At 36.9% G+C, this 72,089-nt stretch overlaps 3 protein-coding genes and 1 non-coding gene across 7 annotated transcripts in view; 3 read left to right on the forward strand and 1 right to left on the reverse strand.

Moving 5' to 3' along the window:
• Positions 1-6,188: 6,188 nt before the first annotated feature.
• LOC121257976 (putative clathrin assembly protein At2g01600) lies at positions 6,189-20,436 on the forward strand. 2 transcript variants are annotated; one of them, XM_041159284.1, is made up of 15 exons: positions 6,189-6,441; positions 6,648-6,717; positions 6,845-6,942; positions 15,397-15,535; positions 15,670-15,797; positions 16,727-16,822; positions 16,955-17,005; positions 17,625-17,690; positions 17,819-17,884; positions 18,026-18,106; positions 18,209-18,289; positions 18,521-18,679; positions 18,793-18,874; positions 18,973-19,094; positions 19,846-20,436. In XM_041159284.1, the coding sequence occupies exons 1-15, from the start codon at positions 6,352-6,354 to the stop codon at positions 20,194-20,196; spliced, it is 1,680 nt and encodes a 559-aa protein (XP_041015218.1). In that variant the 5' UTR covers positions 6,189-6,351; the 3' UTR covers positions 20,197-20,436. The 2 variants fall into 2 exon arrangements, with proteins under 2 accessions (XP_041015218.1, XP_041015219.1); XM_041159285.1 differs by having other exon boundaries at positions 16,730-16,822.
• A 19,308-nt stretch (positions 20,437-39,744) lies between these two features.
• On the forward strand, positions 39,745-43,990 carry LOC121258276 (myosin-binding protein 3-like). 3 transcript variants are annotated; one of them, XR_005939376.1, is made up of 4 exons: positions 39,745-41,353; positions 41,449-41,721; positions 41,805-43,213; positions 43,303-43,990. XR_005939376.1 is itself a non-coding variant. In XM_041159742.1 (4 exons), the coding sequence occupies exons 1-3, from the start codon at positions 39,964-39,966 to the stop codon at positions 43,151-43,153; spliced, it is 2,967 nt and encodes a 988-aa protein (XP_041015676.1). In that variant the 5' UTR covers positions 39,745-39,963; the 3' UTR covers positions 43,154-43,188; positions 43,303-43,990. The 3 variants fall into 3 exon arrangements, 2 of the variants coding, with proteins under 2 accessions (XP_041015676.1, XP_041015675.1); XM_041159742.1 differs by having other exon boundaries at positions 41,494-41,721; positions 41,805-43,188; XM_041159741.1 differs by having other exon boundaries at positions 39,748-41,353; positions 41,805-43,188.
• A 7,743-nt stretch (positions 43,991-51,733) lies between these two features.
• LOC121258934 lies at positions 51,734-51,873 on the reverse strand. Its single transcript, XR_005939485.1, has one exon. It is a non-coding gene; the product is annotated as a small nucleolar RNA Z247 (small nucleolar RNA).
• Positions 51,874-70,589: 18,716 nt separating this feature from the next.
• Positions 70,590-72,089, forward strand: part of LOC121258424 (cysteine-rich receptor-like protein kinase 10) — a 4,764-nt gene continuing 3,264 nt past the window's right edge. The window contains exons 1-3 of the mRNA XM_041159933.1: positions 70,590-70,912; positions 71,017-71,156; positions 71,989-72,089. The exon at positions 71,989-72,089 is cut by the window's right edge and continues 110 nt beyond it. Coding sequence (XP_041015867.1) covers positions 70,849-70,912; positions 71,017-71,156; positions 71,989-72,089 — 305 coding nt within the window. The 5' untranslated portion in view covers positions 70,590-70,848. The remainder of the gene's footprint in view (positions 70,913-71,016; positions 71,157-71,988) is intronic.

The raw sequence follows: 72,089 nt of genomic DNA on the forward strand, positions 1-72,089 counted from the left end.
TGTTCTTAAACATCTTGTTTACTAACCTTCGATAAGTTGCCCCAGCATTCTTCAAGCCAAGGGGTATCACCTTATAACAATACAATCCTCAGTCTGTTATGAAAGCGGTCTTCTCTTGGTTAGTTTTATTCATTCTGATTTGGTTGTATCCAAAATAGGCATCCATAAAACTTAACATTTTATACCCTACTATTGTGTCTACTATCAGATCTATTCGCGGGAGTGGAAAACTGTCTTTTGGGCAAGCCTTGTTGAGAATTGTGAAATCCATGCACATTCGCCATTTTTCATTGGACTTCTTCACCAATACCACTTTTGACAATCATTCTGGATATTGTGCTTCTCTGATGAACCCAGCTACCAATAACCTATCCACCTCTTCCGTAATTGCTTCGTACTTCTCAGTGCTAAAGTTTCTCTTCTTTTGTTTTACTAGGCGCACCTTTAGGTTTATGCTCAATTTGTGTTTGATGATTTACTCGCCTATCCCGAGCTTATCCTTATGAATATATGCGAACACGTCTTTATGGTTTAGGAGGAAGTCGATCAATTGTTGCCTTTCCTTTCTTGTTAGCTTGGTTCTTATCTTCACATGACTCTCCGGGTGACCTTGCTAAAGAGTGACCAACTCCAGTGCTTCATCTGCTTCCCCTTGCTTCAAAGCGTCTTCATCTCTAGTCTCTAGTTCAGTTATCAATACTTGGGGATGTGGTGGAAAGATCACACCCGTCCTTCCTTAGCTTCTACAATAGTCACCTCTCCTTGTCCTTGCCTGAGTTCCTGCACATAACAGTCTCTGGCTAGGACCTGTTCGCTGCGTACTTCACCTACCCCATCCCTCGTTGGAAATTTCATTTTTAGATAATATGTCGAGGTGGTTGCCTTTAATGCATTCAATGTAGGTCGCCCAATAATTGTATTATACGCTGACCGGGTTTTTACTACAAAGAACTTAGTCATAGTAGTGGTGACATGGGAGTCTGTGCCTACAAATTTTGGCAATGTTGGATCTCATAGGTTGTATCGCGTCTCCAGTGAACCCTTTTAACATAGTTGGTGCCGGTCGCAACTGATCTGCACCAATCACCATTTTTTCTGAAGGCATCCCAGAATAGGATATTTGCTAAACTTCCATTATCAATCAGTATTCTCCTCGTGGTAAAATTTGCCACCAGCATCGTTACCACCAATGCATCGTCTTGTGGATATACAACCCTCGGCAGTCCTCGTCGCCAAAAAATATTGTGGGAGATAACTGTACTTGAGGTTGCTTGACAGGTCTTTCTACGTTATAGACTTCTTCATATCTCGCCCACCTTGGGTATGCTTTTCTTCCTAAGGAGGTTAGGCAACATCCAACATATCCACCGCCGATTGTATGTATCTCGCTTAAAAGTGGGTTTCTTCAATTTGCGTTTGCTCTCGGTCTACTGTCACGAGCCTTCTTTCTCTTCTTGGTGATTCTCGTCCCCTAGGACTCTCACTCCTCCATTTTCTGTGCTCGGGCTTTTGATCGCTTACATGTCGTTGGGGGGGGGGGTAGCGTTCTGGGCGATCAGGCGGTCCAACTCGCCACTGTCTCTCATATCTTCTATTTTTCGCTTCAAGTTGTGGCAATCCTTGGTTCTATGCCCCCTTGTTTTATGATACGTGCAATACTTCTCAGTTTATTGCTTGTTGTTGTCGTCTTGTACTTCCTCTTTTGCTTTGTCCCGATTGGGCGCATTGGAGTAGTGTACATAACTGTTATTATGTCTTCTTAAATTATTATCGCGCCTTAGGTCCTATTGGTATCTCCTTGCCTTTTGACTCCCATCTCGGTCTTTCTTCTGACCTTTTCTTAGTTCTCGTTCGCTCCTTCTTTTAGATCGGACAGTTAGGGCGATAAGTGTGTCTTTAGCATTAACAAAGTCGTCTGCCCTGTTTATGAAGTCTCGCAACGTGGAAGGGGTTTTCCTGGCTAATTTGGCCATGAAAGGGCTCTTCGGCCAAATACCTCTGAGCAATGCTGCCAGCATAATCTTCTAGTCTTGATCATCGGTTGTCATCTTCTCTTTATTGAAGTTTGTCAAATATGCTTTCAAACTTTCATCATCTCTCTGTTTGAGGGGTAACAAATACGCAGCTGGCCTTTTGTGCCTTCTACTCGCCATGAACTGGGAAAAGAATTGCCAGCCCAGTTTGTTGAAATTGTCTATAGAACCCAGTTGTAGTGCTCTAAACCAACCTCTCACCGATTTCTTTAAAGTCAAAGGGAAAACCCTACACGCAATTTTTCTTGAAAATTCGTGAAACTTCATATGGGTTTTAAAAGTTTGAAGATGCTCCACAGGATCTTTGGAGCCGTTATATAGATCTACTGAAGGAACCTTGAACTTTGGAGGTAAAGATATTGCCATGATTTCTGCAGAGAATGACAGATTTGTGCTGGACAGCAGCTGATCGACTAAAGAGGACTTTCCTATCTTCTTGGCCATCTCCTCGTATTATCCATCAAGTTGCGTAGGTCGTGGTGCAGCTTCTTCGTTTCCTCATCCTTTTGGTGGCCTTTACCAACGCCTGCACTATTTGCCTCTATCTCCACCCTGTCAACCTGACTAGGTGTCGCATCCTCTCACGATGGTCCGTTTTGATCCTTGAGAACCTCATTCTCCTTCCTCAACAAGTCCACCTCCGTTGTAAGTTTCTTTTTTATCTCTTCTATTCCTACAAGTCTTCCTTCCATGTTTTGCGAAGTTTCTCCCTAATCTCTAATTGCCTGAGACCGAGTGGTGGTGGGCATGTGAAAAACACGCTGATTGTGAGACGTTTAGATCTCACAGACGATACTAACTGTTATGGACGTGTTTTACCGCCACCACCTCACGTTTACCTGCAACCAAAGAGTAAGATAGCTTAGGGGTTCGAGGGAACGCCTCCGATGCCTAAGTCAGTGACTGATGATATTTCAATAATACCAATTAGTACAATCCCCTTTATGTACCTGGGTTCTCCTCTTATATAAAGGTTTTGAATCGTTCTGTTGTTAAATGATAATGGACATATCTGTTATTCAAATTCAAATCTGGAGATGAGGACTCATCTCTTAGTGTTTGCGAATGATAAGCGTTTTTATCTTTTGCTCCTGTTGGATAGTTATCTAATCAGTATTGGCTGTGGGCTGAATCCTCTTGACATCGAGTTGGGTCTTAGGTGGTGAGATAGGTTTCGGGCTTAAGCAAGGGCCCAGGCCCAAGCCCATTTGGGGCTTAACCGGTTGGAATGTCCTCTCCAAACCTCGTTAGAGCAATAATTTGCATCCAAATGTAGTGGAGTAATCATACTTGATGCCAACCCCAGCTAACAGTTGGACGGGGTTAATCTTATTATTCGCTTTAAAAAAAAAAAAATGAAAAAAGAGGATTCTATTTTATTTATAGGCTTTCCAGATAGTGTTAATATCCCTCGGCCCATCTTTTGCCAATTGGTGGTGAAACAGAAATCATTTCCTTGCATCGTTTTGGGTATACATTTAGGAGATACTTTTCTTTTTCTTTAGACTTTTGAATTGCTTTCTATCTACCGATGATTTTTGGGACAGTGTCAGAGTCTCTTTTTCTTTTTTAATTCTCCCTCTTTTAACTTTTAGGTTTAATTAGAATTTTCAGCAAATTAATACCCAATTAAACAATTATTTTTGAGTTTTCTATACAGTCATTTTTATGTATTTATTATATATTTTACTAATATAATTAGCCGAAACAATTATTTTATATTAGAAAGAAGTAACGCAACCAATCACATTAATTAAATGCATAATAAACATGCTAAAGTGACTGTATATAAAATTTTAAGAAAATATATTTACAACTATGAATTGTACAATTACTGCGTAATCGTTTTGAAAAAAATAAATAAAACATGAAATATATATAAAAAAATTAATTTTTTTAATAATAGACCCTACTCATTTTCAAAGCGATTACACGGCATTTACGTATTTCACAGTTATATATAAAATTACTCTAAAATTTTTTATTATTTTTAGAGTTTATTATGATTTCAGTGTACGGACACGCATGCTTTAGATATCATAATAATTAAATTAGTTAATTTTAATTACATGGCATATAGTGATAAGATGAAAGAATCAATTATCAACATGCAGTAATATCTAATAATTTTCCTTATCTCGGGATTGCGAACACGAGAATTTAGACCATAATCTTTGAAAATTATAGATTAAAACGCAATATTAGAAAAAGATTGATTTATTTACTGCAATTTTAGAAAGGTTCCAAATCACTGTTAGGCTGTTATGGCAGGTCCAGATCATAACCGATCTAATAAATAAATTATTATTATTATTATTATTATTATTATTATTTTATTCCTCACCAAAAACGTGACATGTAGCGGCCTCCTATAATAGAATGTTTTATATTATTAGAGTTCTATTACATATAGTAATTTTTACATAATTTTTACGCACTCTACTAATATAATTAATCAAATGAGTTATTTTATATTTAAAAAAAATGATATAATTAATTATATTAGTAGAGTGAGTAAGGAGTAAATAAAAATAACTGCATATAAAATTTTTGATATTTATTATTTTTTAAATAAAACATATTACTCTTAATTTAATTATGCATCAAATTATGGAGGTTTTGGCAGATGATTTATAAATTTTACAAGTCTCGTCTCTTTTGTTGGGTATGAAATTGGCAGGGTCTTGGCATTGATTTAACCTATTTATTAATTAAGGAGTGATGATTTTTTTATTTTATTTTACTTTATCCTTTTATCTTTTGTTATTCCATTCGCAAACAACAATCAGAATCTAAGTTCCAGAAATATAAATTTATTAAAATTTTTGGCATCTCCATTTCTTTTAAAAAGTATTTACAATTATTATATAGACCAAAATCAAGTATTTTTTATTAATTAGCCATTGCGACGGGAAGATAGTGAAACAAGTTTTTAATTTCTCTTTTAAAAAATATGATCACAATTGAAATGTTAAAAAAATAAAATATAACTCTAAATATAACCATAATCAAATACTAGATAAAAGTCTAATTTATTAAAAGTCAAACTCATAACAACAATTATCTCAGCCATAGAAAGTCCTAATTATCTCATATAGAAATGATTCCGAGTATTTCTTTCGATATTAAGTAATTATTTTTTAATAATATTGTGAATTTTTTTAAAATATAAAAAATATATGAAAAGAAAGACAAAAAAAAAAAGAAGAAGAGGCATTTAGCCTTTTCGGTGGGCATTGTCGGAAGCCATTATTTAAGGGCAATGTTACTAAGGTCCGTATTTATTAAAATATGGAATTAATAAATAAGATTTAATAAATTTTGCTCAACTAAGGGTTTTGCAAGCTTGTCCATAGCAATTACTTATTAAATTCTTCTACTCAGTATCGTTACACCATACACATGTTGATGTTGATATTTCTTTTTCAATTTTTTATTTTTTTTCCGGTGTATGGTGTAAGATTGCTTAATAGAATTTTTCTTACTTATTTCCTCTTTTTAATTGACTGAATATCCATTGAACATTCATCTCACTCAACTAAGCATTAGGCGAGATTGAGATTGAGCCAAAGTTGGTATTATAAGAGTTTTCTATTTCTAATCCATTGTTATTCTCTAAACTCTTGGATGCTTTTGATAGCTATGCATGTGCATCAGTGGCTATCCAATTTTTTAATTTCTAAAAATTTTATGTGTAGTTATTTTTGTGTATTTTTTTACGCATTTTATTAATATGATTGACTGAATCATTTTTTGTAATATAAAATAATTATTTTGACCAATTACATTAGTGTAGTACGTAAAAAATACGTAAAAATGATTATATATAATTAATTTTTTTTAATAATTTTTAAGTAGGGTATGTTCATTTAACTGTTTAATAAGATGCGGATGGAGGGTTCAATCCTGATTGAAATTAGATTGTAATTAGATTATTTCTTTCTATATTCAAGACTTTAACTAACTTTAAAAAGTGTAATGTCATAGAGAAGTTTTTATAATAGTATATATTTTGTACTCACTACAGAATTATTTTTAATTTTTAATTTTTTTATTTTAATTTTAAGAGATATACGATTTAAATAATGTCGCATTATACGTATAAAATGATTATTCTTAATAATAACTTTTATCTTTATTTATTCTTTTAGAAAGGAAGGAGAAGAGAATAAAAAGAAGAATCAAAGAGTCCTAATTTGCAGGCTGTCCCTGTGATCAATTCTTCTCTCTCTCAGGAGGTAGAGAGAGAGAGAATCGAGGAGTGGAAACCACGTATTCCAATTCCTGCTAGACAGACACAGATTTCTCAGCGCTAAAAATGGGGACGCTACAGACTTGGAGAAAAGCCTATGGCGCCTTCAAAGACACCACCACAGTCGGCCTCGCCCATGTCAACAGCGATTACGCGGTTTTTTTTTTCCCTCTCTCTCTCTCTCTCTCTGTTTCTTTTCCTTCTTCTTATTTTTGATTTTTTTTCTTTTGGTTTATAATTCAATCCATGCTCTTCGGAGTTTCTACCACAATTCTTCACGATTCGATTCGTTCTTTTTGAAATTTTGAGAAATAACCAAAAAAAAAAAAAAAAAAAAAAAATTGTCTTCCCCTAAAATTTAGGACTTGGATGTGGCCATAGTCAAAGCTACGAACCACGTGGAGTGCCCACCCAAAGAGAGACACCTCAGGAGTGAGTACAAATCCATTCCCAATTTATGTTTCTCTTTTTTCATGTGTTTTTTGGTGGAGGAGGCGGGGAGGATGAGCTTTTCAAGTTTGGGGATTATATGCGATTGTTATTTTCACTTCTATTGCAGAGATTTTGGTTGCCACGTCCGCGATTCGACCCCGTGCCGACGTTGCTTACTGCATTCGTGCACTTTCCCGTCGATTGGCAAAGACGCGTAACTGGACGGTATACTTCTGTGTATGGCTTTTTTTTTTTTTTAAAGTTTCATTCTATATGTGTTGCTGGTTAATGTTTTCTGAGTTTTGCGGTATGGGTTGCTTTCTGGTTAAGTTGCTATCCGGTGATTTATGGGTTTTTTTAATTGATATATTTGTTATTGTTTGTATGTCTATTGCTTTACATTGCCTTCTTTAAATTGCTTAAGAAACTATGCGATTTAATCTCTCATCTAGCTATATTGTCGGAAATTTGCATGGCACATGATAAATGTTCGGAAATGAAGGCTTGCATTTTCTATCTGATGAGTTGTCTTGATCTAAATAGGATCCTACAAACTTCCACTCGCATATTAAGTAAAATCTGCGGAGTCTTCCCCAAGACCATCAGGACCTAAGAAGTTATACGATTGTTTCCCTATGTTTTTTCCCATGAAGCTATGTTGGACCTTTTTAACTGGATTTATATGATGCTTGCCGAACCTTTGCACTTGTTAACCATTTGATGAATTCATTAATTAGGTGGATGCTATAGTTAGGGCCAGTCTCAAGATTAGCATCACAATGATTATAAAAGGGACAATGCTAGAGCTCCCGCTGGGGGCTCCTGCTGGGAGCTCCTGCTGGAGCTCTAACATGTGTTTTCATGTGTTTTTTTTAAAGTTATTTTTATATAGATTTTTTTAGTACTTTTAAATATTTTTAAAAAATAAAATAAATTTAGAACATCATTAAAAACACTTCCTTAATTAGGAAGTAAAAAAAAAAATCGTTAAAAAATACTTCCTTAATCATGAAGTAAAATAAAAAATCATAAAAAAATATTTTTTATTTTACTTCGTGATTAAGAAAGTATTTTTAATAATATTATGATTTTTTTTTTCAAAATATTTAAAATTGTTAAAAAATCTATATAAAAAAAGAACTAAAAAAAAATACATAATAAAACACATGTTAGAGCCCAGCAGGAGCTCTAGCACTATTCTTATAAAAGACGTGACCATTTGTTTGCTGTGTCAGCCTTATTGGGTTTTGAGCTTCAATAACTAGCCCTTTTTATTTTAATGAAGTTTACTGTACATTTTGTGATATTTCGTTTGTTTTTTTTGTTTTTTTTTTTTTCATTCATCATGTTGATTGGATAGTAGAGGATCAAATGACTTTTATGAATTACACATTTCATGCTATTCAACCTCATTTACAGAGTTTTGTTTTAAAATTCCATTGCTACTCTTTGAACAATTTTGGGCTTGGAAAAGTTGAGAACTTTTGTAAGCTTGTTCTATAAATGAGAAACGAATTACCCATGGGAAATTTGTCTAGGACTTCCAAAATTTTGCTCTTCAATTTTCTTAAAATGTTGTCTTAGAGTAGTTTTAAGGAAATAAAGGCATAATGGGTGTTGTTAATGGTTTGGGTTCAGTTATTATGTTGAAACCAAAGTATCATGCCAAGATTTATAGTTCAGTTGTGGAGCTTAAGTTTTGAAAAGTTCTGATGTACTTTCCATTTTACAAACTTAGGATGAAGGTTGGCTTCAAGTTTTTTTCGACTTAAAACGTCCATTGATTTTAAATAAATTAACAAGCAAATAGATGTAGTTTTGTCATTCATTGTGCAAATTCTCTTAAATGAGGCTTCTCCTAGAAAGGTTTTTGCTGCTCTAGAGTTTGCTTGCTCCATGCTCTATGCACCCCAACCATGGGAAATTGCAACTCCAAGGAGTGGTGTGGTGGTATTGGGGTGAATTGTATGAACCAAACGACCTGGGTTTGAAACTCCGCATGCACTTTTGGGGGCATTGGACTGGAGGAATTTTTCCTTGAATTACCCAAAGTGCATTTGTGAGAAATTCCATGCTAAGGGCCTATGCATTCCTGGGATTAGATAGGACTTTGTCCTAGACACCTGGTGCCAATAGAAAAATATGAGAAATTGCTGGTGGCATGGGAGGTTGGCCTATTGCCAATGGTGCGTAAATTGTGTTTTCACCTTGTAACTCATTTTTGAGTTTTGATTTTAGTTATGCTATAAAGAGGACCGACTTGTGCTATTGTATAACTTTTCCAATTTTTATCTTGGTAATTGCTTAATCATGTGGATCTAGGAGCTCATTTGGGAGTGGCTTTAGTAATTTTTGAACCATTGGTGTAATGCCCCGGCCTCTTGTGGGTCGGAGAATTACTTCTTTTACTTCGTGTCACTTAAAATCATATTTCAACCATACAGTCATAGACGCCAAATTTTCAATGACTCATAGGACTCTGTTTCAAATCAACTACTCCATTATAATTATTCTAATTACCACAAAATCTCAAAATAAATATCAACTTTCTAAACTACCAACTCGACAGGGCAAAACAAAACTACTGAATAAAATTCTCTAATAACTAAAGTACCCTCTTTGTACTTAATCCACTATGCTCACGTAGCCTTATAAATACTTTCAATTCTTGATCCTCACCTAAAACATTCAAAACATCTGAAAATATTGTGGAGATAAGGGGTGAGTTATCAACAACTCCATAAGCATAGAACATACACTAATATGTAAATATGAGTCTTTTCAAAGAGTTCAGAATGCAGTAACAAATCATTTCAGTTTCAATATGCAGATCTCAAAATGTGTGGTCAAAATATCAGAGCAACATTTCAAACTGTTCATATTTAAAAACCCTTTGGCATAACATGGCTGAACATCATCATCTTATCATATTATTTCATATCATGTCGTATCGTATCATATCATATTACCATATCATCTCATATACCATGTTTAACCCTCGTGGTAGGGTTGTGCTATCCTCGGTGACCAAACCAGGCAGTATCAGAATGTGAAACTTTTCCTTATTCATTCTGGGAGCCCCGAGTGTGCACACAGGAAAGAACACATAGAAAAATCACTTTATTTCCAAAGTGAGTGCACTCATTTGAGAGATGTTGGTACCAACCATATAACAGAATCAGAGCCATTGTATCAGAACTAGAAATAGAATTAGACACAAAATCATAACAGAATCAGAAAGTCATGTCAAAGGTTTTTCAGATGCATATCATATAAAACATAGTGCTGAACATATTCGTGTCATTTTCACATAATCAAAAACGGATTCAGAACATCTTCATATAACATGTACAAAATTCCTAGATTTCATATTTGCTCTTTTGCACATTTCAGAAACATCATGTCAAAATATTGCTTATGTCTACATCAGTCATGCCAGAAAATATTTTGTCTTTTATACATATTTCATAAGTAATGTAGAACACATAACTAAGGTGGTTTTCACATTTTTTTTCAAACATGTCATGCATATTTTCATAAATCAACCTCAGTTCATTTTTTTTTATATAAAGTCTAGCATAAAAATTCCACTTACCTAGACTTTTTAAAATTCTCTGAATTTCCTCACAATAGTGCCAAGAGAGTATCAATTGTCACCTATAAAATAGTCATGCAACTTGCATAAATTTCCCATGGAACACGCACTTCGTAATTAAATCTGAGATACTTAAATAACCTATTTTAATTCCTCAAAACTTAAAATCCTCGAAACCCTAAAAACATCGTTTCTCCAAACATTTAAATTTTCATATAATTTCCCAAACAATTGCACAGTCAAATCCTAAGATCATATTACTCCATAAATTGATCTTATAATATTGTCCATGCAAACATGTGAACTTGCCACCAAAATATACTCATTAAATCCCGGATATCCACCGAACTAAAACCCAATTCAAAACATGGTTTAACTTAATAATTCAAGCCAAGTGGAAATATAACTTTGCCATGGATTATAACTCGAGGACATAAAGTGGAATTACATAGAACAAACTTTATGGTTTCAAGAGAAGACTGGACGAAAGATGTAACCCGGCTCTTAGAATTGCAAGGACTTATTGGATAATCGTATGTTGAGTAATATAAGAACGAGTACCTTTTTGGAGAGCAATAGGTGGAGAGTCTGAAGCACTGGGTAACTCAGGATCTGAAGATGGGGGACAAGGTTGGTGGAGGCATGGGAGCCGGGGGTCGTAAGCGACGTGAGTACACCTGTAAAGGAACAAGGGAAGGCACTGAGGGGGGTTGGGTAAAAGTGGGTGAGTGTGTAGGGGAAAGGGTAAGAGTAAGTAATGGTAAAGGATCACACTCAACAAGTGAAGATGTGTTCGAGAAATAGGGTATGGACTCAAAAAAGGTGACATCAACACTCGTGAAGTAACCTCTAAGAACAGGACTATAGCAGCGATATCCTTTCTGAGTCCGGGAATAACTAACAAAAAAATACTTGGTAGCACGTGGATCAAGAGTATCAAAGCTTAGGCCAAGGTTATGACCATAGTAAACACACCCAAAGATTTTTGGAGGGAGAGAAAAAGATGGAGAGGAAGAGAACAAATGGAGAAGGGAGAGGAACCATCGAGGATTGATGAAGATATACGGTTAATAAGGTGACACGTAGTAAGAACACCATCACTCCAAAAACGTTTAGGAACATGCATGTGCAGTAAAAGTGCTTGGGTTACATCTAACAAATGGCGATTTTTGCGTTCAGCCATCCCATTTTGTTGGGGTGTATAAGAGCATGCAGTTTGATGAACATTTCCTTTATTACTTAAGTAAGTAGCAAATACATTAGGTTGATATTCTTTAGCATTGTCAGAACACAAAACTTGGAACTTTTTGTCTAAATTAAGTTTTCATTTCTTCCGAAGACTTTGAATATGGAAAGAAGTTTAGATCGTGTCTTCATTAGAAACAACCATGTCATACGAGAATAGTCATCAACAAATGTAACAAAATACTGAAACTTGTTTGATACAATGTTGATTGGTCCTCATATATCAGAGTGAACCAATTCAAAAGGACTAGATGATTATCAACTCGAGGTACAAAAGACACACGATGGTGTTTGCTAAGCTGACATGCTTCACAAGGAAGGAAGACACATTTCCAAGATTCCTAACTTGATGTTTCAAAAGAGTAAGAGATGGGTGTCCAAGGCGGCAATGCCATTCAAAAGTAGATGATGATGAGGATGTGAGGGCTTGAGTGGGTGACTCTTTGACATCAAGGTAATACAGACCACCAGCTTCATGCCCTGTACCAATTTTCTTCCCCGTCTTGAGATCCTGAAAGATACATATAGAGGGATAAAAGGTCACAGAACATTGAAGATTTTGAGTCATTTTACTAATGGACAGTAAACTAAAGGGAAAACTGGGAGCATATAGAATAGATGACAAGGATATAGAATCAGTGAGCTTAGTGGATCCAATGCCTGTAAGTTTAGCAAGAGAACCATTAGCAAGAGTAACACTCTTTGGAGATGTCATGGTATCTAACTTAGATAAGGAATAAGACAAACTAGTCAGATGTTCATTAGCTCTTGAATCAATGATCCGTGGATCTTGAGTAGATGAGACAATACATGCAAACACTGGACCTGAATGGGCAAGAGTAACTATGGAAGATGAAGCCCCCCGTGTGCGACCCAAAAGCTTATCATACTCATCCTTCAAAATGCCAATCATCTCTAGAGTCAAGTTGGAGCTCGTTGATGGTGATGTAGCATCTTGGCAAATGGCCTGATTAGTGGACCTAGATGGTCTACCATGTAGATCCCAACAATAGTCCAATGAGTGGTTAGTGCGACCACAATAGGTGCACTTACGAGATTCACGACCTCGAGTGCGATTATTTCTGGCATTACTTCCCCCACGTGCATCTCTACCACCCCGGCCTCCATGCCCACCATGAGCAACATAGAAGGCAACTAAAGCGGATCTCTCATTACTCTGATCAGAAGACAACTAAGATCCTTGTCCAAATAATGTGGCTCATTGAAGTCGTGAGAACACATAAGGAAATGAGGGAAGCTGTGAACTTGTCAAAATTTGAGAACGCACCGACTCATACTCAGGTTTTAAGCCAACAAGAAACCAAACAATATTAAACTCTTCACGTTGTTGTAGCATACTTGAAACCTCAGAAGTGATGGGTTAATACATTTTGAGTTCTTCACATATGCTCATCACTTGAGAATAATATTCTTTCAGGCCCAAAACACCCTATTCCAGCCCAAAGAATTGCTGACATAACTCATAAATACGGGTTATGTTCCCAACACCCGAATACATTTGTTTGAGATGCCTACACACCTCTTGAGCGGTGTCAAAATGTATTAAGCTAGTGCAAATATTAGGCTGAATACTGTTCAACATCAGGGACAAGATTTGAGAATCTTTTTGCTCCCATTGAGCAAATGTAGAACTAGTTGAGTCAAGCATTGGATCAACTAAGTGGGTAGAAGACCCTGCATTTCAAAAACATTTCAACAGATTTTGACCACAACATATAGTTTTTTTCATTCAATTTCACCGAAGTCATAGGCATATTAAAGTTTGGTGCAAGAGAGAGTGACTCAAATTTAGTTGCCATGGGGAAAAATATCACAATTCAACTTGGAGACAAAGAATCCACACAACATGGATGAAAAACTGAGAAACACAATTTGGAAAAGTAGAAACCCAGCTTAAGTACCCAAGGTTCGAATCTGTATAGGGTGGAATCAGCCTGTACTGGTTGAAACAGGCACGTATCGGCTCAGAATCGGCCTGTATCAGGTCTGAACCGGGATGTATTTGGCCTGAACCGGCCTGTATTGAGTATCGTCAGTACTGGCTTCAAAAGTAACCTTAAACAGGGAATAAGTTATCCTAAACGAGGATAAGTGAAGTTGGGTTTATCGTATTCTCGTTACCAAATGGCTATTATTCCATTGATAGGAATAAACTCTTACTCTAGGTTGGGGCATAAGCACTCGAGGATTGGATAGTTGAGACTTGCAACCAAACACCCTGAGACTTCGACATCGCTGGCGACAAACAGGCCTTTCGGCAGCCAATGACAATGTAAAAATCACTGGAGTGCACAAACAACAATGGAGAGCTAGATTCTGGTGCCTAGTACCGGAGACGACACCTAAAGAGCACTAGAAATACCTTGAAAAAATCTACCAGCCGCCAACGACGAAGAGGAAAAACCACCGGAGTGCATAGATGATGACGGTGATACCACACTAACCACCACTAGCTCTGTAACACAACCACCACCAACTGACTACTCAACGCTTTGATACCATGTAGTCGTGCATAGAATACTTCTGGTTATTCATTGATGTTCAACAGCATATACATACAACATATAAATGACAATTATACTCTCATAAGTTACACTAATTACAACCATGTCCTCTAACATAAGACCAGAAGTTGAATCATGTATATGTAGCCCAAATATTATGAATTTCTACTTATCTACTAGGTGAACTGTTTTTCTATAACCAGTACCCAGGCTTTACAATTGCTAGTTGTGGGATCTCATATCTAAGTTTTATGAATAGAGATATCCCAAGGACAATGATAAGGGGATGAGACTAGTTGTATGGTGACTACTAATTGCTTTTACTAATTGCTTTCCTGCCTGTTGTCCCTTGGTGGGGTTGAGATCAAGCTATACCTTCGCCCATCTTGAATTTATGTGCCTGATTCTATTTAGCAGGCTTATTATAGGTCTGTCTCCCTCAACCTATAAGGGTGCCACAATTGTCACACTCAGAAATAGAGTTAAACCTCTACTCCCCTCTCACTACGCCTTGACCTTGTTTGCGTAGGGAAAAAAGAAGGAATGATGATACATGAAAGGATTAGCTGTTTTCTGGGTTATGGTCAATCCATGCTGTCTTTGGTTGATGTTTTATGTGGTCTAGTCCTTTTGTGTTGTGTATACTGACCCTTATGTGTTGCTGTAACATGTGGTCTCTTGTTAGTTTGCTTATTTAATAATATTTTATTCCAAAGAAGGTTCTGGGTTTGTTAGAAGACATCGTATGACCTGTCATTGTTAGATGGGTGTTTATGCCAATTTGACTATAACTTGCTGCTACATTGCCTTTTCATCGTGTTCCATGCATCCAACATTGTCTTAATGCATGGGCTTCTACATGTATGAGATATTTTGGTCTCATTGGATTTAGTTAGGGCATGTCATGGTGTTTCCAAGATTTGTTGCAATTCCTAGGACTAAAAGCTAGTATATTTACTGGTTAAGCTACTACATAATGATGGATAGGGAGACTCATTAGAATTTACAAATTGGTTCTTTGGACTCTTCATGTTATTGTTCATTAAGGGATTTCATCTGTTTTTCATGCATTTGAAATATGGACCTGGACTATGTTAAAGTTCAATTTCGTAGTTTTCTTTTAGTGGGGTACGCTGTCTGGCAGTGTCTTATCTCTGGGTTGTATAATGTTCTTTTAAAATGTGTGTATATTGAACTCATAGCACTCAACATTTCAAATTTGAGGGTATCTTTTTAATGTTTTATATTCAATGATTTACTTATCTCATGGATAAAATATGCTTATATTTTTGTCAATCTCTTCTTTTTCAACAGGTGGCATTGAAAACACTGATAGTCTTCCATAGACTATCAAGGGAGGGCGATCCTATTTTAAGGGAAGAACTTGTGAATTTTTCAGAGAGAGGGTGCATACTCCAGCTTTCTAATTTCAAGGACGATTCAAGTCCAATTGGTTAGTTTCGACATGGTTATCTCTCTTCTCTCTCTTTTGCTTGTTAATACTGGTTCTAACTAGTGTACTTAAACTATCATTCTATTAATTCCTCACTTCTGAATTCTTAGTCTTCCCCTTACCTTTTTCTTCAGCTTGGGATTGCTCTGCCTGGGTACGCACTTATGCATTGTTTTTGGAGGAACGACTTGAATGTTATAGAGTTCTTAAGTATGATATCGAAGCTCAACGTCTACCAAGACCTTCCCAAGGGCAGGACAAGGTACTCTACTAAATATATATTCCTTTTTACTAAGATGGGAAAGTTACAAGAAAATAAAACTTTAAGCAGTCCTAATTACATTGCTTGCCTTGAAAGAACAAATAAGGGACGGTGAGCAAGTGAAGTTAGAGATGATTTGGGTTTGTACAGTCTCAAATGGGAGTTCCTTTTTTTCCCTTTTTTCCCTTTGCCTTTTCTTTTAATTCAGCACCTTTAAATTATCTGTTAGGTTATTTCAATGACAGTTGATTTATTAGGATTTGATAACAGTTGCTATGTGTTATGTGTTCATTTGCTTCTAGAAAATGCTATTTTTCATTCACCTCATACCTGGATGTAATGGTATTAGTCTCTTAAAACTCCAAGCCCAAGTAACTATGTTTGGTGCATTGTACCCCTAGTTTTTTCCACACTGCAATGCAGTTGCTGTGTGTGTAGCCTCTTCGGATTATGATTAATTGACAGAGAGATTCTATTCCATTGATGCCAACCAGAAGTGCTATAGATTCCTTACATTTTATCTGTGTTCCCCATCCCCCTTTCAATAGAAACTTTGAAATGTAAACGGTCAAGTGCATCTGTGTCCTCTCTTAAGGCATAATTTAAAAGCATTGACCACTCATTTCAAGAATGTAATTGCTTCTGTCACTTTATTATTTTCCTTATTCTTAAGTTTTTCAAACTATTATTGGGGACCATTGTGTTTTGTATGGGTAAATTCAAGATTCTTTGTGACTGTAGTCTCCTGTTGGTGGGGACTTGTATTTTTTGAAATCAAGGAATTTGTAGTCTCATTTCATTGATAAGAGTGTTTGTTGGATGTCCAATGTGAAATGTATGGGGCCGATAACGTTCATTGCTTCAGATTCATACCTCACTCTTGCCCGCTCCTTCCTTACCTCTAGTTTTCTTCTTTCTTCTTTCACTAGCAGGGCTACAGCAGAACTAGGGATTTGGACAGTGAAGATCTTTTGGAGCAATTACCAGCTTTACAGCAACTGCTGTATCGTCTTCTTGGTTGCAGGGTATTTTTTTTTTTTGCCCCGTGGATATTCTGTCTTCTTATTTTTCTACACTTTTTGGTTTGGATGTTTCTCAATTATCTGTAGCATATTAACGTGGGCATAAGCAATTTGATTTATTTTGTGCTTTGACAGCCAGAAGGAGCAGCTGTTGGTAATTATATTATACAATATGCTCTGGCTTTGGTATGTGTGGCATTTTTGTTAGCTTAATTTTTTTTTTTATGTGTATAAATTGTGCATTTGAATTTACACCGATCTATTTCTTGAGATGTTAAAAGGAATTTTGTTACAAATAGATTATGAGGAGTCCAATTCATACTGTTATGCATGACCACCAAAAATGATTCAGCAGTTCCTGTATTTTCATGTGATTGTAGATGCATTCAAATGACTTACTAATACTTGTGAAATCTTTAGTTACATGTTGAGATTTAAAGCATGTCCTCCCCTTTCTGTCTCTCTCTACTTTTGTTCCTTTTTTTCAGTTGGTGTGGCGTATAGAGATGTTTTTCACAAGTGTTTATGGACTTGAGGAAAACAAAAGCTGACTCCCGTTTTTATGTTCCTGTACCCTAACCTCTACTCTATCATTTATTCTGTCAAAGAAGAAGAGCAAAATCATATAAATCTATTAGCCATATAATTCTCAAAGCGTTCTTCTTTGTTTTTGTTGCGCCACAAAGCATACAAATGGATGAGTATATTTTTGCAGGGTATACTTTATTGCAGGAATTCAGTCCAACGCTTATTAAGAACTTTATCTGAATTTATTCATGACATTGTTTATATCTGCCATTTTCAGGTACTGAAAGAGAGTTTTAAAATTTACTGTGCAATTAATGATGGGATCATCAATCTTATTGATAAGGTGAATTGATTTGATCATTTGCGGGAGTGTTACTGGTTGGAATGCCATTTGCTGTTTATATTTTCCTCTGTAAATAATCTGATCTGATTGCACTGATAAAAGATAACAATAATCTGATCTCATTGCAGTTTTTTGAAATGCCACGACATGAAGCTGCCACAGCCTTTGATGTTTATAAACGAGCTGGCCAGCAGGTGACGTTATTCCTTGGTTCTTAAAAACATGATGCAAAGTACTGATTCTTGGTTGATAGCTATATTTTTCAGTCTTACTGATTATGATAGATCTAAGGTCTTAAAGTTAAGTTTAGAAACAAACCTAGTTTTTTGCTGCAGGCATCAAGCCTTTCTGACTTCTACACCATTTGCAAAGGATTGGAACTTGCTAGGAACTTCCAGTTTCCTGTTCTTAGAGAGGTATTGATGTTATTAGTGTCTTGGATGTTTGTTAATTTTGGGTTATTTACCTCTCAGTCATTTTTATTTATTCTATTAAGTAATTATGCTTACCTTTTGTAGCCTCCACAATCCTTTCTTACAACCATGGAAGAGTATATAAGAGAGGCACCCCGGGTGGTGACTGTTCCAAATGAGCCATTGGTGAGTCATTGTTTTATAACAAGCTAGAACATATAGTCCATCCTCTGAAAAGTGTAATTCAGCTTCTGTTATTGGTTGGATTATATTCATTTATTAAATTTGTAAGCAGACAGTCCGTATTTTGTTCCCTTTGGATTTTCTTAATGTTTTATTGGCACTTATCAACCTAGAGATGTACCATTGCTGTATGAGGACATGCTTCAGAACTAAATAAGTGGTCATTATGGCCAGCTTCAATTGACATACAGACCAGAAGAAGACTCTTTTGAAGAGACAAAAATATCCAGTGATGAACCTGAGCCAGCTGCTTCATTTAATGCTGCTGTACCTAATGTTGAGATTACCCAGACAATGACTCCTCAAAAAAACTTCGAAACTGGTGATCTACTGGTAAATCTTACGTTCCTAATTTCATTAATTCAGTTCATTTTTTGCAGATTTTATCCAGTTTTTTGTCACTGACACCCCTCCCCCACTTTTTTACTCTTTTTGGTTGACTTCAGGGATTGGATTATAACACTGCTGATACATCCACAATCGAAGACAGAAATGCTTTGGCCCTAGCCATAGTTCCGTCAGATCCTGGTCACATTTCAGTTCTTGTTGCTTTTTAATAATACTACACAAGCCATTTTATATGGTCTTTTATTTACGTAGTATGGTGTTACTTCTCATCATTGCAGGCACTGCCCCAACATTTGACTCTAATGTTGTTCAAGCAAAAGATTTTGATGCTACTGGATGGGAACTTGCTCTGGTCACCACTCCAAGCAGCAACATTTCATCAGTTAATGAGAGGCAATTGGTAGGCCCTTATTGTCTGTCCCTACTATTTATTCTTCATACCTTTTGTGGTCATTTTAGTGATGAGAAGTATTAGGTCTACACACAAAGAAGTTTACATGCTGACATGGCTTAATGTGATATGTCAGATTTACTTTGCAATAAAAAGAGCTTTCCAATCTAATGAATCACATTAAACCACTTCAGCGTGTAAACTTCCCTCATGTAAGATTTGTGTGTAAACCAAACATTTCTCTTTAGTGATATACAGAATCTTGACGTAGTGATTTTCTGGTTGAGTAACTGTCTTAAAGAGTGTATGCATGGATATTTTTGGTATGGCTGTTGGCCAAGATATGTCTGCTTTTTGTGTAGAGAATGAATAACACATACTTGGAAGTAAGATTGTTATCTACTTTTTCTCTTCTATTTTTTTTTTCCTTTTCTATATGTGGGGACTTGGTTCTGTGTTTAGACATGCATCCCGGCTTGGTTATGTGAATCAGACATGGTGTAAGAATTTAGACTCTTACAGGGATTTTTGTTTGAATATTTGTGATCATACTACATTAGTCGTGTCTTTTTTAAATTTATTTATTTTTATTATTATTGTTATTATTATTATTGTTATTATTTTATCTAGTCAGGTATTAGAGAATGTAAGTTAATGAAAGTGCTTGCCTTTTATGTTCCCGAGTTTTTGGGTAAGGTTTTTTATGTTTTGGTCTGGCATCATATGGTTTTAACTGTTTCTTGCTTTCAATAAATGCCAGGCTGGTGGATTGGACACCCTCATTCTAAACAGCTTGTATGATGAAGGAGCATATAGAGCTGCGCAACAGCCTGTTTATGGAGCACCAACCCCAAATCCATTCGAGGTACAAGATCCTTTTGCTCTGTCAAGTAGTATTGCTCCACCCCCTGCAGTTCAGATGGGAACGATGGCTCAACATCAGGCCAACCCCTTTGGTCCGTACCAACCTACCTTTCAGCAGCAGCCTCCACAGCACATAGTGATGGCCTCAACTAATCCTTTTGGTGATGCAGCATTTGGTGCATTTCCTGTGAATTCTGTTGCTCACCCACAAACTAGTAACCCATTTGGAACCACTGGCCTGATATAAAAACAATATTTGAACATAAAAAGAATGGTATGTTTGTCAGTGAAGCTGGGTTTCTATTTGGATATGTGTGCAGCAGTCTGCGTAGGATGTTTGCCCCACAGCCACAGGAGAAGTTTTGTTAGGGTGTGAATAGCCAAATACATAATCATTAGTTGATACAATTGACATTTTTTGAAGTGATGTTGGCGGTATTTTAACTCATTTATTCTTTTCGGGAATCAAAGATATTGATATCCCTAATCTGAGCAACTTCTTTATCCGGTTTGTTTGGTTGGAGAACTGCTAGAAGTTTGTTCCGTCAGACACCACTTTTATTTTAGAGGATAGAATTCTCATCCTAAGACTTGTATCCGATCAACACTCGAAAAGATGAAGCCATTAGTTTATTTCTAATGTTGAGGGCTGACTGTTAGAGCTCACTTTGCATTGTTGCTAATGCTTCGATTTAGTGCCTTTAGAAAACTACACACTAAATAAGAGTCGCTTTTGCAAAGTATATTCTCTATACTAATGTTCCCGATATGCTCAATCATTAGATGTAATTTCTGCAATTAAGTAGAAGTAAATAAAGAAAAATGGTTTTTTTGACATGAGAGAATGTAGGGCTTATGATTTGCAATGTTGCATATTATTAATGCCAAAATTCGCATGGTAGGTTAGAAAGGGAAAAATAGTCATTTTTCTCCTGCTATGACGATTTGGGTCTCGATCGGTGTGGTCTGGAGCCCCTAACGTGGTCCGTTGATACTGTGCGTATGTCCATGAAAATAAATGTAAAATAAATACTGAGAATGTAACAGAGAGGGAGATACACATATTTACGTGGTTAGGCAAAAAGTCTGCGCTCACGGGGTTTTTGGGGAGGGAATATCCACTATAATAAATTTACTTACAGTCCCTCACCGCCTCTCATTTTTCACTGTACAATGGAGATCTTGAATATATTTGTTGGAGAATCTGTTCTCGCTAGAGCCCCTTTTGAGAGGTTGATGGAGCTGAATAAGTCGAAGTCTCTATAAAGTCTTAGCCGTTTCCTTTTATTTGACCCCTCTTTTTGCGTGCCCCTAGGGAGTGGAAAAAATTGGCCGCCTTTCTCTTGCATGTCTGACATCTTCCTTTCCGCTCTTTTCCTTCTCCTCCTATCCTATCATTTCCTGACTTTTCTTTTGACACCCTCCATCTCATTGTCCCCCTTTGCGCTCTCTCTCTCTCTCTCTCTCTCTCTCTCTCTCTCTCCTAGTGGTGGCCTTTAGGTGGGCTGGGCTTGGTCTTGGGCTTGAATATTTTATTCCGAGCGATGCCCGCGTGTATGTTATTTTTGAGAAATCAATTCTGATGGAGACAAACTTGGATATTCGAGTGGTGCCCAAGTGGGGCAGTATATTCGGTGTCTTGCGCTGCAGGAGCCAATTTTGTAAATGGAACTCACATAAATTCAGAGAGAGACAAACCAGAGTGTTTTAGCCACTATAGGCAATCTTTGCTTGACTGGAATTGATGACCGCTAGTTGATGTTCATTCTCTTCCTTACTCTTCTTTTTTTATTTATTCTTGTCTTTCTTATATTCTTGCTCTCCCTCTTTTTCCTTTTTTTTTAGACGCCCATGGCGTAGGAAGCAGTTGTCCGCCCCTGGGGGCACTAAGTGAGATCTCAGGTTGAGGAGGTGGTTGCCAGAGTGAGAGGTGGCCACCACTAAGCTGCTAATGCATTGGTTGAGTGCATAGCCATGGTGAATATGGCTGCTTGTTTGCTCGGCATGCACTGGTCGAGGAGTTTGGCTGACGAGTTACTAGACAGCTTGCTTGGGCAAGGAAGAGATACCACATGTGAGAAGTTTGGCCGACAAGTTGCTGGGCAGTTTGGGCGAGGAGTTCTATTGACTCATAGGTGAGGAGTTTGGTCGATGAAGGTGAATTCATGGGCGAGGAGTTTAGTAGCAAGTGGACAAGGAGTCAAAGGCCGTGGTGTATGGCTGAGGAGTGGCTTGTTGGTGACAAGATGTCATTCGTGGTGGTCGGAAACCACCACGGTGCCTTCAGAAGATGCCGGGGGTGCTGGGTGCGTTATCGAGGGGACTGACTAGGTAAGCCGTGGTGTTCAGCGACCACCTACCATCGATCCAGCAGAAAACGCTAGGTCCAAGTGGTGAATGCCAGCAGGAGTAGAGGGCTCATGATGATCTACCGTGGCCCTAGAGTGAACTAACAAATGCGCGAACAATGGCCACATTTGCCCATTGAGGGCCTTGGCACTCCAATGACATCTTGGCGAGGACGAAAGACGCCGGTAGCCATGGCGGCGGTGGATGTGATGCCTGCCAGCTCATGTTGGTCACGGGGGAGGCCTCGTTGGGTGCGTGCTGCGCACACTCATTGCCTGCAATGTGCCACGGTGCGTGTGGGCACTCCTACAGGGACAGAAAAGGTCATTGGTCTAGGTGGTGACCATCGGCTTATGAAGGGGGGCCCACGACTATCTATCGTGGGCCTACAGTGGATGCTGCGTGCGTGGCTAGTGGCCACCTTTTGCCTGCCTTGCGTCTGGGCACACTAGTGACACCCTAGCGGGGACAAAGGACGCCAACGGTCTAAGTGGTTACTACCTACATTCTTGCCGTGCCATGTTTGAATTGGGCCAAGGAGACCTTGACTATGTGTACTCCCATGCACATGGTTGGTGTGACAAGGTTGCTGTTGTGGGGGGTGGTCTGGGACCACCCCTGAGTTGGTAGAAGACTCCAGTGGTCTTGGTAGTTGCAAACTACATTGGGAGGGGGACCATGCCTCATGCATGGCACTGCACACAATGTTTTGAATACCGTGCCGGACACCGTACCGGTCAAGGCACTGGAACGAAATATTTCGGTACCGGTACCGTTTCGGGATAGCGTTTCGGGATAGTCGATCTATAAATAAATTATATATATAAATATATATAAAAATTATATTCTAAAATAATAGTCTATATATAAATAAATTATATACAAATACATATATATATATAAATTATAAATAGTCTAGTCTGAATTAAGGGTTAAAAAATAAGTTTGTAGTTTGAAAAAACGAAAAAAAAAAAAAACACAGGCCGAAATATTGGCCGGTACCGGCCGAAATATAGGCCGGTACAGGCCGAAATTTAGATAGTACCGGCCGGTACGGCCGGTATTTTGGCCGGTACGGAACAGGTATAGTACCTGTACCGGCCGGACGGCCGAAACGAAAAATTTCGGCCGTACCGGCCGGTACAGTACGAAATTTAAAACTGTGACTGCACATGCCATGCACGGTGTAGACGTGCATGGTGTCACGTGGCACTATGCACTTAAGTGCATAGTGCTTGCCCGTATTGCACAAGCACGCGTTGAATGTATTTTTGTGCACATTATTTTTATTGTACACTTAAATACACAGTGCGTTAGAATTGCCAGGAGCCTCAAGCACTCATAGCCCAAGTGGTCGAGGAGTTTGGACTCCTTGCCTTACATATTGGGTGCATAAAAGGCCCTCGACTGCAGTGTACTTAATCGTCTGGGAGAGGAAAAATTTTGTCACCCACTTTTTTGCAACAATGTTTTTCATAAAAATAAAGCTAAAAGGTTGGGAAAAATTTATCCGCTCGTTCGTTGACTATTTAGTACGTAGGAAAATCTTTTTTCTCTTGCTTTTGGTGTAGAAATAAATTGATCCCACAGACGGTAACAACTGTTAATTTCAAAAATAGTACAACAGGCCGGAATGAGAGAAATGGTTAATAATTTCATATACTAGTATGTGAAAACCATATATGAAATAGATATATACTATGATACTATGATATTATGTATATGTATTAATAATTTTTGTAGACATATAATATATTGTTATTATGGATAAATATCAACTAGTTATATATTAATTATTTATAAATCTTAAAATCTTATAATTCAATAGAGATTTTACTTACTAGTTGTACAAATTCAATATTAGATTTTTATTTTTATTTTTTTATTTATCTAATTTTTTAATTATTAAATCTTATTCAAAACATAAAAAAAATAAACAACTCGAGCTCGAACAAAAAATAAATAAAAATCTTAAGAACGGGCTCGAGTATTTTGAGTCGAGTCGAGCTCGGCAAGCCAAAGACCAGCTCGGCTCAGCTCGATTATAGCCCTACTCACTGTACAATAGGTATCTCGAATATATTTGGTGGAGAATCTATTCTCCCTGGAGCCTCTTTCGAGAGGTTGAAGAAGTTGAAGTCCCCCTGAAGTCGTCTGGCAATTTCCTTTTATCTAATCCCACTTTCTACGTGCTCCTAGGGAGCGGTGAAGATTGACCGCCTTTTCCTTGCATGTCTGACATTTTCCTTTCCTTTCTGCTTTTTTCCTTCCACTCCTATAATTTCCTGGCTTTTCTTTTGACATCATCCCTCTCATTATCCCCTCTTTGTCCCCCTTTGCTCTCTCTCTCTCTGTCTCTTTCTTCCTCCCTCCTACTGGTGGCCTTTAGGTGGGCTGGGCCTTGTCTTGGGTTTGGATATTTTATCTCCTTCACATATAGTATGGTTTATGTGGGTATAAATATTTAGAATATCTAAATAATTGTAAAATTATATGAAAGCTAACAAAGGAGGAGAATTAAGTGAAATATATTTGGATTATGGGTTGATGTATATTAAAATAAATACTATTAGTAAGTCTTTTAACTATCATCCTTATAGCTTTTAATTGCTCTCTCCTCTCTAAGGTTCTCCTTAGTAGAGGTTGTCTTCTGTCTTAAGTACAGGTTCAAGGTCCTACTATTGGTGTAGATCTTGATTCCACTTTTTTTGGGTAGAAGATCACACGTTAAGGTCAACTATAGTAGAAGTGATTATGGAAGACAAATCTGAGCAAGAGGAGAAGATTCATATAGAAACAAATCTATAAGAAAATACTATAACCAAGGGTGAGAAGTGTTTGATTATCAAACTTCTAATAGATTGACACTACAATAGGGAAGCGCTTAAGCAAATGTTGTGGAAGATATGGAGACCGGGGAAGAAGAATCTTTTCAAGGACTTGGGACCAAAGCTGACTCTAGTGGAGTTTGAAGGTCATAGAGACAAAGAACGTGTCAAACAGGAAGGACCTTGGACTTTTGGTAAACATTTATTACTGATGAAGGAACTTGAATGGGATTTGCATCTCACTAAGATAAGATTAACGGACGCCTCTTTTCGATGTCTTTGTATGATTAGCCATCGAATGCAATGAATGAATATGCGGGGAAGTTAACTCAGATGCAATTGGGATAGTGGAAGAGATTTACATAAAAAATGGGGATGTGGCTTAGGGGGAGTTTCTAAAAATCAGAGTTTGCATAGATACAATACAACCACTCTTGAGTGGTAAGAGAATCAACCTGGGGTCATCTGGCTCATGCCGGGTTAGATTAGTCTATTAACGACTATCAAATTTCTGTTATTGTTATGGAAAGCTAGGTCATAGCCATTAGAATTGCGTTCCATGGCAGAGCAAAAAGGAACACTTTGAGGAAGATGAATTCTCGTATAGACAATGGATGCGATATGGTGGAGTAGCAGGGAGGGAATGAGAATGCCGCGATCAAAAGGCGGAGGCTGATTGAGATTTCTCTCAGATCAGGTCACCAACGATTGATAGGAGTGATGCATGATCATATGCAAAGAAAATGGGTGAATCAAATTGTCAACCTAGAGATGCAGAGATTTGAGATGTGATGGAGGATGATTATCAAAATAGGAATGGTAAGTTACAAGAAAGAGAGGAAGAAATTATAGGTGAAAGAAGGCAACAAAATCTAAAAGAGATCATAAAATCTGGGCTTGCACAAGGAAAGAAGAAGGATGTTATGGTTATGAATGGAAAGATAGCAAATAAGTGTGTGGAAGAGTTGACCAAAAAGAATGATTTGGCGTTCACACAAATAATTATGTTATTTTTGGACTGAAGATACGAGCTGGGCTTTAGAGGAGGGCTCATTAGCCCAAATCCTCAATAAGGCCTTACCCACTAGGGGGAAGCAATGGATGCAAATTAGGAAAGAAGCAATGACACAGGTTCAACAGAAGACAAAAGCTTAGAAACACAAGAGAGATGTGGAAGGGAAGGAAGATGGTTCTGATAATTATTCGAGAAGATTTTATAAATAGAGGAAGCTGGAGAATTATGAGGTGGAAGACACTCAGAATAGATTGGTGGAGGCTGGTTCCTAGCCTCGCCAGGAGTAATAAAAATCTCAAGTTGGAATTCTCATGTACTTGGGAACCCACAGGAAATTCATGCACTTCGAGACTTAGTCAAGAAGGAAGATCCTAAAGTTTTGTTCTTACAAGAGGCAAATATGAAGTCGAGAAAAATGGAGCAGTGGAAACTTAGATTGAGATTTGAATGTTGCTTGGCAGTGGAGTGCGAAGGAAGGAGCGGTGGGTTAGCATTACTATGGAAGAAGGAGATTCTGATGACAATAAATTTTTTTACAAAATTCCACATTGATGCTCTATTACAGGAGGAGGGAGTTCCTGATGATGAGTGGCACTTAACCAGTATTTATGGACACCTAGAAACAACAAGAAGGAACAAAACTTGGAGGCTAAAGGGACTGGGGATCAGGCGTGGCTAGTGTTTGGTGACTTTAACGAGATTTTGATAGACATGAACATATGGGAGGAAAAGCAAGACTAGGGAGACATTGGCTGAATATAGATCACTGGTGGATGATTGTAAAGTACAAGATATGGGACACATGGGACTTAAATGTACCAGGTGTAATAGAAGATGGCTACAGTATAGCATCAGTGAACGATTGGATAGATTTTTGGCTAACACTATATGGTGTAATTTATTCCTGATGGCAAAGGTAGTAGTACATCGTACATTAGCACACTTGAGTCATATTCGAATTGTATTGCATTTAAGTGTTAATATGAATGAAAGAAGTGAGATGAGATTAGATTCATGAAAGGATGGACTAGACACTACATACATGGGAGAAGTGATAGCTATGATGTAAGGGTTTAGCAAGAAGTTGGAAGAGTGGAACAAGAAGAATTTTGGGCAAGTCCAAAAGCAGATCTAGCAATCAAGGAAAAGACTCCAACTAATTCAGGATAGTGACCCTTAATGCTTACTGATTAAAGAACAATAGTCTGTTCGAATATAACTACAAAGTTGGCCGAAGACGAAATAAATAATGTGGAGAGAAAGATCAAAAGCTCTGTGGCTTAAGGAAGGGGACCAAAACACAAAATACTTTCACACTAAAGCTTCCCATAGGAGGAGGAAAAACCTAATAACAGGTGTAAAAGATGATCAAGGAGGATGGCAGGAAGGGGAGGGAAGAGATATGATGGTTGTGAAGTATTTTGAATCCCTCTTTGCATCTCCAAGTCAAAGTGGGGATTTAGAGTTTTTGGAAGGTTTATCAGGGAGGATAATAGAAGGCATGAATAACGAGCTTACAAAAGAGTTTACAAAAGAATAGGTCAATGTGGCGCTAAACCAAATGAACCCAACAAAATCACTTGGACCAGATGGAATGATGTCTATATTTTTTCAAACGTACTGGCCTATAGTGGCAAGTTTGTCTCTTTAGCTGTATTACTGGCATTGAAATGTGGTAAGTTCCCCAGCTCCCTTAATCATACTTTCATTACTTTGATCCCAAAAAAGAAAAATTTTGAAAGAGTGGCAGATTTTAGGCCAATCAGTCTATATAATGTTGTGTACAAGTTGATATCAAAGGTACTAGCAAACAGACTGAAGCATGTTCTCCTATCAGTTATTTCTAGTTTCTAGATTGATTTTGTTCTAGGAAGGTTAATAATTGACAATATTCTTGTAGCTTATGAAATAATTCATTTTCCAAGACAGAAAAGGGTTGGAAAGGCTAGCTATATGTCTTTGGAACTTGATACGAGTAAGGCCTATGATAGAATTGAGTAGGTTTTTGAAACTAGTTATGCAAAAGATGGGTTTTCAGGCCAAATGGATTGAGATCATCATGCTATGTAAAATCTATGTCCTTTTCGATTATGATAATTGGGAAACCAAATGGTCTATTGATACCAACTAGAAGATTAAGGCAGAGAAATCCTTCATTTCTATATATGTTCTTATTGTGCATTGAAGAGCTAATAGCACTTTTAGAAAAAGATGAGGCTGATAAACATAACTACAGAATCAACGTATGTAAGGGGCACCGAGAGTTAATCATCTATTATTTGCAAATGATAGTGTTATATTCTGCAAAGTAGATGTGCAAGAAAATACGAAGGTGCAAGAATTGCTAGAAAAGTATGAAAAGGCTTTAGGTTAGAAGATCAATAGCGACAAACTTCTACAGTTTTCAGCTAAAATGTTAATAATAAGCTACAGGAGGAAATATTGTCTTTTTTTTTTCCCGGGGGAGGGGGGGGGGAGGTCCAAAGTTTTCAACAACATGAGATATATTTTGGCTTAACTTATGTGGTAGGCAGGTCGAAAAACAAAGCCTTCTCATATATAAAACATAAGGTGTGGCTGGAACTCCAAAGATGGAAAGAGAAATTGCTGTCACAAGGGGAAAGGAAGTACTTATCAAGGCAGTTGCTCTATCGGTTCCAACCTATTCAATGAGCTATTTCAAGTTGCCGAGCAACCTATGCATTGATTTAGAATCCATGATTTCAAGATTTTGGTGGGAACAAAACAACATGAACATAGGATACACTGGGCGGCAGATCAATAACTTTGTTGAGTCCACTACTAAGAGCACTAGTAGTGGACTTAACAAAGTTTGGTCAAAATTTAACTAGAGAATTCATTTTTATAAATTTTGTTAGCCACTTTTCAATAACACCAAATAATAGACTCTCCAAATCTATCACTAGTCTATTAAAATATTGATTTTGACATTTTCATTTATTTTAATTCTAATTGTAATTTGAATATTTATTCGTTATTAAAAAAATACACATTAATTTTCTAACGTTGATATTAGATTTTAAAAGAAAAAATTGACATCAACTAATCATAATATTGTAGAACTAGAACTTGAAGCACTCCACCTAGATGATGCTTTTGAGACGAAGAGGAATTTTTTAGAGTTGTGAGCTCGCGCAAAATGAATAGCCCGTGAGAGGAAATTTTTTATGTCAAAATAATATTTGACTAGCAACTTGGACTCAACAAATCAGACTAGAGAAAATGATCAAAGTTAAAAGTATTGTAGCTATGTTGAGTCCACTACAGTGAGTTTTTATGCAATTGAGTTAAATTTTGGCTAAAATATAACTTTGTTGAGTCCACTACTAGTGCTCTTACCTCCTATAACCATATTTTCTACAAAAGGTAAAACTTTTAAATTTAATTACATTTCCACCCTTTTGTAAGCAAGCTATGGTATAATGGTTTTTGACTAGTATGTTACGTGGGCTTTGTGTTAAATTGGTTTCGTGTTCTAAATAGGGGTGGGCCTGGTTATACTTGGTTACAAAAGCTGTTAAAATATTATAAGTGGGCTTGGACTCACATGTGCCTTATTTACAAGTTGTGCTTCATTTTATTGTAATTCAGATTCTATATTATTCGAAGTTGGACTTAGTTTTACTTGAATAATTATGTTAGTCCAAAACCTTTATTTATAAAACTTTATTTTTTTCTACAAAAAATAATTAAGGATTTAAATTACAAATAAGTATTAACGGTACAATTAGATTTCAATAGTAAATAGTAAATGTTTAATCTTTATTTTTTTTAAACACTTTAAGTTCAATATCTATTGTATGAAATGAATTCCTAGTGTTTACAGTAATAGATTTCGATATAATTATGTTTTTAAAGTTGTAAATTAAAAATAAAGAAATATGCTAAGAATACTTAAATGATATTAGTATTTATTAGATTTCTTGTAAAATTGAATAATTATGTTAATTATAGGAAAGCAAACCTACTTTAAGAATCGACTTATTTTAATAGAATTGAATATAGCCCAAGTATGCTACTAAATTATAATTTGAAAATGAAAATATATTATTAATATTTTAAATAATTTAAGATATCACCATTCATTAATTTTTGCATTAAACAGAATATTTATTTGATTATTTTTCAGCAATATGAATTTTATTAAATGAGATATTAAGACATGTTTTCCTAGACAGATTTAGTGACGTTTAATACTCCGTATAGGTGACGAGCTACAAAGTGAGATTTAGAAGACAGCGTAGCGAGGTAAGTAACTTGATCATAAATTAGGAGTAGCACATTATTTAGTGAGATAGATTATTATTAAAGCCAATTCTTGAAAGCCAGTGTTTATGTATCTCGCATGTCTCAATTTATGCAAACATGTCATCCAATATAGTACATGATCATGTTATTTTGCATCATGTTCAGATTTAATAATTATAATTATGTATGTATTATGTCATGCATATCACACTGCATAAGACATGTAAGGTTTCTTAAGTTCAAGTGCAAGATAAGATCAAAACAGTTTAATCAGATGACCATTCACATTCATAGTACCAATACAATTTTAGGATGAATGTGCAAGCCACAGACTCAAGCGTGGTCTACTGCAGTATTCTAGAAAACTACCTCAGCGACTCCTCTTGCTGCTACAGGATGTGGGGCCGGTGCACAACCTTACATACAAGGTTAAATATTGGCCAATCAGATGGATCAAATCAGTTAGTTAATTCAGATAAATCAAGACACGTCATGCATAGAATAAGCATCAGTATGATCAATCATGATTTTAAGCTTTCAGCATGAAACTTTTATGAAAAAACCTTACATTTATTATGTTTATGTTGTGATGAGTTTCTTACTAAGTTCTCAACTCATTTTAGTTTTATTTCATGTTTTTAAACCACCCAAATGAGGATGATGATCAGTGCGAGCAGGTGGGCTAGGCTTAGATGGAGTAGTTGGGTTTAGTTTCAGGCATTAATTCTTTATTTAATTTGATTTATTTAATTATGAAATCTCTTGTTTGGTTATATTTACGTAAGTACGTGAGATTCCTAACCTTAGGGGAGAGGTTGTTACAAATATGGTATCAAAGCCCAGGTCGAGAGGTTCTGCAGACTCTTTGAAAAGAAAAATAATATTTTATTAATTATCAAATAAAGTCACCTAGGATGCTCCTTGCTTGCTCGAGAGTTATTGATATTTCAGATAAAGATAAGTTGCTTATTAGCTCTCAATAGATAGCACTTTGACGTTGTTGTTGTTCTCACAATTGTTATTATTATTGTTTTTATCGAAATACTAGTTAATAGTTACCTTAGAATATGATGCCTAACTCTAGGAAATCTCATGTAGCATGTATGTTTAGAACTTTATGAAAATTATGTGTACTGTGAGTTATGTGCCATTATGGTTAGGAGTGTGTAATTAATTGAGGTAATTACTAGTGGATTGGTTATGAGACCTAAGCAAGCCAAGGTGTATGCTTCTTGATTGGAAGAAAGATGGTGATGTTATTTAGGAAACTTTGCTTTTAAGGTTTATGGTTTATCTCGTTCATAAGGATGAGATGGGATGAAGCGAGAGAAAGTGACTTATGTAGCACAGTGTCTGACTTATCAACATGTCAAACCAGAGCATCAGAGACCCTAAGGTACACTTCAGCCACTTCCTATAACAGTGTGGACTAGGATGAGATCGGGATGGACTTTGTTTCTAGGTTTTCGAAGGCGCTAGGAGGTTAGGATGCATCATGGGATATGGAGAGGGTTAGAGCCTTTTTTCCACCCCAAGTTGCTACATAACTTTTGAAGACTGCTCTTAGTCTGGGAGAGTAAGAAAATAAATTAATATTGCCACTCGAAAAAGATGGAAAGTATAGTGTGAAAAGTGCCTATATACTACTTAGCAACTAGGAAGAATAGAGAAGAATGAGAGTGTTCTAATGCAGAGAGGCTGAGGCGCATATAGAGGAATCTATGGAATATGCATATAACAAATAAAGTGGAAGTGTTTACTGGAGAGCTTGTAAAGATGGTCTGCCAACAAAACACAATTTAAAGAAGAGGAAAGCCTCATTGAAGATAGATGCTAGTTCTCTAATGATGGGGTCGAAGAAACAGCACATGCACTTTATTATTGTTCTACACTAAAGGATTGCTAGGTAAAACATATACCTTCTATACAAGGTTGAGGTGGTCCTAAGACTTTTGCTGATCTTGCTCAACAAGTGAGAGAAGGTGGGAGCGAGGATGATCTGGAAATATTCTTTGTTCTTACTTTAGGTTTTTAGTTTAGAAGGAACAAAATGGTTCATGAAAATAGGTGGGTGAAACCGGCCAGTGCAAGTGATTGATCATGCTTTATTTGTGCAGAAGTCTCATAAGGAGTTTAAGTTAAAACCAAAACAGGTGGCACATACACGATATTGCTGGGAATATCCTCCTCAAGGAATGTTGAAGCTAAATGTTGATGTGGTCATGTTTTATGATCAAGAACAAGGATTGGAGTCATTCTTAGGGATGTTAAAGGGGATGTGATAATGGCAGCTATCAAAAAGGAACACGAGGTTAAAGATCCTGAGGAGATTGAATTGTGGGCAATGTTCAGAGGTTTACAACTATGTGTCCACATGGGAATAACTGAACTTACCCTTGAAAGCGATTCCTTGTTGATGGTAAAGGAGATTTCAAGCTAAAGAAGACCCAATGTCTTTGTTAGGTAACATCATTAAGGAGGGGTTGTTTGTGAAAAAGTTTCATCTCATTTTCTTCTCAAACACAAATAGTTTTTAATTTCAAATTTTCAACTTTTTTATTTAATCATTATAACTTTATAAAACTTTCAAATAAAATACAAAAAATAATACAACTTTTTCAAATTGTAAAACAAAAATAATATTAAAAAATTATATTCTAACAATATTTAACCTTATAATACTTTTATTCAATTTTTTCTCTCGCTTTTCTCAAAACCCAATAAACATTATAACTCTAACCATCTTATTACTAGTCACAAGTCATTTCACTATTATTCACAGATTTCTTATCTCATACCATTCTTCAAGCATCCCCTAAAGCTTTGATGCAGCGTTTTAGACGTTGCAAAGTCCAGCATGTAAGAAAATTGGAAATGAAGTAGCTCATAGATTAGCAAGATATGCTTGGAATTTTGATAACATTAGTATGTGGTGGTATTCATTCCCAAATTTTATTTCTCAAGTTGTCTCAACGTTTGTAAGGTTTTTGATTCAATGAAGCACTTATTTATATATTAAAAAAAAAAAATTATAGAAAACAGGTTTTGAAACCAAAAATAGGATTCGAATAGTCATCTCAATGCAAGGAAAAATAAATATCCTCCCATGCAAGACCTACAATTAATAATCGTAATTAAAATCAAAATCATTAATTATTAGAATACTATCCGATTAAATTTCTTTATGACTTTTACAGACAAATAAATCTTATAGTGACAGAAGTTTCTGTACAGAAATAAGGTTAACTAGCTATTAGTATAGTGAAAATGAAAAAAAAAAAAAAATGAATAACCGAAAAAGTTTATCTTAGCCTTATTTGTAGAGGAAATCTTTCTTAGGGTATTTTGGGACTACCCAAAAACTACTCTAGCATAAGTTAATTTTAAAAGATCTTTTTAGAACCTTTTCTAAATCATAGTAGACTAATTTAAACATTAAAGATAATTAAGGTTATTCATTACTCATATATTTATATTATATGAAGTAAGGAAAAATTCTAGAACATTGAAATTAGTGGATAAGAATTATTAATTATTCATTATAGAGTACACAAGCGTCTTACAATTATTTTAAAAAAGAGTAATGTCTATAATTAAAAAAATAATTTTTTATGTGGATCTCATATTTATTTATTTTTTTCAAAAGATTACGCAGCGTTTACGTATTCTATGACTGTAAATATTATTTCTCATTTCTCAAAAAATAATAATAAACAATTTTATTTATTTACGCATTATTGATGTGAAAATCTAACTTATACACTAGCATAAAAGAATATTTGTATCTTAACTTTTTACGACTATAATAAATTTAATAATTTAATATATTTAGGTATGGATTTATAAGTAGCAGAGTTTCGAAAAAAAAAAAAAAAAGTACAGCCAGCACCAGTCGGCTGCAGTTTTAAATTGAGCAGAAGGCCAAAGAAGAGAAGGTGCAAAGGAGAGTGCATGAAATACAATATTACAGAAATAGGAGGCAGGAAAGCGAAAGAGGTAAGGGCGGTTGGCTGTCCCACCTCGATCTTCAAAGCAAGGGCTCTCAAATCATCATCATTCCAATCCATCCCACCCACCCACCATCTTTAACCTATTTCTTTGCTAGGAATTCTAAGTTCGTGGGATCCAATTATTTTATCACAGCTGTTTTTCATTAATTTATTCCTCATCATACAATATTTCTGTATCTTTGAATCATAACTTCTGTTAGTGTGATTCTTTGTGGTACGTTTGTTGTCAAAGGACCAAGAGTGAAAAAAAAAAAAAAATTAGTTGAAATTTTGATTGAAATGATACTTACTATTTCAATATTTATTTCACTTGCTTGTCAATTTTGATATTTTTTTTTTATAGAAGATAAAATCTATTTAGTACGCATTCTTTTTAACACACTCAGAACATCGCTGATGTGAAAATCTTTCACGTTAACTATACTAGAAAATGATCGGTCTTTTTATTTTTTTTAAATTATAATGAATCTCACTGTAAGTAGTGTGCTGCACACCAGTCATCTAAGGAGCTTTGAATTGATCTCCCTCTTCCCTCCTCCATCACACACGAGCTTCAGATGCTAGATATTATGATTTCATAGATCTCTATAAGCAACGCTTCTCCTCATGTTTTGCTTCTCTTGGGTCGATGCCCCCACCCTGCAGATCATCTTTTGCGTATAGAGATTGCTACATCAATATGCATCAATTAACCACCGAGCATCCCCTTGCATGTGGGACATTCAATCAAACTTCTTCATCAGTAGTACTGGCCGCTGCTCCAGTTCAAATTAAATGATTTCAGTACTTGAGTACTTTTCCTGTTGCGACAATCAAGTCTCCGGCCTTGGTGCTGTAGTACTACTGGCAATTTGTTCAAGCACGGATTTAAACACGAGGAAATTGGACCAAATTCTTGGGACTTTTGAGTTCTGGCCCCATTTTTCTTTTCGAGTTTTGTAAATATACGTATCAATCTGTGTATTAATATTATTATTTTTATATTTTAAATTTAAATTAATATTATTTTTAATAAAATTTATTTTCTGACCAATCATATTGAATGAGTACACGTATTAGTATGCAGAATCGTTTATAATTAAATTTTTTCTTTTTTACACAATAATTATATGTTTGTAATGAGATTCATCTTGCCCATAAAAAATTAAAAAAAATGCCAAAAAAGAATTGTGACGTGCCTTCAAAAGTAGTCTCGTTTATTCTCACAACTCCTCCCAACTCATCTTATTTAATTATTACAATTTTCTTAAATTTACACACAAAATAAAATAAACAATTCATCTTTTTTAAATTTTAAAATAAAAATAATATTAAAATATATATTCTAACAAGATTTTATTTAATTTTTAACTTTAATCTCAACTCATTTCATCTCATCTCATTTGTGAAAACAAACGACGTCTAAAAGTACGTACGCCCCTATTGAAACTTTGGATTTAAATTTCATGATTGAATTGGATCAAGTACATGATGATGATACCATGCATTTGAAAAGCTGAGAAAAATAATGGGATGGAGGAAGTAGTGTAGTAATCCAGGCCAATTGAAATGCATGATGCCTTTATCACCCGTACGTGTTACAAATCTACGCACATGGTTAAACTCCATTCATCATCTTGTTTGAAACCATGCTGATCAGGGTCTCTTAACCGATAGATCTAGTTTCAATAAGAACTGACTGAGCTTATCCTAGCTGAAATGGGATTTATTTTGTTGCTTTAGTCCTACACCTATATGATAAAAGATGGTACGTACCTTCAAATGGAGAATTAGCCATTACATTATATATGCTTCACATGCAAGATAGGACCGGACTTAATACACACAGCAAACACAAGAAAAAAAGAACAGAACAAATAGGGTCCATTTTTGTGTGGCAATGACCCAAATTAATCATAGCCTCTAGCTTATATATATGCTTAAAATCAAGGTATTATAAAGGTTATCATTGATGAAAAATGACAATAGGGTCCATGGTATGATTATTAATGTACACGATTAAGGAAAAAAAAAAGAATTACTTTAGGATTTATATATCGTGTTTTAGGAATTAGGATGATCATGTCTTTGTAACCACGTTAGCCCTGTCCAAGTGTTTTTTTTTTTTCTTGAATATGTGTGGCCGTCGCTGTCCAATTGAGTAAAAGGAAGGTACGTACCGATCGACAATATATGTCTTTGTTTGAAATCAATCTATACATATTGTGTGTTTGGATGATGCTACAGCCCCCGCTGGGGTGTAGTGTTGTTTTACACGTGTTTTTTTTTAAGTTATTTTTTATATAAAATTTTTAATATTATTAAATATTTAAATAAATAAAATAAAATTAGAACATCATTAAAAAAATACTTTCTTAATCATAAAGTAAAAAAAAGTCATAAAAAAATACTTTCTTAATCACGAAGTAAAATAAAAAATCATAAAAATATTATAAAGTAAAAAAAAGTCATAAAAAAATACTTTCTTAATCACGAAGTAAAATAAAAAATCATAAAAAAATATTTTTATGATTTTTTATTTTACTTCGTGATTAAAAAAATATTTTTTAATAATATTATGATTTTTTTTATTTTTTTAAAATATTTAAAATTGTTAAAAAAATTTATATAAACAAAAACTTAAAAAAAACACATTAAAATACACTAATTGCTAGATCCCAGCGGGAGATCTAACATTTTCCATTGCGTGTTCTTTAGAATCAGTCAAATTTAGAATTGTCAACCATACGTGGAATTAGGAGCTGGGGAAAATTCTTTATATATATATATATATATAGAGAGAGAGAGAGAGAGAGAGAGAGAGAGTACCATTCAAACATTGGGACTATAAAATTCATTGAATATCCGAGTAGTTTGAACAAATGTCTAGATTATATGTTTCAACATTGAATTTGGATCCCTTCATCGCTTTGCAAAATTGGCACTTTCACTTTTTTTTTTAATTATCTTTTATATTAATATCTAAACAAGAACTCTATTACAATATATAGTGTTTGAAAATAAAATAGAAAGGAAGGAAAAGACCAATGGTTTGAGATCTTGTAATTCTCCGTCAGTCATAACCTAAAGAGTGGACTGCCCAGAGAAAGATGTTTTCGTGGGTAGAAGAGATATGGCTAGAACCGCAACTTACAAATGGGCATTTCAGTCGACTATTTTAATGCTTTTATTAGAGATTCTCACTTACATTACCTCAAATGGTTAGAACCCTTGTTTGGATAAGATAAGAACACACAAGAATGGGTGGGATCGAATGAATAGAATTTTCAGTAATTCCTAATTTTCATTTGCGATTGCATTGACACAAATTGTTTTTGACTTGTTTCGCACCCTTGCGAAGTCTCACCGCAAACCTGCACCCAAGGAACTAAGGAAGGCTTGAAGAGTATTCAACACTTTCGATATCTAAGTCAGTCATACTAAATATACTGTTTCTCTACTAATTAGAGAAAGTATATATGCTTAGGGTCGAGGCCACACATGAAGCTTACACGTGAACCCTATCTGCCATTCGTTTTGCAACACTCACAAGTTGCGTGGTACGGCTCATGTATTGTAAGAGGAAAGGAAAAGAGGAGAATTAGTGAGGAGGAAGGATGGATTGGAACTCCTCCCTCCACTCCAATGCATTTTTGGATCATGTATATCTCAGGTTTCTTTTTGCCCTTTGTGTGAAACAAGATGATCCTTTTCGTCAAAAATTTAGAAGCTTAAAGAGAAATAAAGTTAAAGCGAAGACGTGAGAAACATAAATTCTAAATGATCAACTTTTCAAAGAAGGTTAAGCTTTGATGTCCCTCGATTAAGATACTCTTAATTGCTTGAAATTCTGGTTTTTAACGTTCGTATCTCATCGTTAGAAAGGTTCCTCAATCTACATATATCCACGAGAAGAGTCTTTCGTGAAACAATTCGTGTCTTTTAAAACTCCTATTTTATTCAATGAAACCTAATTTAACGCACGAATTAATTGATGATGAAATGAAAAATAAAATGAAAGTCTCCTTAATTTTTTTTTTTTTTAAACATACTTCTGTTAATATTAAAAATTACAGTTTTTTTTTTTTTTTTTTTAGACCTCTTTGCTGACTACTGTTTCTCTCTGTTTTTTTACCCTTTAAATTGAAACTTGTGGGATAAATATGAATACATTTTAGAAATCATGTAAAAATGACAAAAGCAAAAGCATGCACAAAAGTGAGATTCCTCTAAAAAAGGATGAAGCTGATCTATGATATGTAGTGACGTAAATAAATGCATAATAATGGGTTTTAACATCTGAGTTAGGCTCTCTTTGGCAAAGCAACCAAAATTATAATGCATTTTATTAGAAAATGCACCCATAAATGCATTAACATAGTAAATCTTTAATCTTGTAAAGGAAAAATGAAATAAAGAGCTTTTAATGAAAACACATCATTTCGTAAAAAAATTAAAGGTATGTGTTATATAGACACAGATTTGTTATAAAAGTGAATCTATATAAATAACGTGAATTAATTTAAAACTTCAAATTTATTTTATAATAAAAAATATATGATATCACGTCTTACATAAAATTATTTCAATTTAGAAGTTGGTTATAGGAGATCAAATATTTGTTAAAATTATAAGGAATGTTATGCATCAGTTGATATACACTCTCACACTTCACACCTATAATTTTTTCATAGGGTATGAGAGTATTTTTATAAGATGTATGAATGTTTTTTATAGAGTAGTAAATAGTAACTGTTTTGAAGAATTTTCTAAAAGTATAGAATAATGATAAGGTTACTATCCTACTACTACTTATCTACTACTCTTTTTATATTTTATTTTTTAAATTTTTTATTTTATTTAATAATTAAGAAAGTAAGTATTAATAAATTTATATATTTTTTTAATTTTTTTTTAATAATTAAGAATGTTAAAAAAATAATTAAAAAAATAAAAAAGAAAACTTGAAATACATTGAATAATAGATGTTCAAGCATTTGTGTCGTCAATGGGAACCCTACCAACTCATTGTTATGCTGTTGGTGGGCCATCCGAGCATTGTGTCGGCCGAAAAGAAGATGGCACACGAGGTTTAAGGAAAAAAAAAAAAAAAAAAAAAGTCATATAATCTGGTCGGGTTAAGTTTTGAAAAAGATGTTCAATCAAACCCCATTACGCTGGTGCCTGTACAAATGTCCACTTTTTTTTTTTTTACCTCAAGATCATATAAAATTTGTGTATTAATGTCTTGTGCTGAGTGCATTTGTTTGAACATATAAAGGATAGGACGGCATCTGGAAGACCCCACACAGCATAAACTCCTGCTACAAGAATCACTTTTATATATAAATTTATTGTTTCGTCATTCTTCTGAAAACCGCCTTTCTCATTCTAAATTGCACAACGACGTCCTCTGCATTTGTTCTACTCTCTCTCTCTCTCTCTCTCTCTCTCTCTCTCTCTGTTAGAAGTTAGAAACAGTTCCACAGCTTCTTTCAAAACACTTCTCTTTTTTATCTTTTTCAATCTCTCTCACTGTACATTCCAGGAACAGAGCATCATCAATGGAAACCAACAAGTTTGCAAGCATGTTGCATAGAAACACCAACAACCTCACCCTTATTCTCGTCTATGCCATACTAGAATGGACTCTGATCGTACTTCTCCTTCTTAATTCTCTGTTCTCTTATCTGATCATTAAATTCGCCGATTACTTTGGCCTCAAAAGGCCCTGCTTATGGTGTTCTAGGATTGATCATATCTTAGAGCCTGGAAAGAGTAAGAATTCTTATAGAGATCTTGTTTGTGAAGCTCATGCCTCTGAGATTTCCAAGCTGGGTTATTGCTTTAATCATCGGAAACTGGCCGAGTCCCATGATATGTGCGAGGATTGCTCATCCTCATCGCAACCTGATTGTCCAGAATTATCAAAAAGGTTTGCTTTCTTTCCATTAATAAACAAAATTGGTTTTATTCAGAGCAGTGATCAGAAACTCGGTGGAAATGAGGAGGAGAATTTGAACTGCTCTTGCTGTGGCTTAAACGTGGAAAGCAAAGTCTACTCTCCTTGTATATTGATTAAGCCTTCTTGGGCGGATTTCGATTTCTCCCATAAAGAGAATTTGATTGCGGAAACAGGGGTTGATTCTCAAACTAATGAATGTGTACATTCGGATCGAAGCAGATCGAATTCCGAGACTAGTCTATGCGAAGATGAACGAAGTATTGGAGGAAAGAAGGAAATTCAGATTATTTCTGATTTTGGAACTGATGGTTGTTCTGGTAAAAGAGAACAGGAGGCAGAGGAGAAATGTGCTGTATTTGACTTTGGCTGGAAGGAACTGGTAGCTATTGAAGACGAAAAATTGGAAATCGTTAAAGAAAAAATGCAAGAGCTCGAAAAGGAGGAGAATTTAATTGAATCCATGGATGATCAGTCTTGTGATCAGTCTATGGCTCATGTCAATTTTAGTAAGGAAACGTCCCATGAAACTTGGCCCCAGCATCTCGAGTTTTTCATTGATGGTGAAGATTGTACATTGATTGCAGTTGAATTGATTGGCTCTCCTGCCACAGAAGACGGAGATCAACCAAGATATGGAGTGGATGATCAAGGAAATTGTGATTCAGACGTTATTTTGGAATTTAATATGCATGCTGAGGAACACGCCCAACCGTTGTCGGAGAATTGGCAGAGTTCAGGAGAGAATTTGGCATTACTTTCATCCCATGAGAGCAAGGAGGCGCCCAAGGTTGCAGTGGTTGAATCCGTAGTGATGGTTGAGACTGACAGTTCCTCTGTAATGCATACAGAAGGAGATTTCTCGGATTTAGTGTGGGAAGACTATAAACAAGCTGCTATTACTCAACCAACTCAAACGCCGTCAAGTGATGATGATCATGAGGAGCAAGAAACTGCAGAAACAAGAAAAATGGATTCAGATGTTCCTATAGGTAGTCCTGTCAGTTTAATTTCATTTTTAACCGTTATTTAATTCTCTGTTAATGAGTTTATAAAAATAGTACTAATCATCTTCCATTACATGCAGCATCTGAAGAAGTAATTCAAACGCAGAGCTGTGAATTTGATGCAGAGATCTCAAGAGGGGCAGAGATTCTTGATCAGAAACCACTTGATGAGGCTCAACCCCAAGAAGTTCATAAGAGCTGTGAATTTGATGCAGAGATCTCAAGGGGGGCAGAGATTCCTGATCAGGAACCACTTGATGAGGCTCAACACCAAGAGGTTTTTCCTTCATATAAACACAGGCAACAATATCCTTCCACCAGCTCCGTCATATTGCATGTCTATGATGTTAATGGTAAGCTTTAGATTCTTATATAACCAACTTTAGAAATTGGAGTTGCCACATTTTGATATCTTAATCTGGTATTCTTTTTTTAGGTCCTAAGCCAGCTGAAGAAGAGGTTTTTCACTTCAAAACCATCTCAGTAGAAAGTAATAAGCAAGCAATAAACAATCATGTATCGGTACGTTCAGAGCCTAATGAAATAGAGGAAGAAAAGGTTCCTGATACACCTACTTCTGTGGAAAGCTTGCATCACTTGCACAAGAAGTTGCTATTGCTTGAGAGGAAGGAATCAAGAACAGACGAGTCCTTAGATGGAAGTGTCATTGGTGAAATAGAAGGAGGTGAGCTGACCATTGAGAAGTTGGAGTCAGCATTGAGGGCTGAAAGGAAGGCTTTGAATGCCTTGTATGCAGAACTAGAAGAAGAGAGAAGTTCTTCTGCTGTGGCAACTAACCAGACAATGGCAATGATAAACAGGCTCCAGGAAGAGAAGGCTGCAATGCAAATGGAAGCATTGCAATATCAAAGAATGATGGAAGAGCAATCTGAGTATGACCAGGAAGCTTTACAGCTTCTGAATGAGCTTATGGTCAAAAGGGAAAAAGAGAAGCAGGAGGTGGAAAAGGAGTTGGGAATGTATCGTAAGAAGGTCCAGGATTATGAGGCTAAAGAAAAAATGAGGATGTTGAGGAGAACAGATAGTAGCACAAGAAGCATTGCTTCTTGTAGCAATGCCGAGGACAGTGATGGACTATCGATTGACTTGAACCATGAAGCAAAGGAAAGAAATAGTTCCTTTGGAAATCAAGAAAGTAGCAACCAAAACACTCCCACTGATGCTGTTGTTTATTTGGAGGAGTCCCTTGCAAACTTTGAGGAAGAGAGGCTATCAATTTTTCAGCAGCTCAAGGAGTTGGAAGAGAAGCTTTTGACATTGAGTGATGAGGAGGAACAACAATTCGAGGATCTCATACCGGTTGTGAAAGGAAATGGATACCATTATAATTCAGATGCTGACATTGAAGCAAATGCTTTTGAAAATGGTCATTCCAAGGAAGTGAATGGAAAGCATCATCAAGAGATTAGCATCAAAGGGTCAAAGGCAAAGAGACTTCTTCCCTTTTTTGATGCTATTGTTACAGATGGTGAAGATGCTTTGGGGAACGGACATGAACAAGGGTTTGGTTCTGTTCCATTTCAAACATCCTTAGACACCAAGTTTGAAATGGAGAATAAGCTTGCTATAAAAGAGGAAGTAGATAATGTATATGAGAGGCTTCAAGCACTTGAAGCAGATAGGGAGTTTCTAAAGCACTGTGTCAGCTCCTTGAGCAAAGGAGATAAGGGATTAAATCTTCTCCAAGAGATTTTAGAACATCTTCATGATCTTAGGGGTGTGGGACTACGAGTCAGGAAGATGGTGGATGGCCCTTTATATTGACTTTGAGCTTAAGTATATTCATGAAGATTTGTCAGGTATATCCATCCATGAAGATTATAGGTGGCTATTCTGTGTTTGTTGCTCGTTTTCTCCAACAATTGAGTTGTAATAGCATTTGTTGACAAGTTTTGTGCACTTTGTAAATGCAGGTTTCTCTGTTGGAGTTGATTGACGCCTCCAAATCAGGACAAAGAAATACCAACTTTTGGGTACGTAACGATACATGGCATTAATGCACCTCAGCATTTTCATCCAAAATTGAAAAATTCAGTGGAAGCCTTCCATGGACAGGGAGGTTTCTGGTATGGTATGTTTGGTGTCTTAGGTGGTCTGCAACACTGAAGTCTGCCTTCTTTTGTTTTTAAACAAAAAAGAAAGAAAAAGAAACCAACCTTTTTCTTTTTCCTTCTTTTTTTTTTTTTTTTTTTTGTCCAAGTGAGCCCAAATTTTTGTGGGTAGTGCCCATCACCACCTTTTGAGGGAAAGGAGGATGATATGTGTATGTGTGTATAGGCTAGTCATGATATGAAGCCACCCTGTCATTTATATGTTGTGAGGAAAGGTCTGGCTTGCAAGCTGGAGAGATCCAACAAAGATTCCAGTGCCAGGCACATAACATTAGTTTTTTAAGACACTTAGGGTTAGGCCACTCCTTTTTCTTTTTTGTTATTTTTTATTTTGGAGAGATGGAAAAGGGGTAAGCAACCACTTCATTCTCTCTCATCATTGCAGTATTGCATCATATGAGGTTTGTTTATTATTGAGGGAAAAAGCTGAGTTACTTGTATACTTCATACATCCATTGTAAGTATATAAAGCAGAGTGTTTGTTTGTTCATGGATTTATCATATAATTTATTCTTCATTTTTTTAAGGCATATATCTGATATGAACGTACATTAATGACAAATATCTAATAATATTATAGGAATGAGGAGCAAAGTTTGCTTTCACAAAGCATTTTACTTCATGCATAAACAAGTCTTGGTAGGTAGAAACTAACAAAATCAAGTAACAATAAGATAATGTACTAAATGCGAATTGCGGTTGGTCTTAACAATTAGCTATTCCAATAATTTTTTTTTTTTTAATGTCGAGAACCTCTCCAAGGCAGGGTCTTTCGAACCCACCCCTGCAGAATAAACATCAGTCTCGTGCACTGCACCCTCGAAAGTTTTCCTACACAGAATTAGTTAAATCGCTGACTTTTCACCAAGGGTATGGCCCCAAAGGATTGTTTGCACCTATGAGGTGTTGAATCTTGAACCTTGAAGGGAGTGATACTCCAAAACCAGAGCTTTCACCACTTAGGCCAACCCCTTGGGATTTTCCAATACTATTTAATTATATTCTCTTTGTCCAAAAGAAGAATAAGAAGTAATGTATTCGGTGGCTGAGTCACAGATCCCTCAATGCATGCGCATATGCAAGGCAAGTATCATCATTCGGTCTTGGATCTTCTTATTTTCCTGCATTGTTGCCTTAGGATATAAATTAAATTATTAAATTTCTACGAGTTAAGTTTTTTTAAGTAAATGGTAATTTGAAATGATGTTAGAATAAAATAAAAACAAGGTATCGAAGTAGAACAACTGTATTTCCTTGAGAGAGTAATTTGACAGCATTATTAAGTAGGCATTAATTACAGTTGCCTATCCCGCGCTCATCAGATCCGGGCCTCATTCTCTCTCTAAATGGCTTCCATCCAAAGCCATTCTTCAGTCTTTCTTCTGCGGGTGTGCAATCGGATTTGGATCTGAATATCCGGCCATAATCAGATCCGGATTTTAAAAACTAGGCGGTTATCCGCCCAGATTAATCAGGAAATAATCCGGACAGATATCCGGACTTTATTTTTTTCTTTTAGTTATAAATTCGGATATCTGGATTGTAACCAGATTTAGATGTCCAGATTGTAATTGGATTTAATCCGGGTTTATTAATACTAAAAAAAAACTATTTAAACTTTAAAAAATATTTTTATAGCATTTTTTTAAAAAAAAATTAATATCATGTTTAAATTACCCATATTTTTTAAAAAAATAATTTTAACACTTTTTAAAAGTTTTTTTTAAATAAAATAAATAACAATACAAAATAAATAATATTGTTGTCACATCACAATGTAAAATATTAATTTACAAAATAAATTATTGTTAATCATCAATTTTACCCACTTCTTTCTTCTAAAAGCCGTTAACGTTATGGTCGTAGAGGTAATGTTCATTGTTGGTACTCTTATGCTAAGAAAAGCTAAATTTGGTGGTTTTCATGAATTCTTTATGTTTTCACTTCCTCTCTTTTTTTTTTTTTTTTTTTTTTTTTTTTTTTTTTTTTTTTTGTGAATGAAAGATTTGTTCCTTCAGGGTTTGTTACCTTTTCTCTTCTAGGTATTACTCTACACTTTTGATTTTCATTGTTTGGATTGGATTAACTGGATCAGAAGAAGAAGCTTTGTTCCTCTCATTTTAGAAGCATGGATGAAAAAAAAGAATCCAGTTAAGAATGCTTGGGTCACAAAACTAGATTTGTAACCAGATCCGGGTTTATCTTACTCGCCCGGGTGTAATCCGGGCAAATAACCGCCCGGATGCACCCTGATTCCAGGTTTCAGATCGGACCGAAAAAAAACCTGACTCGGTTCTACACCCCTACTCTCTTCCATTTTTGTGAATCTCCAATCCAATTACACATTACGGACCTACGGTCATCCATTGTAATAACTTCCTGGTCATGGATAGGGTGAGAGTGTGTCGTAGCAAGTATTTGTATCTTGCTTCACTAAACAAGAATTTTGGACAAATGTTTTTCATTGCTTTCTCAATGTGTACACGACAGTCTAAATACAGAAAAGTAATAAGAATAGATCCCATAATATATGGGTTATTTGACTTTGTACAATCTAGAAAATGAAAGAGACCAGCTGATCACAAAGGCTATCAACATTTATGGAGGTTGATTATATGATGTCTTGGTACAGCTAGTGGAAGGGTTGCCATGACTCTTGCCATAATGTTTGGTAGAATTATTTGCATGATCTGTGGGAGAGTCAGAAGATATGTTAACATGCTCCCTCAAGATCAATGAGAGGGAACATATGTTGAGCTTGTCACGGAGAGCTATGGATTTGGGAGAGACAAGGGGTTTAGTGAGGACATATGCAGGATGATCACGTCTAGAATTAAAGCGGACATCAAGCTACTAATTAGTCACTTGCTCACAAACAAAATGAAAGCCTACAGCAACATGCTTGGTGCATATATGAAAGATGGGGTTGATGGATAAGTAAGTAGTGCCAATATTGTCACACCACAATATGGATGGTTGAGAAAGACGCCAAGGTCTTTGAGGAGACCTTTCAACCAAATGAGCTCAGCAGTAGAATTAGCCAAAGACCGGTATTTAGCTTCTGTACTTAAGCGTGCAACAGTGTGTTGTTTTTTCTAGCTCTAAGGAGATAAGATTATTTCCAAAATAAATAGGATAACCACTAGTGGAACGACGATCATCTGGGCAACCAGCCCAATCAGAGTAAAAAAAGCTTGGATAGACGAGGAAGAATTTATAGGGATGAGAAGGTTGTGGGAGCTTGTGGCCTTAAGATAGTGTAAAATATGCTTAACTAAGGACCAATGATTCACGGTTAGGAAAAATGCATGTACTAGCAGACTTGTTGATAGCAAAGGAAAGGTCAAGGCGTGTAAGTAAAATATATTAGAGGGCACCAATTGTGCTTCTGTACAGAGTAGGATTTGAAAGCTCATCACTATCAGACTGGGAGAGTGAAGAAGAGGAGGACATAGGAGTATCCACAAGCTTAGCATTCAACATGTTTATTTTCTGCTGGAGATCTAAGATGTAGTAAGTTTGGGAAAGAAAAAGACCATTGGACTAAGATTGAGCTTGAATATCAAGAAAAAGGTGTAAAGATCCAAATTCTTTTATGGGAAGACCATATTGCAACTTTAGAACTAGAGCATCAATAGCATGTTGGGAAGAACAAGTCACGAGTATATCATAGATGTAAATAAAAATGAAGATTTCAACCTGTCTTGTGCGAAGGATAAACAGAGAAGGACCAGCTTTGGAAGAGATGAAAGCCAATTTAAGGAGACAGCGACTCTGTGACACCCCTAGACCCTGCTTGGGATTGGTCGGAGACAAAAGCGTCAGGACATGCTACTCAAAGTTACACACCACTCGTTCATGATAGCTAACATGTAATGAACTTAACATGTTTCTAGCAGTATGCAATAATCGCAGTGGAAAAAGTTTATTTTTAAGTAAAGTTTTGAGCAATTAAAATATGGTACCAAATAAACTATCAATCCCAAAATAATTTGTTAAAACATCTCCCAGTACAAATAAAAGGGTTTAAACTGCAACCCTTGTAGCTTACAAAATCCAAGTATAAATAAAATCATATTGTTCTGTAACAAAGTCGAGAGATGTCCTATTAGCCCTTGTCCTTATCCAAAATCATCTGCAAGTCCTCCAAGAGAGTTACCACCTCACATATAAAGTTCTCGGCCAACTCAAGCCGTTCTACTAGCGTTGGTTCTATATTATGCTCAGGGCTCTTTGGGGCATCTTTCCCTTTAGGGGCATCCTCTTGTTTGCGTTTCCCCATCGCTATCATTTATTCTTGTCACAACTTCTACAATTCTGGAGAGAATGATAGTGGAAACTACCACGATGAGATTTCAAGAAATATCAACAAATTAAACTAATAACATACAAGAAGATAACATAAGCATATAAAAGCAAACCATGAATTTGAATGCATGATGATGGACATGAACTTGACTGAAAACTCATTTCTTTCTTGTATGTGTTCAACATTGGCCTTGTAATCATGTAATAGAGTAACAAAATGACCATGTGACAAAATATCATTTCTGATTCATATTAATTATTTGTAATCATTAAGCCATATAAGAATGTGGGTGGACACCTCACAGTTCCCCTAAGCATTGTGGGCTTCTTACTAGTTACCGCATCACATTGCCAACCCTCTTGACTGGAGGTGAGTACGTCAGAGTCCATATGATACAGCAGTTCGCAATTCACCTCCACTGCATTTCCAATATGTTGCACCAACTAGGATTAGGCGCTACTTCGTACTAGAATCCTTTAGAAAGAACCCATTTGAAGTTCATTGACTATGTTTCATCAACTCAGAGGTTACCACTCCAATTTAAGTACTTTAGAGTGAATAAAGAAGTTCTACCAGGGTATTCCCCCATCCTAGCATTTGGGTTCGTGACAAAATCATTTCTTTTAATGCACAACCCGAAAACATGTGACGTGAGACCATGTAACTTTCATGCAACAATGTCAAGTGTTTATGTCATGTATCAAAAGTGCATCATGTTTATAGCTTGAAAGAATTAGAACATGAAAGAGTTCAACAAATCATATACCAGTTAGTCAAATTCGAAGATGTCATATGAACCAACCAGTCAATGAGCACATTTAAGCATTTCAAGCACATAAGAGATACAAATCATAGCATGTAACAAGTAGTAATTCCATAATCCAATTTGAGCGTCTAGATTCAATGAATCTAAGGTTGACCAATGCATGGTTGCCAAATGGCATCAAGTGGGCGTGTGACTCTTACCATTCCCAAAATCCTCATTGTCTCTTTCATCAAAGATTCTTTTAGAAGCTATTTGGTGAGTGGTGTGTACATCTCATGGCCAAAACCCTAAGGTCTTCTAGAGGCTTTGTGTCCTACTTTACATGATTGCCAAGTGTCCAAATTCACTAAGATATTTGGTACCCTAATACCAAATCTAAAATTTCCCATGTGTCTCTTGCACTTCCTCATGACTCTAAGGTATTTATACATGAATGCCAAGTGGCAAACATAGTGTGGGTGGCGTGTGTGTTCCTTGGATTTCTGAAATCCACTCCTCTTTTTACCTTCATCCACTTTTAAGTTCAGATACAATGAGTCCATAGATTGAGGTTGCATGATGGCCAAGTGGCATGGTGGAAGGTGGAGTTGGCATGTGCCCTAGGTGAGTTGAAACCCTATGACTCTCCTCCATCACTTGGCTTCTTCTAGAAGTATTAGGGCTTCAATGCATAAAGGAAAAATGGTGGATGCTTCTTAGAAAAGATGACACTCTCTTTCCCTAGGTGCCTAATAATTGTAGCTTAGGGAAACTCAAGAGCCTTTTTGTCCAATTGGGCGCCTCTCACTCATTCCAAACCCTAGTTTGGGCTTCCAAAACCCAAAATTCCTATAGGGCGGAAACTTGGCTAAGTTTTGAGCTTCTGTCCTTGGCCTTAGGCCCTTATTGCATAAACAAAACATGGCTTAAATCAATCTTACATCCTTAATCTTCTCCAATTATCGGGCTCAAGTCCATTTGGATAAAAATCGAAAACAAAATAAATAAGAGTAAGGACCTAGCTTAGAACGGGTTATCACATACTCAACCGAGAAAACCATGCACGAGGGGCTTGTTTGAACCCGTAGGGAGCTTTATGCAATTTACAGATGTGATGTGGAAACTATGGGTGAATAAAACCTTGGGGCTAAGCCATATACATTAACTCATGAGGATCACCATGTAGGAATGTGTTCTAGACATCGAATTGGAGAATAGACCATCCATGAGTCACAACAAGGTAAAGAATAAGTCGAATTGTTTGCAGTTTGATGACGGGACTATACATCTCAATGAAGTCAAGGCCATGTTATTAATGATAGCCTTTAGCTACAAGTCAAACCAAACCAGGCCCTAAGAACTGATACAGACCAATGTATCGCTGAAACCGAAATTTTTGATTTTCTGATTTCAGTCTGGCTTTCCGGTTTACTATTTACAAGTGTGGCACTATATAAATTTAGTATTATAATTTTTTCAATATTAAACTGAATTGTTAGAATTTAGTATTTATTATTAAAAATTGCTAATTTATTAAGGTCCAAATATACTAGTATAGTATAAGTAGTGTTTAACTTATTAGTGAGATTAACAAACTTGAATAATAAAATTAAAATGGTATAATTAATGTCTAATTATACTTGTACAAGTAGAGTCTAACTTACATCAAATGTTATATTAATTAGCAATTTAGCATATAATATATATATAATATAATATAATATAAAAAATTAAATATATATATACATCGGTCTGGTTCGGTTTCAACTAGTTTTTAAAATATAAAAATCGATACGGCACCAATTTAGGACCGGTTGGCAGTACCGATTTAGAACCAGTACTGCAATCAAATAGAACCAGTGCTACAATAAACTGATTACAAACCGGACCAAACCCACCAGTTCGGTTCGGTTCAAACTTTTCTGATTTTTTTACACCCCTAGATTTAGGAATACTGACATGAGCCAAAGGAGAAAGCCTAGTTTCAACCATGTGCGATGATTTCTTTCAATGGACCCGTTTTGTTCGTGGGTGTGAGGACATGTTAGCCAATGTGAAATACCAACGAAATGGAGATAAGTGTTGAGATGACGGTATTCCCCTCCCCAGTCGGTTTGGAGCATTTTGATTTGGGTCCCAAATTGTCATGCAACAAAGACTTGAAATTTATAGAAGACATGCTCAACATCATATTTACTAATTAAAGGGTAGAACTAAGCAAATTTGCTGAAATCATCACCAAAAATTACATAAATACCAAAAACCTTCAACATAAGGAATCGGGTCCATTGGAAGACCTAAAATTACATAAATACCGAAAATTAAATCTAGAACATTAGAAGACCTAGATGGCGACAAATAAAATGGCAGCTTATGACTCTTTGCTTGGTGACAGGAGTCACAAATACTAGGCACCTTATTATTGAAGACTGGAAGTTGAATGGAGAGAAAAATGTGTTTGATCACACGGATGGAAGGGTGACCAAGTCTCCAATGCCAAGTGTCAAGCGAGGGTCGTTCCCCAACAAAAGCAGCTTTCAATGGTGAAGAGGAATGGGGTGAAAAAAGGTAGAGACCATCCTTAGTTGACTCGTGGAGGAGGATGTTCCTCGTAGTGAGGTCCTTGACACAAAAAATGGGGATGAAATTCAAAAGAGACATGGTTATCACAAGTAAACTCACTCACATAAACTGTTTTTCTGAATTGAGGGAACATGCAAGAGTTGTTTTAAAATAGAGATTTATAGTTGAATTTAGAAACACCAGTGTGTAGGATCGGCAAACCTGCTCCATTACCTACTCGAGTTTGATCAAAACTCGTATATTCGTCAGCACGAAGACTCAAATTACTGAGATCAGAGGTAAGATGATGGGTAGTGGCCATGTCAGGATACCAAGTTTGCTCGGGAGGAGACTGGGTAGACAGAAATGCTTGAAAATTATTGGATTGCTCTGCTTGGTATGCATGATCGAAGTGATAGTAGCATTTTAAAGAGGTGTGTCCAGGTCGTTGGCACACTTGGCAGGTGGGTCATGATCCATTGGAGTTGGAGTACTGACCTCGCCGATGCTCCCAGCCTCGTGAGCGGGAGTATTGCTGAAAAGAAATACGATTTGAGGAGCCCGAGTTGTTTGAACCTTTATGAGATCAAGGGTGGTGTTTTGGTGTTCCAAATGGAGCTCATATGTCAGAAGATGGCCTTATACTTCTTGAAGAGGCATGGGATCAATACGAGTGGTAAGAGAAGTGATAAGCAGATCATATTCAAAATTGAGACCCGCAAGAATATAACTGACTAATTCAGAGTCATTTAAGGGTTGACCAATGGCTGAAAGAGTATCACCGAAAGACTTCATTCTTTGGAAAAACAGAGCAATAGAAAGAATTCCAGTATTGGAAGAAGTGAGATTAAGCCTGAGGTGCATGATTTCGGTATGAAAAATGATAGGGTTACTACCCTCCTACTATCCATTTACTATTCTTTTTGTATTTAAATTTTTTTTTATTTTACTTAATAGTTAAGAAAGTAACTATTAGTAAAATTATATATATTTTTTTAATTTTTTTTAATGGATTAAGCATGTTAAAAAAATACTTCAAAGAAAATGATAAAAAAAAATACATTATAAATAGTAAAATTGTAGTAACTCTATCACTACCCGGCATGGCATTCAATTGTATAGAGAAAGATTGCTCCAAGGACTGCCACACTTCACAAGAGGTGTTGAGACCGACCATGTAACACCCCGCATTTTAGTGTATTTTTACTAAATGATTATTTTTATTTATTTAAATTTTATTCTCGTATTTTAAAATTGGTTGGATTTTGAATGAGTTTATTTCCATGATTTTTATTTGGTGAAAATTATTTTTTTATGTGCTTTCTTAATATTTATTTATTGTTATGCATTTAAATTGCTTTTAATATTTATTTAATTACTGTGGGATTTAATTATTTCAATTTGACTTTACCATTACGTTTAAATTATTTTATTTAACTTGAGGTTTTGAAATCGTTTCCGTTGGATCATTTTTGTGACCCAAGTTATGAGGATTGGACCTCATTTCTTTTCCCTCTATTTTTCTTTTCCTCTTCTTTTTCTTTTCTTCTTTTCTTTTTTTTCTTTTCTTTTTTTTTCTCCTGCTGGCTTCCTTCTCGCGCGCGAATTCTTCTCTCTCTCTCTCTCTCTCGCCGTGCGTTGGTCTCCTCCCCAGCCCGCCGCCGTGCGCCGGCAGTGGTCGACACCGCCCGGCTCCTTCGCTCCCCCTGCCGCCGGCGACCAACCCCCATCAATTCCAGCTTCCCTCGAGCCGCCGTGAGCCTCTACGCACGGCTGGAAGCCGCGGCACTCTTTCCGCCGCTGCGCCGCCGTCGCACCACCATTGGCCACCATTTTCCTACCACATCATCCTCGACCTCTTGGCAACCCATTGGACCCAACCCCAGCTCCGATCCGTCACCGGTGAAGCCCCACCAAGTCCATCTCCGATTTGCACATTTTTGGCCTAAAACCACCCCTTGCGCCGCCACCCACGGCAAACCACCACCACCACTAGCTTCACCGACCTCTCTAGGCCCTACCCTACCATTTTTGGGTCTTCGTTTGTCCTCGTTGAAAAGTGGGTATCTGTGACCCACGGCCACAGTGTATTTTACACTGTGGTGTTGCTCAGACATCACCACTTGCAGCTTCGTGATCTTCCGGAAATTATTATATTGCACTGTAAGTATTTCTCCAAAGAACTTTCGTAATTTAAATGTATTTTTGCACTAACCCATTTCACTGTGTTTTTGGCATGCCGGACTGAGTCCGAGGAGTTCGGGGGTCGGATGGATTTGTGATTGGAGTTGTTTGGTTGATTTGGTTGAATTGGATATTTGTTGTTGATGGGTTGGTTGGATTTGTTGGTTTGGATATTGTGTTGGTACATGTGCATTTCATTATTTCATGCATGATCATGTTTGTAAAAGAAAACTGGGTTTTCGTGTATTGCATTCATGTTCATGTGATTTGAAAAGCTATGATTTTATGTGATGATATTTTTGGTGCGTGTGTATCACGACCCCAAGCCGAGATGGGGCATTAACTCGGTGGAGCTCCTCTGGTTACTCGGGAGCGGAATATACTGAGTAACGTCCCCTGGATTGTCGCCGGGCGACAATGGGATCGGACGAGATGGTCTCGTGCCGACTCCGTGGTCCTTCTGCTGGCGGGGACTAGAGGATGTCTGGCCACGTACGCGCTGGGCGCGGAACTGGGCATCGCTCGTTGCGTAGTGTGAGTGCTTGGCCATGTACGCGCTGGGCGCGGAACTGAGCACCGCTGCGAAGCCAGGACGTGCGGATGGTCCATAGGGGAGACCATGGTGCATATGGAAATAATGCATGGTGCATTTGGGATTAATGCACTATTTTCTGGGAAAATAGTGCGAGTTAATTTTTGGGTAAATCATTTTCTGGGAAAATGTTTTACGGATAATTTGGACCAAAATGGGATTTTGGTGTGTGTTGGAAATTTATCATTTTCGGGAAAAATGATGTTTTGTGGAAAAATGCATGTTTTCATGTGCATGCATGTTAGTTGCATTTAATGCATTTTATATTACGTTGTTGTTTGGGTTATACTTACCTGCGAGACCATTTTGTGGTAACGCAGATTTTGATGCTAATGAGGAGGAGGAGGGCGAGCCTGAGGAGACGGCTCCGCCTGAGGAGTGATCTGGGATCACTCGTTTGTATATCTAAAACTATTGTAAATTATTTTATGGATGACTGTATAACTGCTATTTAAATCTTTACTGATGTTTGATTGTAATTAAATTCTGGTACTTAGTTGACTATCCGCTGCGTTATTTTATTGAACACTGTTGCATGTACACACATTGGCACTTCGTTGGGATGTGTGACCGTGTTGTCACCATCCTGGCGTCTCGATCCCTGTGTATTTATATAAAGGGGATTGGGGGTGCCACAGACCACCTGAGCAAGAACCTCTTCGGAGAAAGAGGAGTTAAGTGCAGAAAGTAGGAGTTGATCTTGCTGATACCAGTAAGTATGTTTGGGATTTGGTATAGAGGCTGAGTTAGAGGTATCAGAAGAAGTGAAAAATAAGAGCACTTGGTCGCACTTTGGAACCATTAACGAAACCAAGTAGCTGTTGTCCTTTGAGATGTGGTAGAAATTGAGCCCGCCAAAGAAAGTAGTTGTCAGGCATGAGCTTGAGTGTAATGAGATGATTTAGGTTGGTGAGGGGAGTGGTAGATGAAAGCTGACTGGTGGTCATGGTTTGGGTACTAGAAGAGGATGATGATGCCATCAGGAGTGAGAAAAGAAAGGAATGTTTGTCTCGGGGTTCTCTGATACCATAAACAGGAATTATGGACAAATGTTTTTCACTGCTTTCTCAATATGTACACGACAGTATAAATGCAGAAAAGTAATAAGAACAGATCTCATAAGATATGGCATATTTGACTTTATACAATCTAGAAAAGGAAGGAGACCAGCGGATCACAAAGGCTGTAACATTTATGGAGGTTGATTATATGATGTCACGGTATAGCTGGTGGAAGGCTTGCCATGATCAGTGTTGCCACGATATCTGTTGGGAATAAGTGTAGCTAAGACTAACACGAAGTATAGTAGCGGAACTAAACAAAATAAATTGATGACAATCACACAGAAAGAACACCAAGAATTAAGTGGTTCGACTCAAAATGAGCCTACGTCCACTGGTGGGGTCGGTATCGAAGATTTCACTATCAACAGAGATTGAGTACAGATCAATACAACAAAACTTCACAAGGAAGTTATCTCTCAAACTCTCTCTAGACTTCTCTCTCAAGAAAACACTAAAACAAGAGCAAAAATAAATTCTGAAGTCCAAAAGAAAGAAGAGGCGCCGTTTGATATTTATAGGAAAAGTGAGAATTCACTTTTGTGAACATTGGCTCGAGCGAACGTCGAGCGAGTGTCGAGCGAACGTAGATATTCTGCACTTCGCTCAAGCCAACAGTTGTGCGAGAGTCGAGCGAAGCTCTCTGCCTGAACTCGCTCGAGCTGGGTGTCGAGCGAGGGTCGAGCGAAGCTCTCTGACTTGGATATTGCTCTAGCTGAATGTCGAGCGATACTTGAGAGAAGCTCTCTGTCTGAATTCGCTCGAGCTGAATGTCGAGTGAAGCTCTCTGTCTGAATTCGCTCGAGCTGAGTGTCGAGCGAATGTTGAGCGAAGCTCTCGTCTGACTTCGCTCGAGTTGAGTGAACCTCCGCTCGAGCGAACCTACGACACATGCACTGTTCAATCAGAATTCAAGCCACCTCATAACAATATCTGGTAGAATTATTTGCATGATCTGTGGTAGAGTCAGAAGATATATATATATAAATATATATGTTAACATTCACTAACAAATTAACTCTTTGTGATCCCACAAACGGTATCATACATACTGTTTGATGCAATGATTTCTTTACCTTGATCATTCGTGATTCAAATGTCTTTTGACAGGTTTATGGGTCAAAATTTCAGGGACATATAGCTTTGCTTTCTTTAACAGACGGCCTGTTAGTTCTTAAAAACCTTCATTAGCCGTGCCATCTTATCTTTAGATATAGAAATTACATTTGAAGGTGATTTCACAATACTTCCATTCATGAAGTTATAAATAGCAAAGATGAAATATGACTGTCTACGATTTTATTTGCGATTATCATTCCTGGTCCTTGATTCATATATGGTCTTTTTCTTTTGGAATAGATGATGGTCAGTCCATATCATCATTTTTCTTGCAATCCACCTTCTGGGAATTAAAAAAATGGGGTAAGAGGAGTGGCATTTTCTTCTTAAATGCTTCTTTATCACATGTGATCAATTTGGTTTTGTCATCATGCACTAAACATTGTGAAGGAGATGGCCTTACGACCTTGACTTACCTTTTATATTTTGAATTTGTCTACCCTAAGTTACTAAACTTTCTGTGGCTTCTTGACCGAATCGGCCTCTAGCACAAAGATGGCGGTTCGTTGTGGAAGAGAAACCCCGCAACATTATTCTTTTAAATCCAATGGCTCAAACCATTTAAAATATTGATTATACTTCGTGAGTTTCTTTTCCTGGCGTGAATAATGGAGCAAAGTGCTTTTAGTCACGTGGATGCCGGCTTTTACGTTGTGTCTAAATACAGATAACCATAGAAGAGAGGAGCTTGATTGGAAGCGGAGGTACGAAATAATTCCAGGCATTGCCCGGTGCTTGATGGGTAGGGCTGCAACCCGACCTGAAACAACCGGGTTTGCGTCCAACCCGACCCAAGTGTTCCCATCCAAGGTTTCAAACCGACTCGACTCGACCCGAACAAACAGAAATCGGGTCGAACCCGTATGACCCGACATTCATCACAGAGGGCCAAAAAAAAAAAAAATCTGCATTCTTCACTTCCGCATCGATGTACAAAATATTTCTATCATCTGTATGATCTGATCACAATATCAAATTATCTATCTCAAATCAACATCCCAAAAAACAAAAAATGAAAAGTGCAGTTTGCAGCATTTCAGCATCTTCTTCTTACTTTACCGACAGGAGAAAAATAAAAGAAAAACTGAAAGGAAATTTCTTGGGAAACAAACAGAGAGAGAGAGAGGAAAAACCATTTCAGCGCTTTCTGTAAACAAGAAATATTTTGTAAAGAGATCAGACAAATGTCAATCATGAATTCCATGATCTTCACTTCCTTCGACACCGTGTGTGCGGAGTTGTTGGGCCAAAAGGTGAGGGCTTCCTTCTCTTCCATCGCCAAGGGCCGTAGCAATACCACTGTCGCCAGCATCGATGTGAATAAGAAATAGCGATGAGAGTTTAAACTGTGTAATCAAAACCGGATTTTAAATCTATTTACTTTTATTTTAGGATAGTGTGCAGAAGTTAAACAGCGTAGAACTATACAAAATTACAAATCATTTTTCTAATTTTTTTTTTATATAAATTATTTCAGTCCAATCCACATCATGTTACTTACGTGCAAGCGAAGGGAAGACTTTTTTCTGCATGGGAACCTTGGGAGAGACAGCTGGATGCGGAAATTTTCCTAGTCCTACGTTACTAAGTTCGAGAAAATTTGTCACAACTAGATAACTAGGAATCTTCATATGCATTATACCCTGACACGAGTATGGGAATCAGCGTCACTTATATGAATTTAAGGATTCTATTGATTATAGGCTACCTATATATTGGTGTGTTCTTAGGATGGATCAGTCAAATTAGGAATTGCTAAGCATGAAATTAGGAGATGTGGAATATCATTTATACCGTACCATTCGGAGAGCGGGACAGAATAAATTCATTCATTATCTGAGTAGTTTAAACGATGTCTTGATCATATGTTTTCAACGTTGAATTTGATCCCTTCCTCTGTCATTTTTATTGTTCTTTTAGGCTCCGACTAGTTATTGAGTTGGACTCGTCTCATCTCATTCACATTAATATTTAAATATCATTTAAATTCAAATATTTTTTAATTTTAAATCTTAATTTTTTTTATATAATAATTATAATATTATCAAACTTTTACAAAAAATACTAATTTGTTCTCTCACTTTGATTGCTTGTGTATTTTAATTTTTTTAATTTGTTTTACTTAATGATTAAGAAAGTGATTTTTAGTATATTGATGTATTTTTTTATTTTTTAAGAATATTTAAATATGTTAAAAAAATATGAAAAGAAAAATGAGACCTTCAAGTTGGGCGGCAGCCTAGCAATACTCAACTTCTAAAGCATTTTATAAACTCAAATTATATTACTACTATTTACAAATTATTTAATAACTATTCACAAATTTTTCATCTCAACATCCAAACGAGACCGTCATTTGTATTAATGTAAAGAGTAATGCTACATATAGTTATAGAGTGTGCAAGCACCATGTAGTCGTTTTGAAAAAGAGTAGGATCCACTATTAAAAAATTAATTTTTTTTTTTATGTGAGTCTCGTATTTATTCAATTTTTTTAAAGTGATTGTATGATACTTGCACACTCACAACTGTAACTATTATTTATCTGATATAAAAGATAGAGGTACATGCAAAAGGACTGCGTGGGGTTATGGTTGAGGCTGAGAGTGCCTCTTTAATGCATAGAGAAGGAGAATATTTATCGGATTAATAGAAGAATATGAACAAGCTGCTATTACTCAATCAACTCAAAGATAATCTGGTGGTGATGATGATCAAGAGGAACAAGAAAGCAAGAGAAATGGATTCAGATGTTCATCTAGTTAGGTATTCCTTTTGTTTAATTTCATTTTTAACCATCATATAATTAATATTTATTATTGAGTTTATAGAGATAGTACTGATGATTTTCCATTACTTGCAGCATCTGAAAAAGAAGTAATTCAAATGTAAAGCTGTGAATTTGATCAGGAATGAAAAAAATCGAGCTGATAATATTATATTGGGAATAAGGAGCAAAGACTGCTTTCACAAAGCATTTTGCTTAAAACATAAACAACTATTGTTAGGTAGAAATCATCAAAATCAAGTAAGAATAAGATAACATACTAAAAGCCAACGTATGCGGTTGGTCTTATCAATTAGCACTCCTCTATATATACTGTGTAGTGCGTTAGGCTATTCCAATACTATCCAATTATAATCTCAGCCTGTCCAAAAGAAAAATAAGAAGCAAGGTTTTCGGCGGCTGGAGTCACAGATGCCCTGAATGCATGCGCATATGCAAGGCAATTATCATCATTTCGGTCTTGGATCTTCTCATGACATGGATATGTTTGGGGGTTGAGTAATCTCAAATTAATTATCGATAGAATGTATTACTTATTTAACTTTTCAACTTTTCATAAAAAGTTAAAATATATCTCAACTCACTCAAATATCTTAATTCAGTACTATTCACAAATCAATTCAAATTATCTAAGATCACCTCAGCACCCAAATGCATAAAGAAAAATACTACTTTGTCCACTCAACGTACCTCCTTATTTTGACATCTCATGTATTTTATTTTTTTTCTTTATTTAATAATTAAAGAAGTAACTATCAATGTATTAATATTTTTTTATATTTTTTAAAAATATTTTAAAATGAGAAAAAAAATAAGAATAAAAAAATTGAAAAGGCCAATTTAGCCTAATGGAGCACCGCCCACGCATAAATTCATAGCATGGGTCAACTTCCACTACCGTTCCTGTTTTCCTGCAGGCAAAATAATATGTTCATAAAAAATTGGCTACCTATTGCAATGCTGATAAATAGCATCGCATTAGTAGAGAATTCTATTAATTAATAAGTAGTCTTGGAGTTAAAATGAGCTGATATTTCTTCTCTGTTGTTCGCGATTCCAATTCCAAACCTCCTCTTCTAAAACTCAATCTCACTTTCAGTCTTCATTTTCACACACTCCAGCACACAACACTTCTTCTTAAGCTCCAAAATTACCCTCTTATCTTCATCTCGTCCTCCTGTCTTCACCCTTCCAATAGTTTCTCATACCTCTCCACAATAGGTGGGTGACTCATGGCGACGTCTTGGCGGTTGCTATCACCGTACAACCTAATTAGCTGCCTCATTACATCTCATGTTGATTTTCTTTGAGATAACCTCTAGCCTTACCGGCACGTCGTAATGATAGAGATCCCTATCTACCACTTCTACTGGAAGATGATCTGATCAGGCTTCAGTTTGCCTGTGCCTCCACGACTTTTTGTTCTATCTAGTTGACTTATGTTGTATTTCATTCTAAGCTTGCGGCTTTATGTGGTAACTTGCCGCTTCACATTGTAATTTGTTCATTGTAAGCTTATGACTTCATATTGTAACTTGTCGCTTCACGTTGTAACTTATCCATTGTAAGCTTACGGCTTCATGTTGTAACTTGTCCATTCTAAACTTGCAACTTCATATTGTCAATAACATTATCATTTTTGCTTTCTGTAAATCTTCTGTGGTCATTCGCTTCCGGGGTCTCCCCTTTCTTTTTTCCCTCTTATTTTACGGTTGGCCTGGGGGTTTTGACGTAGGGGATTATGTGGTCTACATCGGGCAGGGGGATTGCCTTGATCGACGGCTCCCCGCTTATATTGTCCTCGTTTGTCTTCATTAGTCACCTATCCTCTTGGAGCCTTTAGCGATACCGTTGACGAGGTTGAATTCTCTCCACTTTTTCTTTGAGCCAATTTCCTTCTTTCTTGTCGTCGATCTCTCGGATGCACTTTACCCCCCGCCTAGTCCTTTAATTCTTCCATTTTGCGTTGTTGTGCTTTATTTTGATATGCAATAGGGCCCTTTGGCCTATGACGCAATGTGCTTATCGCTTTTTACCATGTTGTTGATGTCTGCGTTCCTTGGTGTAGCATTCGGGCAGTCGAAGGACTCGACTCGCACTCCATCGGGGAGAGGTCAGGATGCCTCAGGCCAACCTACCCCTTTAACCCCTAAGGAGATAATTCGGATTGCAATATGGCTGCTTTGTTCCTTCGTCGCGATGTGGATCAGGATAAGTTTTTGGGTAGCCTCAGGGCTAGACCCACTCTCCGTCACATGAGGAACAAGGTGGTCTTTGGCTCAACATATCTCTTTTATCCCCGTAGGAGGTAGGTTGTTCATCTAGTTTATAATTGGACCCGCTTTCGCCCGTTGGCATCTCTAGGAATGGTAAGTTTAGGTTAGGCTAACGCTGATCTCATACTTCGTCATAGCAGAGGTCAAGGCAACTTATTCGGGTAGCCAGGGGTTGATCCCACTCTCTGTCACAAAGAGACAAGGTGGGCTCTGGCTCGACTCGTCTCCTTGGTTCGCGGGGAGGTAAATTGTTTAGACAGTCTGTAACTAGACTCGCTCCCGCCTGTTGAAACTTACGAGGAAGGTAAGTCTTCGTCTTCGAGTAGCTAAGGACTACTCACACTCCATCGAGGAGGAGTCGAAATGTCTCAAGCCAAACCGTCCCTTAGCCACCCCAAGAGGTAATCGGACATCGATGTGGTTGGTCCGCTCCTTCGCCGCAATGAAGGTTGGGGTAAGTTCTTGGGGAGCCTCGGGGCTGAACCCGCTCTTCGTCGTGGGAGGGATAAAGTGGCATTTGGCTCAACCCATCCCTTTGTTCCCTGCGAGAGGTAGGTTGTTCGGACAGTCTCCTACTGGACTCGCTCTTGCCCGTTGACACCACAGGGTAAGGTAAGTTTTGCGTCAGGGTGGTGCTGAACCAACTCTTCGTCGTAGTGGAGGTTAGGGCAAGTTATTCGGATAGTCGTGGGGCTGGTTCCGCTCTCTACTGCTAGGAGACAAGGCTACCTCTGGCTCGACCCGTCTCCTTAGTTTGTGGGGAAGTAGGTTGCTCGAGCAGTTTGCTACTAGACTCGCCCCCGCCTGTTCGGGGAGGAAGGTAAGTCTTTGACTTTGGGTGGTTGAGACCTTACCTACACTCCATCGCAGGAGGGATAAGGCAACTTTTTAGCCTACCTTTCCATTTGGTATCCCTCGGAAGGTACGTTGTTTGGGCAATCTGTAACTGGACTTGCTATTGCTTTTTTTCATTCACAAAGAAGGTAAGTTTTTGTCTTCGGGTGGCCAAAGGCCAACCCACAATTCTCTCCATGAGAGATAGAGCAGCCTTTGGCGTGACTCGTCCCTTTGGTGTCCCACAGGGAGGTAAACAGTCGATGAAGACTTTGTTGATGGAGATTATGTTGATGGAGATTTTGTTACGTTCCTGAACTCGACATTGAAACACAACACCTCTACCATTAGGATTTGTAGTGTATGCTTGAAAACATAAATTTACAATAATTAATTTAGGTTTAGTAATAAAATTTATAGGTGTTCGGCATTCTAGGGGTGTAGCAGCTCATTTCCTTGGGAGTCTCAGAGTTTGTAAGAGCCCGGGCGATTGGTGGTTGTGACCACGTAGGGGCCTTCCCATCGGGAGCCTAGCTTTCCCTCGTCTCGCATTGTTATTCCTTTTTTTTTTTTTTTGAAATCGGCCCTCCTTTTGTTGACAGCGGTTCTTACCTCTGCCTCCAATCTGACTTCTTCCAACAAATCAAGTTGTTCTTCTAGCCGCCTGTCATTGGAGTCTTGCTCGAAGTGCTAAACTCCGTAGGTGGGGATCCCGATTTCCAGTGGCGGCATCGCCTCGTGGCCGTAAGTGAGGGTGAAAGGAGTTTCCCCCGTTGGTGTCTTTACTCTGACTCGGTAGGCCCACAGGACATTGAGAAGTTCCTCTGCCTACACGTCCTTCCTGTCGTCAAGTCATTTCTTGAGCATTCCCATCAATGTCTTCTTGTTGGTCGCCTCCACATGCTCGTTAGACTGGGGGTGGCCCAGAGACAATTACCAGAACTCAATCCTAGCTCTCGACACCAGCTACGGTAGTGATCAGAATCACATTGTCTCCCATTGTATGATATGATAGTGCGAGGGATGCCAAACTTGCAAACCACAATCTTCCACAGGAACCGCGTGATGTTGTTTGTCGTGATGGTTGCTAGGGTTTCGGCCTCAACCCACTTGGTGAAGTAATCCACAACTACTACCACAATTTTTACTCTTCCCTTACCAGAAAGGAGTGGGCTGACCAAGTCAATTCCCCACTAGGCGAAGGGCCAAGGTGAGATGCTTGACGTCAATTCTTCCAGTGAGCAGTGGGGCACCTTGGCGTACTCTTAGCACTTCCAACATTTCCTCACGTACTCCTCAACATCTCGCAAGGCACAGGGCCAGTAGTACCCCGCCCTCATCACTTTTCTGGCTAGCATCTTTCCTCCTGTGTGGCTGCTGCAGATCCCTTCATGTATTTCTGTCAACACATACTGGACTTTTTCAGGGGAGATGCACCTCAAGAGAGGTGTCAAGTGGCCCTTTTGGTACATAATTCCTCGATCAGAGTATAACGTGCTACTCGGTTCCTAATCTTTCTGGTTTTTTTTCTTGTCATCGAGCACCTTGTTGGCGTCCAAGTACTTGAGGATGTCATTCGCCCAATCCGGGGCTCCGGGTTGTATCTCCATCACCTTGATCCCTACGACAGGTACTTTGAGGGTTTAGATCACCGTCTGCTCTTGCAGGGGGAGTCTTCTTGTTCAGATGCCGCACATGCCAACTTGTCTGCTTTCTAGTTTTCTATCATCGACACCTGCTGAATCTGGATGTACTTGAAGTGGGGACGAGGCGCTCGGCTTTTACTAGTGCCAAGCATTTTTTTCAATTTTTCGCTCTTCACGACGAATTCCCCTCGAACTTGATTGACTACCACCTGCGAGTCGGCTAGCACTTTAATTTCTGCAGCACCCAGAAACCTAGCTACTGCCAATCCTGAAAGCAATGCTTCATACTCTGCCTCGTTGTTCATGGTCTTGATAGCGTAATTGTACTCCTCTCCCTCAAATGTAATGATATGCACCCACACTCCCCTCCTACCCAGCAAGACGAGCCATCCACAAAAACTTTCCTGATCGGTTTTTTCACTAATGCCACATTGGACAGCCATTTCGGATAGTGGGCTTCTCGGATGAATCTGACGGCTAGCAGGCGGTCCACTTCCTTAGTTATGGCGACATTCTTTTCTGCGCTAACACTTCGGCGTTTCTGCCCCACCCGTTTTTCCTTTGGGTCCACGCTAAGGCTATGTTGTATGACTTCAGGAGCTATTCCAAGCATGTTCTCGTGGCTCTAGCGAATACGTCCTGGTGTTTAGCGAGGAGTTGTTGCATGGCACTCTGCACTTCAAGTGTCATCTCACTACCAATCCTTGAAATGGCTACTGGTTTATTCGAGTTTAAGGGAACGAACTCCAACAGCTTGTTTGGTTCCACCTGAGTCTCTGCTGGTCTCGGATTTCGCCTTCTGCTGGGGCACAGACCGGCGGTGGTGGTAAGGTTCAGTCATCCATTGTAGGGCATACCGCGTTCACCCTGCCACTCAAAGGCACCCCTTCCTGGGTATGTTCTTGCCTCTTTTCCGCGGCGTCTCCTCCTCCAATTCTGGGAGCTTTGCTTCCTTGTTGGTGAGCTTCCATGTTCGTCAGCACTATTATTCTTCGAAGACCCGAGCTGTCTGGTACAGGTTGTCGCAGGCATACGAATTACACGCAAGATCTACAAGGATCCCATAGACGACGCCACTATTAACGTCATGTTCCATACACCTTTGAGTCAGATTCCAGCAACTCAGGTCTTCAAAACTGGGCCTGCGAAATGAAGAAAGAAGCTGTGAGAGGTGGCCTTGAGGCCTGAGAGTCTCCAATGCTAAAGTCAATAGAGTATTTTGGAAGTTTGTTAATAATGAGAGAGTCTAGAGAGTTTTTTTCATATCTAAAAATTGTTATTTATACCAGGAGTCTAGGGGAACAGATCGTGCCTACCCCCAATAGCCCAGTCCTTTTTATTATTCCTTTTGTCAGAGTCCTTTAAATGTGGCGTGCCTCTGCGACAGTGCCATTAATGCAGTGTGATTTCCTGATCGCTTCATTATGCAGGCCCTGTTGGCCGTCCGTTGATCTTCCCTTGTCAGAAGATCTAAGATTCTCCAATTTTTCCGTTCTACCCTGTACAAGTCCTCATGAGCGGGATGCAGCTAAGCGGCACCAAGCCTATCCATCCCATCAGTCATCATTGCTTATTTTCCCTTGCAAACGAGTTTCTTCGTGGGAAAGTTTGGGCCTTGAGGTCAGGTATCGGGGTGAAATCCATTACTTTCGACCGAGCACCTAATGGGCTTATGAGTGAGGGTGAAATCCCCTTACAATCATCATCATCATCATGTCGGGATCCTATTAATCAACATCATAAGTTCATCAAATGTAAAAGCCTATTCAAGGCACCAAAGCCTTTTTCTTGGATTATTTTGTTGAAGCAGTTGTACATCATCTCAGTGTATTTTGGATGAGCTTTCATATGAATTGTCCAAATGCAAGAAAATGTATGCTTTGTGGTGATATCCAACAATTATTTTGAGGTTTTGGTGTCATATGATCATTAGATATGAATTACATTTTTTGATTTATTAGTGTCTCCTAATGACATAAATATATTAGACCGATATTTTGTGTTTACTATATAAGCTCACTTAAGTGCATGTGCACACCTCTTTGCAAATCTAAGTAGATTTTCAATTCCGTTGACTTGCATCTGAGCCAAGCCGATACAAGTAGGTTGTAGAGTTTCCACCCTTTAAAATTTCTTATTAATGAGTCCTATATATGTGTTTGGGGTTGAGTATCTATAACATAAATATTGTGATGTAGACTAAACTAGTTTGAGTACCACAAACTCTTTTCAATCTATGCTCCAAAACTACAGAGTACGTGTTGATGTCGTGTTTCACAGCTCGAGCACTTCCGTGGTAACCAAGCTCACGCGACCTGCAAACTAAGAGGAAGGGCTTCGGTGACGTCCAGGGTCACTTCGATGCCAAAGTCAGTGAATGATTCTCTATGAACAACTTAGAAGAATAGTAAGAACAATCAAAATTAAGCCAGAGCTCCTATCGAAGGGAAGTATGTTATTTATACCTGGTACGAGTCCTGCTGTCGACAGAGGTCATGGTGTGTTAGGTGTCAGACATGTTACCGCTCATTTCCTGCTGCCACGGAGTGTCAGCCTGCGGCTATGGCAACTGAAGGAGATCGTGGCGTGTTAGCTATGCTAGGCCTGTCCTGCTACTGGGAGGTCGTGGCGCGTCAGGTGTCAGACCTACTACCACTCATTTCTTGCCACCACAGTGTGTCAGCCCGCCACTCTGGCGGCTGAAAGAGATCGTGACGTGTCAGTCGAGCCTAACCTGTCTTGCTGCTTTCTGCCGACGGCAGGTTTCAGGTCGTGGGCGAGCAGTCCTTAGTGCGTGGGATGCGCCATTGCGTGTCGGGTTTCCTGACTCACGCATTTGAGTGTGACGTCCCTTGAATCTAACGAGTTTGTGACCGGGTGCGTTCAGCCATCTGCGTGCCGCTTAGCGTCTTGCTCGGCATCCTACGGTAGGTCCCGGTAGGCTGTCGAGCCCCGAGACGATATCACAGGCTCCTCCGAGCCCAGTGCTAAAGGGTCTTCCCAAATGGGTTCGCAGTCATGGGCTCAACACGTGATCATCCGGCCAGGACTCTTAGCTCACAGAGGGATCTTGTCCTTGGCCCAGAGTTCTTGGGCTTGGCCTCCTTGGGCCTGGAGTTCCTGGGCTTGGCCTCCTTGGGCTTGGAGTTTCGGGGCCCTTCAAGGATGGACCCCTCCCTCATAGTACGTATGCAAAAAACATAGTAGTACTCAACATATCAACATATTTAGGCCATGTTTATATAGTGAAACAAGATGAGCTGATTTTAAATGAAAGTTAAAAATTAAAAATTGTAGAAAATATTGTTAGAATATTATTTTTTTAATATTATTATTATTTTAGAATTTGAAAATATTGAATTGTTTATTATATTTTATATGAGATTGTAGAAAAACTATAACGATAAAATAAGATAACATAAGATGAAATCGTTTCTATATCCAAACATAACCTTAATCTACCTCAAACACAAATATTGATTAGCCAGTACTTTACAGTAGTGATTTGGTCATAAATAATTAAGTTGCTCTATGTGCATGGTGTTTATTGGACACGACGCAAACATAGACACATACATTTTGACTGAACTGCCGAGTTCACAATGATTTGTCGGAGAATTTGTCACTAGTGGCCGAACCACATTAATGATTCCAGTGGGTGCAAATAGTTTTTTTTTTTAATATGAAAAATGATAGACTCACGAATCTATCCATTTTTTGTAGTATTTTTTTAACATTTTTTTAGCATTTTATTTTTTATAGTAGACATAACTTTTTTATTTTTTATTTTTGTAATATATGAATGATGAATAGAAAAATTTAATTAGTTTAAGAAGAATAAAATCAAAATAAATTAAAAATAATAAATAAATAAGTAAATAAATAAAAATAAATATAATATGCAAAAGTCAAAATTAATGGGACAGATGCCCAACTCCAAGCTGCATGCATGATTTAGTGCTCGGCCTGCTCGGCTGTGGAACTCCCAACTCCCAAGAATGCATTATTTTATTTTATTTTTTTCATTCATTATTTATGACATAAACAAGACTAAAGAGAAAAAAAAAAAATAGAAGCAGACCAAAACGAAAGTGACCGCCGTAGACTTGATGTTTTTATGAATGGAAATGTTTTTTAGCTGGAGTTTTATAAAATTAAAATAGATTTAATGTTTTATATAAAATTAAATTAATTTGTAAATTTATTTTTTTAAAAATATTTCTCTCCTAGGTATATTTTGGTTATACGAAGCTTAGAACATGAGAAAAATAAATTTGATTTTACGTTTGATTCAAGGCTTATTAAATCCAAGAGTACTACTACAATAGTTGCTAAAGAAGCCTGTCTAGATTCTAGATTCTTATAATTCTCATATTGATATATAGATATATACAATTTATTAAAAATTTTAAATTGTATTCAAGTTATTGGATTGTCTTGATCTCTTGAATCAACTTTTATATAGAAGGTGAAGATAATATAATAATCATACTTAAACAATATAGACGGAGACAATTCAAAATATAACTCTAATAAATTTAAAGGATAATCATTACAACGAGAGAAGGGTCTGGAATCTTTTAGGGGATTTTAGATAAATAAGAAAAGATTGATAACTAAAGAAGATTAATCACTCTTTGAACTCTTTGAACTTTTCCCTTCTTGTTCTCTATAAAAAAAACATGTTTGACTTTGATAACGGAGGTGTCATGGACACATCTGACCGCCACTTCTTACTCCCTTTTAGCACTCGAACAGTGTCAAAGTTGATGTTTACAAGCACGCCTTAACACCCTAAATACAAACAACGATAAGGCTAAAGTATTCCCCTAATACAAACTATGTACCTTGCACGCGTTCCCACTAGGACTCAAACACACGGCACCTCCGAGTACTCGGCACCATTCTACGTGGCATCATAAAGTCTTATTTGGTTACACAATTAATATTAGACAATATAAAATGAAAAATTATTAAATAATAATGATGTAATTTAAGAATAGTAATTAAATAATTTGATTTAAATTTTTTATGAAATTTTGAAAATATTATTTTTATTTTGAGAGTTGAAAAAGTTAATTTTTTTTTTTAAAATTTAAAAAAATTATAATGATTAGGTAATGATTATATAAAAATTAAAAAATATTTATATTTAAATATTAAAATAAAATAATATGTGAAACAAAAAACGAATGCACCAAAGTATAATTGCAGTGAGTAGTAAGTACACCGTACACGTAAAGAAAAAAACGTAGTTTGAATTTTCTTCCAAAGAAAGCCTCTCAAAAGAAGCATTCAGAACTGATTTCCAAGTTCCAACCTTCCACGCGCAGTAGTAGGTGCGTAATATATGGCTTACGTATTTTCTCTTTGGCTGTTTTCAATCAGTCAGCTGTAAATGTTTCCTTTTCCTTTTTTTTTTTTTTATTTTTCCCAGACAAACCCAAAAGAGAGTTGAACTTGAAGTTGAATCTCCATCCTGCAATACTCGAAATTTCTCAGATGGAAAGGGGAAAGCAAAATGCCAAATGAGCTCCAAGTGGGACCCGTATCTCAAGAATCGTTGCCTGATGTGCAACATAATATTTTGTCCAGGAAAAATGATATTTGCATTAGTTAATTATGCAAATATCGTACAAATCTTTACAAAAATAATTAAATATATATATTAATAATAGAATCTGTTTTTTTAAAAATAATTACATAATATTTGTATACTTAATAAATATACATAATATTACTCTTTTGTCAAATAAAATGAGTTTAAGCTCCAAAACCTTATTTTCTCTAGTTGACTATGCTTTATATAAGAATAATGTTTGATATAGTCATAGGTAATGTAAGCACAACACATTTGAAAAAGAGTGGTAACTACAATTAAAAACTTAATTTTTTTCATTTGTATCTCATATTTACTTATTTTTTTAAAAGTCCTAAACAACACTTGCACACTCTATGATTACAAATAGGATTTCAATTTCCATAATAAATTGATATCAATTTGTGATTACCAAGATAAAATACAAGAGCGAAGTTACTCCTACCGAAAGTTCAGTATTGAACAGTGTAAATCTTTTTTTTTCTTTTTTCTTCAAACATTTTTTAAATTACTTTAAAAATTTTAAAAATAAAATAAAATTTACAAACTTATTGAAAAAATTTAAAAAATAAAATAAAATACAATTCGGTAAAAAAAATTCGGTATATAAATTCGGTGAGAGTAATGTTTCTCTAAATACAATTTCTAATCAAGTTTCTATTATATGTAAAATACATATAATCTCATGATTACTCTAAAGTTTAAACCAAAAACAACAGGGAAACTTCTTCGTAAAAAATGCCAAAAAGAAATGAATGTCTTATTTATTATTTCCTACACATAAGTCGTTACGTTGGCATATCACTTAAAATAAGATTCATTATAACTTAAAAAAATATCAAAATACCAAAAAAAATTTAACATTGTTCGTATGAAAAAACTTCTTTAGAAAAAAAACACTTTGTAAATAGATTTTCTTATAATCTATTCTTATAAAAAGTTAGCACACGTGGCTTCTCTTTATGAGATGCTATCGGTAGAGTTTAGTTAGATAAATTATGGGTGTTTTGGCAAATTGGTTTGACTTTCACTCTGTTTATAATATATAATTACAATAAAAAAAATTTCATATGGTTCAGAGATTGTGTTTAAATGTTGAAGTAAATTGAATTGAGATGATAAAATATTATTAGAATTTTATTTTTTAATATTATTATTATTTTGAAATTTTAAAAAATTAAATTATTTATTATATTTTATATTAAAATTTAAAAAAATTATAATGATAAGTTGAAATAAATTAAAGTATTAAGTAACATCGTACCCTTAGAGCTGGGTTGGCTGAGTCAACACGCCCCTTTCTTTCAGGAGCAGTGCCACGCTACCGCTCAGATTTACCGCTAGTTGCTTTCGAGCGGTACATTTGAATTTGAGCGGTACATTTGGAGAGGCAAAATAGCTTCTCTCTTCTTTCAGATATGGCTCTGCTACCATCCACCATCAGAACCCATAAATGCAATTCAATATTCGTAGGAAAACCCAAACGAATCACTCACCAACATCCCCAGGTATTCCCCGCAGGACAACAACTCCCACGAATTCTCTCAAAATCAAACATAAATTTTCGTATAAACTCGAGAAGTCTTTCCTATTTTTATCTTTCATGGGCTAGCTCTGGAAACCACAGAAAGACATGAACAAGTTGAAGAATTTCCTTCAGCATCTCATGAAGCCATTCAAATATAGTCCAAGCAAAGGTAACGAGCAAAACCCAGGTCCTATTTTTCGCATACGTTGTTTGAGCTTGCTACGTTCCTGACCATGACATGATTTATGTTGTTTCTCTTTTGTGATCTATCAGAGGAACAGGATGAAGAAGAGTTGGAGAAGATTGCTCAACAGGAACAGAAACTATTTCCGTACGAGACCTTAGTTGCCGCTACCCGAGATTTTCACCTAACTCACAAGCTCGGCGAAGGTGGCTTTGGACCCGTATACAAGGTATGATTAAATTCAGCTGTAATTTGGGTTTCCAAAGAAGTTTAAACTTTAAACTCTGTATGGTTTCTGAGAAAGCTTAAGATGTAAGATTAGATATACAGTTCTATCTTAGCTTGTCCCCCCCTCGTCCTGCTGGAAACATAAATATCCAAATTTTAATGTAATGGGAAATGATTTAATGATGTGCCTGTTTTCCCAATTTTCTGGTATTTTCCCATTTTATTTTTTTATTTTTGAAATAGAACAGAGCGTGGGAGGACGAAAATGCCTCATCCTCTATAATCTTTGAAAATTACGTTTTGGGACTTGCCGGCTGCTTAAAAAGTTTAACGTCTTTTGTTTTATAATAGTGAAGGAGATAAAGATTAATGAGACAAGGAATGAAACTAACTTGGTCAGTGAATTAGGAACAACTTAATCATATTGGTATACAACGGAAAAATGAGATTTTAGAAAATAGAGGAGGTTTCTGAAAATTTGTGGGAACAATTTAGAACATAAGATACAACCACTAATATTATGCACTTGTATATTACCAATTTAGAAGATAGTATAGAACCATTGATATCATGTACATCATATTTATATGTTTAATAGTTAAGCCACTTGCCTCAGAGTAGTATTTCTGTAGTGTTAAATTATTAAATTTGCAGAAGCATATTTTTCCACGCTTGAGTCTACATTCCAAATGATAATAATTTACCAAGCTTTCTCTTGTTTTGCGCTAGACCTTTGATCCCAAGGGAGAGAGCTTCTTTGTTATCAAAGTAACCTACTAACCTCAAAGGGCAATTGAAACTTCTTCTAAGTTTTGGGATGCTTTTGCTAATAGGGGAAGTTGATTGATGGGAGAGAGATCGCGGTGAAGAAGCTCTCACACAACTCAACCCAAGGGGAGAAAGAGTTTAAAAATGAGGCTAAGTTGTTGGCACG

Source organism: Juglans microcarpa x Juglans regia, chromosome 3S, assembly GCF_004785595.1.
Source record: "Juglans microcarpa x Juglans regia isolate MS1-56 chromosome 3S, Jm3101_v1.0, whole genome shotgun sequence".
Classification (NCBI taxonomy): Eukaryota; Viridiplantae; Streptophyta; class Magnoliopsida; order Fagales; family Juglandaceae; genus Juglans; species Juglans microcarpa x Juglans regia.

Bases quoted from the DNA above. Each gene is read 5' to 3' on its own strand.
- LOC121257976 (XM_041159284.1), top strand. From the start codon at position 6,352: ATGGGGACGCTACAGACTTGGAGAAAAGCCTATGGCGCCTTCAAAGAC. The intron at 15,536-15,669 runs GTTAGTTTCGAC...CTTTTTCTTCAG, and splicing joins GGACGATTCAAGTCCAATTG to CTTGGGATTGCTCTGCCTGG. The intron at 18,290-18,520 runs GTGAGTCATTGT...CATTATGGCCAG, and splicing joins CTGTTCCAAATGAGCCATTG to CTTCAATTGACATACAGACC.
- LOC121258276 (XM_041159741.1), top strand. From the start codon at position 39,964: ATGGAAACCAACAAGTTTGCAAGCATGTTGCATAGAAACACCAACAAC. The intron at 41,354-41,448 runs GTAGTCCTGTCA...CATTACATGCAG, and splicing joins GGATTCAGATGTTCCTATAG to CATCTGAAGAAGTAATTCAA. The intron at 41,722-41,804 runs GTAAGCTTTAGA...TTCTTTTTTTAG, and splicing joins GCATGTCTATGATGTTAATG to GTCCTAAGCCAGCTGAAGAA.